The sequence below is a fragment of the Eleutherodactylus coqui genome, chromosome 11 (assembly GCF_035609145.1).
Source record: "Eleutherodactylus coqui strain aEleCoq1 chromosome 11, aEleCoq1.hap1, whole genome shotgun sequence".
In the NCBI taxonomy this organism is placed as follows: Eukaryota; Metazoa; Chordata; class Amphibia; order Anura; family Eleutherodactylidae; genus Eleutherodactylus; species Eleutherodactylus coqui.
In genome coordinates this window covers 96,304,453-96,376,541 of record NC_089847.1, presented here as the reverse complement: position 1 = coordinate 96,376,541, position 72,089 = coordinate 96,304,453, and the positions used below count along the sequence as shown (strand labels likewise).

The 72,089-nt window shown below is 46.6% G+C and overlaps 2 protein-coding genes across 3 annotated transcripts; one reads left to right on the top strand and one right to left on the bottom strand.

The window, feature by feature from the left end:
* The first annotated feature begins 9,853 nt into the window (after positions 1-9,853).
* Positions 9,854-27,214, top strand: LOC136581754 (mucin-5AC-like). The gene is made up of 4 exons (XM_066582377.1): positions 9,854-9,961; positions 10,890-12,287; positions 18,097-19,485; positions 21,870-27,214. Exons 1-4 carry the CDS (start codon positions 9,910-9,912, stop codon positions 22,286-22,288), a joined length of 3,258 nt encoding a protein of 1,085 aa, XP_066438474.1. The 5' UTR covers positions 9,854-9,909; the 3' UTR covers positions 22,289-27,214.
* A 4,886-nt stretch (positions 27,215-32,100) lies between these two features.
* On the bottom strand, positions 32,101-67,923 carry TOLLIP (toll interacting protein). Of its 2 annotated transcripts, none has more exons than XM_066583118.1 (6): positions 67,808-67,923; positions 44,144-44,293; positions 42,213-42,395; positions 41,536-41,688; positions 38,459-38,549; positions 32,101-32,529 (listed from the first exon to the last, which is right to left on the bottom strand). In XM_066583118.1, the coding sequence occupies exons 1-6, from the start codon at positions 67,838-67,840 to the stop codon at positions 32,318-32,320; spliced, it is 822 nt and encodes a 273-aa protein (XP_066439215.1). In that variant the 5' UTR covers positions 67,841-67,923; the 3' UTR covers positions 32,101-32,317. The 2 variants fall into 2 exon arrangements, with proteins under 2 accessions (XP_066439215.1, XP_066439216.1); XM_066583119.1 differs by lacking the exon at positions 67,808-67,923 and adding an exon at positions 48,810-48,859.
* Positions 67,924-72,089: the final 4,166 nt, after the last annotated feature.

Below are 72,089 nucleotides of genomic sequence, written 5' to 3'. Positions count from 1 at the left end.
ATCTGTGTCCCCATACTCTGTTCTCACAATGGCTTCTTGATTGGTATAAAGGGATTTTATCAGCTTGACTAGATGTGCCGATACACTCAGCTCTTGTAGGGCCTGCCATAGCTTGTCATGGTCGACACAGTCAAATGCCTTGATGTAGTCGATGAAGCACTTGTAGATATTCTTTTGGTATTCTCATGCTTTTTCCATGGTCCATTACAGGTTCGCAATATGGTCATGGGTGCCGTGTCATCTCCAGAATCCTGCTTGTGCATCAGGGAGAGCCGCTTCAACTACTGATCTCAGTCTTTCCTGTATAACTTTGACAAGGATCTTGCTTGCATGCGGAATGAGGGCTATTGTTAAGTAGTTGGAGCAATTCTGGGAGTTGCCTTTCTTTGGTAGAGGGATGAAGACAGATCTTTTCCACTCTTGTGGCCATTGTGTGGATGCCCATACTGCCTGGCACCGCGCTGTGATGGTTTTCACTAGTACTGGCAGCAATAACTCTGCCAGTATGTTATCTATGCCTGGCGCTTTATTTTTGGCTAGTTGTTTCATTGCCATAACCACTTCTGACTCCATAATGGAGGCTCCAAGTCAATAGGCTCCACCTCATCCAATGGTCCAGGTTTGTGGTTTTAGGCATGTAGTTCCTCTGAGTATTCCCTTTACCTATCCTTGATATTCTGTTGGTCATTCAGTTCCTTCCCATTTTGGCCTTTGATTGTGCCGTTGCGTGCCATGAAAAGTTTTCGGGCCTTCCTGACCTGTGAGAGTAGGCTTCACATATGGACCTTCATTTCTTCTGCTTTGAGTTGTTTGTAGAGCTTATTCCAGTCCATTTTCTCATCTTTCCTTGCTGTTCGCTAAAAATCAGCATTTAGTTGCCGAACTTCATCTTTGTTGCCAGCTGCCTTTGCTGCTCTTCTTTTATCAGCTATTGTGAGGGTTTTCTTGGACAATCAATAGCGTTGGTTTTCTGTTTCTTATAGTTGAAATGTTTACTGGCTGTTTCCATAACTGTGGACTGTATTTCGTGCCATAGTTCCTCTGGATGGTTTTTTGATGTGTTAAGCAGTTCAAATCGGTTTGCTACCTCAATAAAGTATGATTTGTGTTTTTAGAAGTATCATATTTTCTTAATGTAGTGCCTTTGTTAATGCTATAGAATTTAATTAGGATCTTAGTTGCAAGGAGTTCATGATCAGTACTGCAGTCGGTGCCAGGAAAGGTTTTCAATGCATTGACTGAACTTCACCAACGATGATTATGCAGCATCCGAGGAGCGGGCCCTAAGCCTTGGAGACAGCGGGGTAGAGTTTGGGGATTGTCTCTACCATCTCCCACCCTGAGGGTAGCACGGGACCCATCCAAGTAGCTGAGGGAAGGCCTACAAACTCCCTGGTGCGATTTACCTGGGCTTGAGTTTGTCACGGGTCACTTCCTCTGCAGTGAATCTGGATGATGAAAGAACTCATCCAAACTCACAGAGTAGTTTTAACTAGCATAGCCGGGAACGGTCGGCAGTGCCACTTTACTTGAATAAACTTATTTACCATCCAATAAGGTATAATCCACGCCAGCAGGATATTTAGTGCAAAATTCACACAGTTGTGCTACAGGGAGGAAATCACAGGTACACCAAGTAGTCTACAGTCACAGTTATCTGTATTGCTCTGGGCCTGGTACAACTCCTCTTCAGCTCTCTAGCAGTCAGCGCTCACGGCCAACACATACTCCACTCTGCAATGGCGGGCCACTTTCTTCCTCCCCTCAAGAACGTCAGCGGAAGCAAACCACCAATATCCCCTGGATGTAATGCCCCGAGGGAAAGCCGAGGTTACCTTTCTTTCTCTCCCATCTTGGCCCCCATGGACTGAAGGTGTCCGTGTGGGTCTTTGGGAGCTCTACTCACACCACCTGCGGCCAAGTCCAGAACTGAACAACCCACCACATGCACCCTGCAACCACATATATAAAACAAGGTCACATGACATACAACAGGATACTGTTACGGCACTCTGCCCCCCGAGCGCCAGGTGGGGTGCCCTGATCTTCCCGCACCCCACTGTCCCTGCCTACTTGCCTCGGCCCTGGCTAACCCCAGGCGGACAACTGGACGGCGGTCCCTGCATGGCTAGGGACCTGGCAACTGACAAGATGTGACTAACTGATGGGGGGAACAGAGTACCGACAGAGAAGGCAGATGGAAATGACCAACAGAACATACAGAGAAAGCAAAGCTGGAAATGGAAGCTGACAGGCAAACTAGAGGCTGAACTGAGACTTAGTTACAGACAGGACCGACTAGATGCTAGCAGAACCAATAACTGGCAGTGAGCTCAGGTCACTGCCAGCCTTATAACTGCAAGCCTCCGCCCAGGGGCGGAGAGTGGGAGGAGCCGACTCTCCCACTGCTGTATAAGAAAGGTGGATGAGTGCGGGCGGCACCCTACGGGCGGACATGCCCACGCCGCCGCACACTGGCTGCCCCACGCCGCCGGGAGAGCCCCGACTCCAGAGCTCCAGGACGCCGAAGCCGACACCGGAGCTGGGCGCGCCGCCCGCGGGACCCTGCGCCGCCCTGCATGGTAACAGATACATTTTCCAGCCGTAACCCAGTCAGTAACCCATTCAGTGCTGCAGAAGTGCAATACACATCTTGCAACATGAAAGAAACTGCAAACACTTAGGCACAAGACAACTTCATTCATACATTATGGAGGGGCCCCGCTGTTCCAGGCCACTACAATTACACAGGATGTAATCAATCTGATTTCAATGGAGGCCATTGGGAGATGTCCATGTGTACAGTCAGCGTTGGGGTTGTATCTCTATATACAGGAATATCAATAGTATAATACTGCCCCCAATGATTTCATATTCTGATTTCACCACAAATCACCACATAAATTAAAATGATAAATATACAGTTTAAAGGATGCTGAGATCAAATCTGTGATTTACACCTTTTTTACAGAAATATTGGGGAAGTTGAATATAATTAAAGATTGTTCTTCTGACATCCAGCATATGGGATCTTTCAGGTTCTGGATTGTGAGGGTTAGGTTGGAACACTGGAAGGCAGATTTCCTGACTGATATTAAACTGAGATGACACTTTAGAAAGAAAACCTGAAAGGGTTCCAAGTCTTTAAGTTCCTAAAAGTATGGCTGTCTGACGTCTGAAGACATTATGATTTAAGGCTATACAGCTCCGATGTTGGAAGACGTCCGTCGGGGTTCTCTTACTGTATAATGCTAGCCTCTCTGCTGTCGGAGCCTCTCCAACATGTCACTTTATGCAGTACTAGCTTTAGCCAGCAGACAGCGCTGTTGTATAATGGCAGAAAAAGAGTAAGCCCCCTAGGAAAACCAGGTTACAAATTGGATTGGAAAGGGTTAAAGATGCCTCTTGATGAGGCTCAAATGGAAAAGAGACAATATGTTTCAAAATTAGGTTCCCAAATGGAATAGGACTGCAGAGGGTCTAAGATTCTTTGTATTTCTGAAGAACGTACATAATAATGGATCTCTGGAAAATTTACCCACAGAGAGAGCATTAAAACCAGAAACATGGATCTTGAGAGTGTTGAGTTTAAGTCATTTCTGAAAACCTTCCTGGAGAAAGAAGAGAATGGAGTGATAAAGTCACAAGACAGCTAATTGTGAAAAGTTGACCAGATGCTTGAATAAACTTTGTTTTCTGGAAGCTATAATGGTATTAATTACCGGATCAGTAAGACCTAAATTTCTCAGGCTCATCCTGTCAGTTTCCAGGCAGTCAGATGGAATCTGGATGGGCACAGATGGAACAGATCCTGAGAAGGAGGTCTTGTCTGTCCAGAAGCTTACTTAGAAAGTTCTCCAAGCCCTCCTGGACAGAATGATATTATCACTACGCCAGATGTTCCCTCTTCCCTGATCTTCTGCAGCGCTCAAACAACTAACAGTATAGTAAGAAATACATAAATCAATTCCTTGATCCAGTCTATAGAAAGATCATTCAGACGCTCTGGGTGATCTGATGCTTCCAGATGCAAACCTGGGAAATTTGATACAACATCGGTGCTAGGAGTCCCTCATTTGCTGGTAATCTGATGAAAGACCATGGGATTCAAACCAAACTCCCCAGGACTGAGGAAATTGTGACTAAGCCAATCTGCCTGGCTGTTAAGGCGCTTATAGACTTAGCAATTATCGTTTAAAAATCGTCTAAACAAGTGAAACTGAACGAGAATCGTTCAGTTTAAATGTAGCCAATGACTAAACGATGAACAAGAATTGTGAGGTTCTTGCTTGTTTACTTGTTGATATAATGTAGCATCAGAATGTTGTCCGACTGGACTATCACTGTGTTGCTCTGCAATCATGACTAAAGGTGAAGGAGGGCTAGTCTGACAGCTTTTAGTTCTTTGATGTGGGATGACAGCCTCTTCTGCTCTGGCGACTACTTGCTCTGAACACACTGGCCCTGACAATGGACTTCCCATCCTACAGCAGAAGCAACAGTAGCCAGTACCACTTGGGGAACAAGGAGAAGGGATCTCTCTTGAGAGTACCTGGGCACAATCACCACTTCAGATCTATTTTGGTTCCTGGTGGTATCTTGTTCTTCCTGTCCAGACTCTTGAAGTTAGTATCCCATAAGGACAGGAATTGTAACTTCATCATGTGAGCATGACTCCATGGGACTGCTTCCAAAGAGGATGTGAGTACACCCAGTACTCTTATTGCCGAGTGAACAGAGATGTCCAAGTGAATAAGAGATCTGATTTCCATTGTGAGACTCTTTACTCGCAAAGTGGACTTTTAAGTTCATTAGAGATGTATTTATTTTATAGCCAAGGTTCTTGATTTCCTGAATGGAAATTAGAAAGTTTTTTCCCTTGTTTATGAGGAACCCCTGACTCAAAAGAAGACTCATTTGAAGATGATTTTGAAGTTGGCTTGCAGAAGAAGCCTTTATCAGCCAGTCGTATATGTAGGGAACCACATACGTACTTTTCTTTCTCACAGCTGTCAAGAAAATGATTATTAGTTTTGTAAAGACCCGGAGATCCACAGCTAGGCCAAAGGGTAGATATGGGAATTGAAGGTCAGTAACATGCCTGTATGATAACACCGCCACCTTGAGGAATTTTCTTCAGAATCAGAATATCAAGTTATGTGTCTTTGAGATCAAGCCTGGCTAGAAAGTTGTTTGGCTGAATGGTTGTGATGACATCTTGAATTTTTTCTTCACAATGTACCTGCTCAGGAACATAGGACCTTCGACCAGACTACAACTTCTTGGAGTGTTGGGAACCATAAACACCCTGAATTAAAGCCCCATTCCTTGCTGATGGATACTGGTTCAAACACGTGTAGTAACCGAGAGTTAGGGTCCCTCCATAAGTCTCTTTGTCTTTAAGTCAGTTTGCTTGTCTTCCTGTCCAATGAGTGTGTTGTGATTGATAGTTTGGGAGTAGGGGGAGGAGTTGTGAGAGAGGAAAGACCACACTGGGCCGCACTTCAGCCTTTGGGAAAGGAGATGGTAGAGCCACCATGAACTGATGCCATCTTGTACCCACTGTCTCCTCGGTTGAAGGCTCGGTTCTCGGTCGCTGCACATGCTTTTTGCATAAAAATCCTGTAACTTTGAAACAACAGCTAGATTTCTGGGAATGTTGAAAAAAAGATCTGCTCCCCAGGACTGAGGAAAAGGGGAAAAGATATCAGTTCCAAGGCATACCTTCTGGAGATGGTGGCAGTGACGCAAACATTTTATGATGTCTCTGACCACATGGTTTTGAAGAAGGATGGAAAAGGTCTTTCCTTAGAACTGGAGATGAAATTATTTCTGGTTTGAAAATTTCATCACCTTGTCTGAATATCTGGAGTTAATTTTGGATTTTGACATTCTTCTATATTGACAACATAAAAACTTTGGTTTTCTCTTACAGGTAGGCTGAGAAAAAAGCACCCCTTTATCCTTATTAAGGGATTCTAAAACATTGTCCAGTGGAAGAACACAAAACACACCTGTTTTATTGTCTCCTAGGTATTTAAAAAGGTTATACCAGAATTACAAGTTATACCTTATCCACAGGATAGAAGTTGACTTCCTGATTAGTAGAGGTCTCACCGCTAAGACCACCCAATGATCCTGAGATAGGGAACCTCTTTCCCCCTATTTTCATCACTGTGGGGAAGAGCCTGGTTGTCAGTAGTCAACCAAGCCACTGCCTAAAATGATGTATGTGCAAATTATAAGCCCGTCAGTCAGGTCAGTAAAAAGGCATAATGATCATCATCACTAAGGGGTTAATAGACTTTGTATATGATGGAGCGATGCAATTTTCAAAACCAGGCTCATTTATGTAAGGTTTGTTAATATGCTGGTGCCTCAAGGCCTCTTCAGAACTGAATTGGTTCCTAAGGTTAGTTTCACATGGGTGATCATGATTTTGCAGCGAGGAAATTGCAGCAAAATCACGTATTTATTCCCACGATTTTTGGGCATCAGCAATGCCTTTTTTTAGAATAATCTCGCACTGCATTGCCGACGCCCGCAATAAAACCATGTGATAAAAACGCACAATTTTTTATCGCGAAAGTCAACAGGACTTTCTGATCTTAAAATCTCAACACAAGCTTGTTGTATTGCAATGCGATAAAAAGGACGCTCCATAGGGAGACATGGGGGATGAAAAAAATCACACATCGCAGAAAGATACAGCATGCTACAATTTTTTGTTGATCAGTGAAAACATCGCAGATGGGACGGAAATAGAGTTGAGCGAACGTACTCTGCCAAGCTTGATGCTCGTTCGAGTATTAGCGTTACTCGAACGAGCATCAAGCCGTGTTTGACCCCGCCCCAGTTTTTGGCTCCTCCCCGCTGTGACCTGCCTGTGTTGGCCCCTCCCCGCCGCAACGCAGCGCGCGTCAATGGAAATTTTTTTGTCGAGAGGGAGAGTGAGAGAGAGTGGGAGAGAGTGGGAGAGAGAGGGAGAGAGAGGGGGAGAGGGAGGGGGAGGGAGGAGAGAGGGAGGGAGAGATGGAGGGAGAGAGTTAGAGTGAGAGGGGGAGAGAGGGAGAGTGAGAGAGAGAGAGAGAGACTAGAAAAAAAAAAGAAAGCTTGGCACCCGCGTCCCACATACAAAAATGCTCGAGTCTCCCGTTGTAGTCAATGGGGTTCGTTAGTCGAGTGGAGCTCTTGAATTTTACGAAAAGCTCGAATAACGTGGACCCGAGCATTTGGGTGCTCGCTCATCTCTAATTGTTAATCTTTGGTTTCATAATCTGCTATCTTACTGACTTTCGCATCTGGTGAAAATCGCACAATTTTCTCGCCCGTGTGAAATCACCCTTAAGAAAAGGGTTTTGGAATTTTTTTCAAAATTTTAACTTTGCTGCTATACCCCAAAAAATGTAAAAGGACAGTTACAGAGTGATGCCCACATAAACTAGACATGATAATTGTTCATTTTGTGTGATTATAAGCAGAAAATTGCAAATTTACAAAGTACAGTGTGTAACAACAGACAATCACAGAACCTCTTTGATGTGTAACAGCATTCTAAAGTTACACCACACAAAGTGACACATGCCAGATCTTAAAAAATGGAGCTGTGTCAGAAAGGCCAGAACTAGCTGCAACAGGAAGGGAGTTGCCAGCAGACACGTTTTAAATAGGTCTTAGTACAAACCCTTAAGACGCACCAAGGTCATTTTCTCCCTTTGTCATCTACCACCCCTCTCCCTGAACACTAATTTAAAGAAACATCGTATTTGATTTAAAAGGAATGTGTCATGAGAAAACAAGCTAGTACAGTAATCCTGTTTTTGGTGTTTTTTTACATTTTCAATGCCACAATCTATATTAAAAATAATACTTCACCTCTTAACACCACAGGACGTAAGTTTACGCCCTGGCTGCAGGGCACTTAACTCAGCAGAATGTAAAGTTACGTCTTGTGGATAGTGCAGGCTTAGAAGTGAGCGCGCGCTATCCCGCTGTGATAGTTGGCTATGACTGATAGCCGATAGTAAAAATACGATGTGGAATTAAAGTCTCTGCTCCTGCAATCAAACAGGAGCAGGTCGGATCCTCAGCTGTCAGACACAGCCGAGAACTCGGAGGAGAAGCGTTTTTTTTTTTTACTGCTTCTGCTTTCTCCTTTCCAGGCTACAAAGCACTCAATGACCGCTATATACTAAAGAGAAAAAGCGAAACTGTTAGTTCCGCTATGTGACCTGGTGAACATGTGACCGCTGTGTACCCCCTGGTACAGCAGAGCTGCAGGGTTCTAGCAGACCCTGTTCAGCTTTACTAGTGACTGATGTCACTACAGGGGGATACCCCAACTACAATGAAAAAGTGTGAGATTAAAAAAAAAATAAAAGACCATGTGAATGACCCCCAGAGGTCTTGTATGACATCATCGGTGTTAAAAAAAAGTTACAAAAACAACTAAAAAACAAACGATAAAATAAAATAATAAAAAAAATTATTATTATTAATATAAAATATATATATATAAGAAAATGACCCACCACCAATACCAACCCAAACCACTGCCGTATGTCACGAAAAAAAAACCTTACACAAAATAATTTTGGTAGCCAATGAAAACCATTAATCCCTAAAAAGTGTCTGGTTCCTTAAGGGCTTAGCATTAGAGATGAGCGAGCGTACGGCAAATACTTGAGCGAGTATTGCCTTTTGCGAGTACCTGCCCGCTCATCTCAAAAGATTCGGGTGCCGGTGGGGGGTGGCGAGAGGCAGGGGAGAACAGGGAGGAACGGGGGGAGATCTCTCTCTCTCACTCTCTCCCCCGCTCCCTCCTGCTCACTCCCGCAACTCAGCGCTCTCCCCCGCCGGCACCCGAATCTTTTGAGACGAGCGGGCAGGTACTCGCATAAGGCACTACTCGCTCGAGTATTTGCCCTTAGCGAGTACGCTCGCTCATCTCTGGTTAACATATGCAGAAGACAAAAACTCCCTCCCCCCCCAAAAAAAATGTTAAAGCCATTTGTAAATATATTTTATTAAATGAAATGCAATAAAAAAATGTCTGCAGAGGCGCCCACAGCCTTCAATCCAAAGAGGCTTTATCTTAGGTTTCACTTGAAACTTCCAAAAGTACTGTCAGGCATTAGTTGTTTTATGTTGTATATCCATGTAAACCTGTAGTAACCCTGAAGGGACGTGCATTGTGCAGTACAATAATGCTCCGGTGACATGAATATACTGCCTCCAGCACCACTATACAGCTAATTACATTACAAACCACCTCCAGATGGGAGGAGTCACTATTATGTCACTGAAGACACCAACCTTAAAGGAGATGTCCCGAGGCAGCAAGTGGGTCTATACACTTCTGTATGGCCATAATAATGCACTTTGTAATGTACATTGTGCATTAATTATGAGCCATACAGAAGTTATCAAAAGTTTTATACTTACCTGCTCCGTTGCTGGCGTCCTCGTCTCCATGGTGCCGACTAATTTTCGGCCTCCGATGGCCAAATTAGCCGCGCTTGCGCAGTCCGGGTCTTCTCCTCTTCTCTATGGGGCTCCGTGTAGCTCCGTGTAGCTCCGCCCCGTCACGTGCCGATTCCAGCCAATCAGGAGGCTGGAATCGGCAATGGACCGCACAGAAGCCCTGCGGTCCATGAAGATAGAGGATCCCGGCGGCCATCTTCAGCAGGTGAGTATGAAGACGCCGGACCGCCGGGATTCAGGTAAGCGCTGTGCTGTTTGTTTTTTTAACCCCTGCATCGGGGTTGTCTCGCGCCGAACGGGGGGGGGGTTTAAAAAAAAAAAAAACCCGTTTCGGCGCGGGACATCTCCTTTAAGACTCTCCAACTACATAAAGAAGCATCTGTCTGTCCTCTTCAACTCTTACTTCAGTCCACAAGGAAGATCACTATGCACCTTATTGTCCTACTCATCTGCTTCTGTCAGACCTTCACACTTCCAGGTAAGTCCAGCTATGTCATGATGCTTAACCCTTGCAACAAGAAAAGTAAACTGTACCTTTTTATTCTATACTCTGTGCCATTCTGCAAGTAGTCTGGGTTCTACTTTGGATATAAACTAGATTTTTAGAGATTTTTAATGGTGTTTCTTTGGCCAAAGTTGGGTCAGTTTTTAGGGGGTACAACCTATGTGGCTGTATTGCATGGCACAGCAGCCATCCCTCTTATAAGGGCAGTCACAGAAGGCCTGACAGCTGAGGACTGTGATCACTACACATTTTAGCGTTAATTGCATAAAAGTTTTACTAAGGGCGCTTTTACGTGAAATGAAAAAATTATTTGAATGTCATAATTCGCTTTAAAATGCTGCCAGTTTACACAAGCAGATAATCGTTTTCCATTTTTTGTCATTCACTTGATCGTTGGTCGGTCGGGTCACTGTAGCAGTGAATGTGAACGTCTGAACGACCCTTTTTTACATGTAACAACTTATGAACAATAATTTTTATGTCTGCGTAAAATTATGATTTGTCGCCCAGTCGTTGGCTGTGTTTACACTAAATGAATACATTTGTAGCCCTTAGGGCCATGTTCATGTTTTTTGTTGTATTTTTGAACCACAATTTGAAAAAAAAAATTTAAAACTGCAGGCGGTATTCAAAAACCACACGCGTCTTTAAGAAACTGCATTCACTATTAAAAACAGCATGTGGATATAAACAAAACATGCATTTAAAAAAAAAAAACAGATACAGGTTTTTGATGCATTTTTTAATTGTATGTAAAGTGTGCGATCATATACAGGAGATACCCAGGTTATACCAGCATGGTTTCTGCAGCCATGAACAAGTGAGGTGAGTACAGTTTCCTTTAAATATATTTCTCCTATACTGTCAATGCAAATAATATTTTTTTTCCTTTCCTGTTTAGTGACAACAGAAAACCCCACATGCCCTCCTTGTGAATGGACGGAGTGGTATAATGTTGACCATCCCAAAGACAATTCAAGCAGTGGAGACTGGGAGACACTGGAGAACATCACAGCTCGTGGATTTGATGTCTGTAAAGTACCTAGAGACATTAGGTGTCGCTCAGTCCGATTTCCATATATCCCCTTTAATGAACTTCTGTATAACACCCAGTGTGACAGGAGCTCAGGGTTGACTTGCCTCAACAAGAACAATGAGGCCCCATGTATAGACTTTGAGGTACAATTCCTTTGTTGTCCATGTGATCAAAAGCCAGAATTACCAGATCATACAAGTACAGAGATTCCAACTTCCCTCGAAAACCCCACATGCCCTCCTTGTGAATGGACGGAGTGGTATAATGTTGACCATCCCAAAGACAATTCAAGCAGTGGAGACTGGGAAACACTGGAGAACATCACAGCTCGTGGATTTGATGTCTGTAAAGTACCTAGAGACATTAGGTGTCGCTCAGTCCGATTTCCATATATCCCCTTTAATGAACTTCTGTATAACACCCAGTGTGACAGGAGCTCAGGGTTGACTTGCCTCAACAAGAACAATGAGGCCCCATGTATAGACTTTGAGGTACAATTCCTTTGTTGTCCCTGTGATCAAAAGCCAGAATTACCAGATCATACAAGTACAGAGATTCCAACTTTCCTCGAAAACCCCACATGCCCTCCTTGTAAATGGACAGGGTGGTATAATGTTGACCATCCCAAAGACGATTCTAACAGTGGAGACTGGGAGACAGTGGAGAACATCACAGCTCGTGGATTTGATGTCTGTAAAGTACCTAGAGACATTAAGTGTCGCTCTGCCCGATTTCCTTATGTCCCTTTTAAGGAACTTCTGTACAACACCCAGTGTGACCGGAGCACAGGGCTGGTCTGCCTCAACAAGAACAACGAGGCCCCATGTATAGACTTTGAGGTACAATTCCTCTGTTGTCCCTGTGATCATAAGCCAGAATTACCAGATCATACAAGTACGGAGATTCCAACTTCCCTCAAAAACCCCACATGTCCTCCTTGTGAATGGACAGAGTGGTTTAATGTTGACCATCCCAAAGACGATTCTAACAGTGGAGACTGGGAGACACTGGAGAACATCACAGCTCGTGGATTTGATGTCTGTAAAGTACCTAGAGACATTAAGTGCCGCTCTGCCCGATTTCCTTATGTCCCTTTTAAGGAACTTCTGTATAACAGCCAGTGTGACCGGAGCGCAGGGCTGGTCTGCCTCAACAAGAACAACGAGGCCCCATGTATAGACTTTGAGGTACAATTCTTCTGTTGCCCATGTGATGAAGTGCCACCAGAGCCTTCAGCCACACAGATGCCAGCTCTACCCACAGGTAATTAATTAGGCGTTGATTTATACTAATAAGTAGCTTCTCCTCCTTTATTTCTAAAGACTTTAGTTTGTGCAGTGTGGAGTTTCCTTCCGTTCCAATGCTCATGAGATAACAGAAAACATTATGAGTGCACAGTAAAATTAGTAGTAGCAAGTATATAGCTGTAACGAGTAGCCGGCCGTCACTCCACAGAGTTTGGCAACTAAATAACTATATCCGGACATGAGTTGTAACACTCAAGGGCAGATTCTACATGGACATATGTCCAAAGAAATGTCCCACTATACTATTCCTACAGATCCAAGGTAATTAACCCCCTAGTGACGGCCCCATTGCCTTTTTACGTCCTGCCTAAGTGGGCTTTAATCCTCAGGGACGTAAAAACATGCATCCCCAGAGGATTAAAGCCACGTGGGCTGTGGACGTGACAGCTACATGCTATCGGTTACCGGAGGTAGCCAACAACATAGAGCAGTCATGGGGGCCGCGAGGAGCCCCCATTCCCCGGCAATGCGATTGGTGCTATCCAATGGATAGCGACAAATGCAATAAAGTCAATAAAAAGTGAAAAAAAGTGAAAGATTTAGCTGCCCTGATGGATCGGATCTATCAGGGCAGCTGAGAGTACTCACCCCCGTCCTCTGTAATGTCCCGTAGTGATCTGGTCCTCCGGGACCTGACGCTGCTCTTCTGCGCATGCGCGACAGACGTATAACGTCCTACGCATGCGCAGAAGACTGGAAGCCCTGGAAAATTTGAAATCTCCTGGCTCCTGAAGCTAGCCGGGAGGCAGGAGATGTCACCGGGGACCATGGAAACCGGCCATCATAGAAAAGTTTTAAAAAGTTTAAAAAAAAAGCTAAAGTTTCAGCTCCCCTTATGGATTGGAAGCAATAGGACAGCTGAAAATATTCACCCTGGTCCTCTGTGATGTCCCGATCTCTGCACCCATGCGCAGAAGGCTGGAGAGCCCGACAAATTTAAAATCTGCCTGCACCCGGCTGTCAAAGATTGGATAACAGGGATCATGTAAAGTTAAAAAAAGTTGAAATGAAAAGTTGAAGTTTCATCTCCCCTTATGGATCGTATCCAGGAGGGGAGATGAAATTACATAACTAAGTAAGATGAAACTTTTTACCGGAGGCCTCCGTATTTGAACCCCGACGTGATCCTCCTCCTTACCCGGATTCTGCACATGCACTTGCCGGCAAAATGTCAGACACATTCGCAGGAGCCTGGGAAATTTAAAACCTCCTTGCTCCCAGCTACCAACAATCGCCGAAAGCCTGGATCAGTGACCGGTGGCCTCGTTGAGCGGTCCCAGGTCACATGACAAAAAGGTAGCGATTTACCTTAGGCCGGTCTCACACGACCGGATAGGAATTACAGATTCCACATGTGTTTGATCCATAATCATACATCCCATGTGTCAAACACAAAGCCCGAAGGCCGAATCCGGCCCGCTGCCTCATGTTATGTGGCCCGCGGCGTGCAGACGCCGCTCACCACTGCAGCGATTACCAGCTGGGGTGCCGCAGCTCCCCGCCGGTAATCACGCTGTTACCGCTGATCCCAGCGAACACTGTTGTCACATGGGTATAATTGTATTTTGGTCGCACAAATAGGCTGCGTATTTGCGCAATCGAAAATCACTTATACCTGTATATTTGGGCACGCAAAAAAGAACGCAGATGGGCCACTAAAATGGTGCGCAAATATGCAGTGAATACATAGGGTTCCTGCGCATTCACCACGTATTTGCGCGGCCCATTCACTTCAATGGCGTATTGGGGTGCGTAGTACGTAACAAAAAAGGTCATGCTGTGTGAAAATATACATCATGTGAATGAACTCATTGACATCAATGGCTTCTGTTCTCTGCATATTATGTACGCAAATACGCTTGTGTGAACAGGCCTTTACTATACAGTCTTAGGCCCCCTGTCCCGTAGAATTTTCGCCCGTGGAAGCTGCCATAGGATTGCGTTAGAAAACGCAATCCTATGCAGACGGCCACAGTTTGTCCACGCAAAATCTCACGTGGAAAAAAAATCGCAGCATGCTCTATTACTGTGCGGGGCTCGCAGAGGCCCGCACAGAAATGTTACTTCCCAGCTGCCGGCTCCGGTCTGTGCATGCGCTGACTGGCCGACACATCACAGAGCCGGAGCCGAGAGAGCAGGTGAGTGCCGTGCTGGTCCCTGCAGGGGCTCGGGTCGGGATTCGACCTGGCCGTTTGCAGGCGGTCTTACAATCGGCCCTTTGAAGGTCATCATAAACGTGATGTGGCCCTCGGTGAAAAGGAGTTTGACACCCCTGTCATACATGGATCAATCAAATGCACTGGATTACACAGTTCCGCAAACATTAGCGGGTAGGAATTACGGAATCCACTCGCAGAAAACAGAACGCAGCAGGTTCTATTTGACCGCGGATATCCACAACATAGAGCCCATTGTGCTCCATGATCGCAGATATACCCGCAGCCCATACTCATCTACATTGTCTACGGACTGTGGGTTTCCACGTCATCACTAAGCGACAGTGCAGGAAATACCAAATAAAAATGGTGTACTGCATATGACCGCCTGTGTGAGTAGACAGTTATTTATGCGCAGCACATTACTCAGCCGCATGCAGGGCCAGGGCCGGGCTCACAGCTGGGATCACTGGGGGCCTCCGCAAGCAGATTCCAAATACGGCCAAGTGAGCCCGGCGTTATTCAGACCGCTACCTGTAATACATAGTTTACAAGAAGTCCCGGGAACGCCTGCCTTCCTACAGTTCCAGAAGGAGCTTGTTGAACACCTTCTGTTTGAAACCGCCGCACCTCAGCAAGATTACAAAGCCTCACAGAGCGCCACTTCTTACACCACATCCCCGCCACTGAAGTGAAGAAATGCACCCCAAAATAGCATGGGGGAAGGAGGGATACCCGGTTTTATTGCCCCATGTGCCCATCCCACCCAGGCCCCAGTAATTACCCCTGTCTTCCGACATACCACACAATTTACATTATTACTTTTATCTAAGATTTAGGGAACGCCAAAAAGGGTGCGGAGTGTGTGTGTGGGGTAAAAATATGCAGTACACCCCTAGATGAATTTGTTATGGGGTCTAGTTTTCAAAATGACATCATTTGTGGGGATTCTCTATCGTTTTAGCCACTCAAGGGCTCTACAAGCGGGCAATGGGGCTTAAATCACCTTCAAGCAACATGTCTGATATAAGAGCCATAGGCTGCTCCTTTTAGTTTGGGCCCCCTTGTGCATCCAGACATAAGATGAGGGCCACAATGGGTATGTTTCTGAACAGAGGACAAACAGGTGTATCCATTTTTGGGTGAAAGTCTTCATTCCTATGTATGCTGTGCAAAAAAAAACTGTTTTTAAAATGACACAATTTGCAAAAAATGAAAATTGAAATTTTTTCCTTCTTTTTTGCTTAGATTCATTCAAAAACTGTGGAGTAAAAATACGTAGGTGAGCCCTACATTAAGTCGTTAAGCGGTCTAGTTTTAAAAATGGGGTAATTTGTGGGGATTCTCTATCGTTTTGGCCACTCGAGGGCTCTACAAGTGGGCAATGGGGCCTAAATCACCTTCACGCAAAATGTCTGTTCTGAAAGCCACCGGCTGCTCCTTTCATTTTGGGCCCCGTTGTACATAAGGACTAGAGATGAGCGAGCGTACTCGGAAAAGCACTACTCGCTCGAGTAATTGGCTTTATCCGAGTATCGCTGTGCTCGTCCCTGAAGATTTGGGTGCCGGCACGGAGCGGGGAGCTACAGGGGAGAGCGGGGAGGAACGGAGGGGAGATCTTTCTCTCCCTCTCTCCCGCCTGCTCTCCCCTGCAGCTCCCCGCTCCGTGCCGACACCCGAATCTTCAGGGACGAGCACAGCGATACTCGGATGAAGCAAATTACTCGAGCGAGTAGTGCTTTTCCGAGTACGCTCGCTCATCTCTAATAAGGACATAAGATTAGGGCCACAATGTTTATGAACACAGAACAAACAGGGGGATTCATTTTGGGGTGTAAATCCTCATTTATATGTGCACTACAGAGAAAAACCTGCCTTTAAAATGACATATTTGTAAAAATATGAAATGTTATTTTTTCTCCTCTAAATTGCATTAATTCCTGGAAAAAAAAAACTGTGGGGTAAAAAAAAACTGATGACATCCCTCATTAAGGGGTGTAGTATTTAAAAAGGGTTATTTGTGGGGGTATCTATCATACTGACACAGATGAGCCTTTGCAATCTTGGTTTGGTGGTAGGAAAACAAAGCGTTCCTCAAAATGTTGATAATTAGAGATGAGTGAGTATACTCGCTAAGGCACATTACTCGAGCGAGTAGTATCTTAGCCGAGTATCTCCCCGCTCGTCTCTAAAGATTTAGGGGGCCGGCGGGGGGCAGGGGAGAGCGAGAACGGAAGAGAGATCTCCCCCCCCCTGTTTCCCCCTGCTCCCCGCCGCAACTTACCTATCACCGGCGCCGGCCCCCGAATCTTTAGAGACGAGCGGGGAGATACTCGGCTAAGGCACTACACGCTCGAGTAATGTGCCTTAGCAAGTATAATCGCTCATCTCTATTGAATGTTAAATTTCTACATCTTCTAAATGGTTAAAAAAAAAAAAAAGTTTTTTAAATGTGCATCCAGAATAAAGTAAACAGATGGAAATATATATCTTATCAAAATTTGTACAGGATGTTTGCACATATTTGAGATATTGCAGTGGAAAATGTGAAATATGATAATTTTTTCAAAATTTTCCCAATTTTGGCGCTTTTAATAAATATACACAAATTCTATCGGTCTATTTTCCCCACCTAAATGAAGTACAACATGTGGTGAAAAAAACAATGTCAGAATCACTTGGAGATGCAAAATCTTTACATAGCTATTCTATGTTTAAGTAACACATGTCAGATTTCCAAAATTTGGCTCCGTCACTAAGGGGCTAAGGAACAGAGTGGCCCCACTGAGGTAAAACATGGAATTCCACCTATATAATACTAATGGGATGGAATGGATAGCGTTTAGAAAAGTGATAATATCCCCCCCCCTCCCCCCATCTGATAATCCAACCCATATAAAAACAGATGGAAAGAACCAGACAAAGAGTAACAGAACAGGATAGTGGGCCATTATCTCAATTTGCAGAGGTACATGACGCAGCCAGCGTGGACCGCGTATTTTTCCCTATCTTTCTTTATAAATTGTATTGGGGGAGAGTTCATGTACCTTTGCAAATTGAGATTACATACCACTATCCTGTTCTGTTACCCCTTTTTCCGGCTCTTTCCATCTATTTCTACTTGGGTTGGATTATCAGATTGGGGTGTGTTATCGCTCTTCTAAATTCTATCCATTCCTTCCTATTAGTATTCTATGGGTGGAATTCCATTTTTTCCCTCAATGGGGCCACTCTGTTCCTTAATTACCTCAGATCTGTAGGAACAGCGTGGAGGGAATATTTTTGGACGTACGTCCATCTAGTATCTGCCCTTGATTTTATTTTTATGTTATTAAGTTATTAAAAGTTATGTTTAGAAGGACTTTCCCAGTGATAGTGATTAGCGACAGCAGGCTCATATTCCCCTGTCGTTATGCCATCACTACTGCAGCCCGAAGCGGCAGGGGAGCGAGTGAGGTACGTTTGGCTTCCTTTCTTTTGTTTTTTATAGCAGTCTGAGAAACTTTGAAAAACCTTTTGTCTGTGGAAAGCCACTTTAAGTATATTTTTCCTATACTGTCAACGCAAACAACCACCATTTTTCATTTCTTTCCTGTTTGGTGCCAACAGAAATCCCCACATGTCCGCCTTGTGAATGGACAGAGTGGTTTAATGTTGATCATCCCAAAGGCGATTCAAACAGTGGAGACTGGGAGACACTGGAGAACATCACAGCTCGTGGATTTGATGTCTGTAAAGTACCTAGAGACATTAAGTGTCGCTCAGCCCGATTTCCTTATGTCCCCTTTAATGAACTTCTGTATAACACCCAGTGTGACCGGAGCGCAGGGCTGGTCTGCCTCAACAAGAACAACGAGGCCCCATGTATAGACTTTGAGGTACAATTCCTCTGTTGTTCCTGTGATCAAAAGCCAGAATTACGAGATCATACAAGTACAGAGATTCCAACTTCCCCTGAAATCTCCACATGCCCTCCTTGTGAATGGACGGAGTGGTTTAATGTTGACCATCCCAAAGACGATTCCAACAGTGGAGACTGGGAGACACTGGAGAATATCACAGCTCACGGATTTGATGTCTGTAAAGTACCTAGAGACATTAAGTGTCGCTCTGCCCGATTTCCTTATGTCCCCTTTAATAAACTTCTGTATAACACCCAGTGTAACCGGAGCTCAGGGTTAACTTGCCTCAACAAGAACAAGGAGGCCCCATGTATAGACTTTGAGGTACAATTCCTTTGTTGTCCCTGTGATCAAAAGCCAGAATTACCAGTTCATACAAGTACGGAGATTCCAACTTCCCCCAAAATCTCCACATGTCCTCCTTGTGAATGGACGGGGTGGTATAATGTTGACCATCCCAAAGACGATTCTAACAGTGGAGACTGGGAGACACTGGAGAACATCACAGCTCGTGGATTTGATGTCTGTAAAATACCTAGAGCCATTAAGTGTCGCTCTGCCCGATTTCCATACATCCCCTTTAAGGAACTTCAGTATAACAGCCAGTGTGACCGGAGCTCAGGGCTTGTCTGCCTCAACAAGAACAACGAGGCCCCATGTATAGACTTTGAGGTACAATTCCTTTGTTGTCCATGTGATCAAAAGCCAGAATTACGAGGTCATACAAGTACAGAAATTCCATCTTCCCCCAAAATCCACACATGTCCTCCTTGTGAATGGACTGAGTGGTTTAATGTTGACCATCCCAAAGACAATTCAAACAGTGGAGACTGGGAGACACTGGAGAACATCACAGCTTGTGGATTTGATGTCTGTAAATTACCTAGAGACATTAGGTGCCGCTCTGCCCGATTTCCTTATGTCCCTTTTAAGGAACTTCAGTATAACACCCAGTGTGACCGGAGCGCAGGGCTGGTCTGCCTCAACAAGAACAACAAGGCCCCATGTATAGACTTTGAGGTACAATTCCTCTGTTGTCCATGTGATGAAATGCCACCAGAGCCTTCAGCCACACAGATGCCAGCTCTGCCCACAGGTAATTAGGCGTTGATTTATATTAATAGATAGCTTCTCCTCCTTAATTTCTAAATACGTTAGTTTGTGCAGTGTGGAGTTTCAGTCCGATACTTTGAGATAACGGAAAGAATTGTGAGGGTACAGTAAAATTAGTAGTAGCAAGGTCATAGCTGTAACGGGTGGCCGGCCGTCACTGCAAAGTCTGACAATGAAATAACAATATCCCAACATGATGATAATAGTCTTTATTTGTATCGCGCCACCATATTCTGCAGCGCTTACAAAACAGGGGGGAACAGAGACAAAAAACAAAAATTCAAAAACCACGGTTTCATGAAGTAATCAATTGATGGAGACAGTAGGGGTGCGGGTCCTGCTCCAATGAGCTTACAAACTACAGATAATAGGGGGATACAGAAGGTAAAGGGCTGGAGATGTGCACGGTATGGCGAGGTGGAGAGTGAGGGATGCTATACACACAGACAATGGTCAGACATAAGTAGTATAGTGCCTGAATTGGTGTGACTGCAGGGGGCGGTTGATTGTGGCTAATAGGGATTGCAGTCAGTAGGAGAGGGAGCATGTTATCAGGCGGAGTAAAGAGAGGTTTGGTTTAGGGAATATGGTATGCCTTCCTGAAGAGGTGCGTTTTTAGTGCACGCCTGAAGTTGTGTGTCAGTGATTGCCCGGATAGTTTGGGGTAGCACCTTCCAGAGGACTGGGGCTGCTCTGGAGAAGTCTTGGAAGCGAGTTAAAGAGCCACTTAATCTAATTTCATTAGCGGAGCGGGGGACGCGGACTTGGTGGTGGATTGCGACGAGGGAGGCAATGTAGGGCAACGCGGTGCTTTGGAGAGCTCTATGGATGAGGGTAGTGAGTTTGAATTGAATTCTTGGTTTGACGGGCAGCCAGTGCAGTGACCGGCACAGGGCAGAGGCATTTGAGTAGCAGCTGGACAAGAAGATAAGCATGCCATTCGAGTGCGTTCCATTTATAATGCATGTCACCTTTGGGACCCCATGAACAAAAAACAAAACAGGAAGTGCAAAGCAGTGGAAAAAAAAAACTTAGCTCCACCCCCTCCCATTGCAAATAGTGGCAAGGGGCGGAGAGGGGGTGGAGAGGGGGTGGGAGCTCAGAGCACTGCTCCCGGCTCTTCCAGCTTCCTCCCCCTGCAGAGAGGGATGCCGTATCTCGGCAGGGCGTGAAAACCCAGCCGATATACGGTCGTCTGAATGCACTCTTAAGATATGTTGTCGCAGAAACTTATCACTCCCGTTAAACTTTGCAAACATTGGCCTGCAGTATATAAAGGGGTTATTCCAATTCAAGCAAATAAATGCACATTTTCGGTCTAATCAGAAGCTGCACAGTGTTCTACTATACAGCCCTCTGTGGCAGTTCCTTACACTCATCACCCCTTTAAACTTCATCCCCCTTGCTGCTACTAGAAGTATTGCAGGAATTTCCACAGCGCTAACTAGATTTAGGAAAGTCTTTGTTAAGCTAGTTTCACACCGGTGAGCCTGATTTTGCCGTGAGAAAATAGCGGCAAAATTGCGTCTTTGTTTCCGCGATTTTTGAGCGGCAGCAATGATTTTTTTTTTTTTTTGTAAAAATCTTGCATCACATTGCTGCGTTTACTATCGCAAAAGGCAATAGGACTTTCTAATGTTAAAACTGCATTGCAACACAAGTTTGTAGTGTTGTGATAAAAAGGAGGCTCCATACAGATACGTCTGGCGCTAAAAAAAGGCAAAACGCAGAAAGATGGAGCATGCCGCGATTTTTCGCTCTCACAAAATCGCAAGTGTGAAGAGAATCAGTAATGCGAAGGAAAGCATTGTACAACATTGGATTCCTGATCTGCTTTCTTACTATCCCATCAGGCAAAAATCACGCAATTTTCTCGTGCTTTTTCACCCAATGCGAGAGTGAGTTAAAAAGCAGATTATGAAACCAATGATTTTTAATGGTTTCCTTCCCGTCTGCGATGTTTTCACTCATGCGATGTTGAGAGAACAAAAATTCGTACATGCTCTATCTTTCAGCGATGTGCGATTATTTTTTTTATCGCCCCTGTTTCCCTATGGATCCTCCTTTTTATCACATCGCAACACAACAAACTTGCGCTTTGCGATGCAATGTTAACATTAGAAATTCCTATTGACTTTCGCAATTAAAAACAGCGTGTTTTTATCACGCAATTTCATTGGGGGCAGCAGTGATGCAGAATTCTAAATATAAAAAAAGCATTGCTGATGCCTAAAAATCACGGGACCAAAGATGCCATTTTGCTGCGATTTTCTCACGGCGAAATTGCGATCTCCTGTGTGAAACTAGCCTTATTTGTTTTTTTTATATCCAATTATTGTATTAATGGGTTTTTGTTCTCTTTTGCAGGCATCCCAGGTACCGGTCACAATGCCCAGTGCACCTGGACAGACTGGTTCAATACCCACCAGGCCACTCCAGGCCCCGATGGTGGAGACTTTGAAAATGTCACAGCGATTATGAACCAGGGATATTCCATATGTACTGCTCCACAAGCAGCAGAGTGTCGCTTAGTCAGGTTCCCCTATATACCACTAGGAGAGCTCTACTATATACAGGAGTGTAGTGCATCCCGCGGACTTGTGTGCGCCAACAAAAACCAGGAAAGCGGTGAATGTCTGGATTATGAGGCCCGCTTCCTATGCTGTACACATGATGACAATCAGTATACAGTGGCATCCAATAACAGACCTGACGACACAACAGATCTTGGAGCTAGCGTGTCTTCTGACACAACCCATTTGACATCTACTGCCTGGTTTAATTAGAAAAACGTGGCTGCTTTCATTCACAAACGGCGATTTTCATGGCCTGTCAGTGGTATAACAGCTCAGTCCCATTCAATGATTTGAGCTGTAATACCACAGACAGCCCATGAACAAAAGTGGCACTGTTTCTGGAAGAAGTCAGTAAAGGGTGGGGTATGAAGTAGGCTCTTGAGCCAAGTCCACTTCATACTTGCTGGGTTAAGGGTATTTGAGGCAGCTGACACCCAGCTGCGATCAGAGCTAGCTTTGATCATGGCCATTTAACTACATGGATGCCATGGTCAATGCTGACTGTGGCAACTAAGCCAGCTAGACAGAGGGGGAGGACCCCATCCTGCACCCACCCCTACCAGATATGACCGCAGGGTGCTAATGTTTTCACATGGAAACCCACAGCCTAGTGATGGCTCCCAGGTCTTGCAGTCTGTTAAGGCCTGGCTGGTTTTAGTCGATTAACATTGAAATGCAGAATATACTGCAATACATGATTATTGCAGTATATTGTTATAGCAATCCAGTGAGCGCAAGTTCAAGTCATTTTTTATTTCATTTACATTTAGGTATAAATGGCCACCATGATTTAGATTGGAGCAAAATCTCACCATTTGTAAGTGTACCCAAACTCTCGCTAAGGCCCCATTCACATGAGCATGGTTTTAGCAGTGTAGGTGCGTGGGAAAAATAAATAATAAATCTCACCTATACTGCACTGAAAATCACATGAAAGGGCAGCTGCTCCAGGAGGAGAGAGAGAAGAAGCCCTGCAGGGCTTCAGGATTTCCCCAAAGCAGGAAAAGAGAGAACGGGGCTATGGTGATTAACCCATTGCCCCACTCTGTCTCTCCCTGCTATGGGTTAATCCCCCATAGCTTCACTCTCTTCCTGCTCTGGGGATCCCCGAGAAATATCCTGATAGTGCAGAGAGAGTAGGCAGGGCTATAGAGCTTCTCACAGGGATTCCCCATAGCAAATAGAGATGAGACGACGCTAGAGGGTGGAAGCCTTTAGCCCCATCCTCTTCTCCCATGCTCTCGGGGATGCCCTGTAACCCCACCCCCTCTCTTCCCGCTATAGGAAAATCTCTTGGGGAGAGAAATGGAGGGATTCCCCTACTGTCCAGCAGCGGGGCTGGAGGAATTCCCAGCTGCTTACAGTGGGACATTTAAAACATGCTGCCCAGAAGCAGATTTTAAATGCCCTGCTGTAAATTCCTGTTGGTCCCCCGCGGAGATTAAGGGAACCTTCAGGGCTTCCCCTCATCCCTGCAGAGACTAACAGGAGTTTACAGCGGGACATTTATGTCCCACTGTAAGCAGCTGGGAATTCCTTCAGTCAGCAGAAATCCTCCTAATAAGATTTGTAATCTCATTTTCCAGCGCAGGAGTTTCCATAGACTCCTGGTCCCATAGGAGTCTATGGAAACTCCTGCACATCGTGCACTAAACATATGTCAGGTCCTATCTTTTCTCGCAGCTTTGACCTTAGATGTGAGCTTTGCAGTCACTGTCCTATCTTTGAATGGTGCGAGTATTTAGCACCTCTAAAAGTCCTTCATGTGAACGCTTCTATAGGAAACCATTGGTTCTTATAGAAGCGCTCTTTTTACGCGCCTCTAATGTGCTAAAACAGCGCTCGTGTGAACGAGGCCTAAGGGTGCTTTCACACGAGCTATTGTCAAGAGAAAAAAAAATTCCCCAAACAAGCGATTTTGACTGAGAGTTGCCCCATGTAAAAGTGGGATTTGACAGGATACCGAGCAAGAAATCACTCCGTCGCTTTTCTCTTTGATTCAGCTCACTGACTAATGAGCAAATTCTCACTCGGTGTAAACAGGCAGCCACTCATCTTTCAGTGACTGGAGATGGGCAGCCGGAAGTGATCTCCAGTGCGCTCCACCTCCATTTACTGAACGACTATCACTCCTGTATGAAAAGCACAGAGCGATAATCGTTGGGACAACTTTCGGGTGCTTATGTAGTGGCCCAGAGTTGGGGCCCCTCAAGCACTGAGTATGTTTGTCTTTGTATCATGTCTTTGTTGAGAGTAGTGTATGGTGCAGTGTTATCTGTATTAACCCAAACAGGGCATGAAGGAGTTAATGTTTGGGGCTTGTATCAGTCTAGTCTAGTCTAGTGATGTGTATTGTCTGTCCTAACCTCTGGGGGAGGAGTTAGAGAAAAGAGAAGAGTCGAGAGCAAGATCGGAGAGCGAGTGGTCAAGAGAATGGAGATGGAGGAGAGATGGACTGCTCCTGCCAGGGCTAAGCCAAGATGATGTCACTCCTTGTAAGAGGTTTATTCCCTCTGGGGATTGGAGTGCAAGTAATGCAGGGCAGGAGTTGGTGCGAGAGTGCAAGTACCGCCCACTTTATTGCTGAACCGCAACTCAAAGAACCCAGTAAGAAATTAATTACCATTAGCAACAGATGTGAACGTGTTTGAAGGGCCGTAAAGCTTAAGAGTGTTTGCCCTAAGAGAAGCGGCCATCAGATAACAATGATTGAGGATATGTGTGCCTTGGGAAAAGAACTTGAATGAGTCAAGAGATGTAATCTAAAAGTTATTCTGAAGTATTGAATGCCGTATTTTGCAAAACGCAAGTAATTGTCTGTAACTGGAAGATAACCAAGTTAATCGTGAGTAAAAGGAAACAGCATGTCCCAAGTTTTAAAAAGCATTTTGTTTGTGGACTTATCTTTATTCAGGGCGGGTGATTCGTCACGTGTCTAGGGACACTGGCGTCACGACGACACTCAGGAACTACTGTCTGGTAACCAAGTCATGCACTCTTATCTCCCCTGCTGGTGGCTGGGCTAAGTTACTCTGTGGCCATTTGGGGAAGGAAACGGTAGAGCCACCGTGAGCCATCGCCATATTGTACCCCGCCGTCCCCTCGGCTGTAGGCCTGGTTCACGGTCGCTGCACTTAAGCGCCTAACTGTTGTCCTGTGTAGCACTACTATTACTTTGAGAAGGTTGACTCAGATTGCTATTGTTCTGGCTTCATAAAACGCCTAAATATCATTGGATCTTGGCGGAGAATACTCTGGCCAGCCAGTCATTTCTGCTGCAGTGGCCACAGCAGGTGAAATTAAGTATTAGATGGCAATAATTTCAAGGACAATTGGGTGTGTTCAGTCCACCAAAGTGAGAGAAGCTCCTTGAGAACTGCTTTCTGCCCTTGCTAATAGACAGGGCTCCAGAGTAGAGCTCTAGCTTTATGACACCCATATGCACCAATAGGTCAAATGAAAAGTAGTCAGCCAGCCTTAAAATGGGTTGTACAAGTTATTACCTATCAACAGAATACAGAATACCTTGCTGATCAGTGGGGGCCTCACCACTGGGACCCCCACTGATACTGAGAATGGAGGTCCCCATCCGCACTGACGTCACTGTGAATGGAGCGTTGGTCTATGCTCCATTAATTTCAATTGGGCTGCTTGCTGGAACACTTGTGCGCACAGCACTCCATTCATTCTCCTCCTCACTGCGGGGGGTGCAGTAAGTCTGCCCTGCAGTGAGGACAGGGAACAAGTGGCCCATGTCTCTCAGGATTGGTGGGGGTCTTAGCGGTGAGACACCCACAGATTTTTTTAATGGGATTGTATCCAAAGAACTACTTTAAAATTTTCCTTGTAAGCAAAAAATAAATAAATAAAAAAAAGATAATTCTTTCTAGTAAGTGATACTGACAGGGCAGCTGTAGAGTATAATCCATTTATTACCTTGGAAAGCTAATTAAAATGACAAACAGACATTAACAGCACAATGTGAATCCATTTACAGCTGGAAAAGTAAAAGCAAATGGTCAAAATTAGGTTTTACATTATATATGTTACATATATATAGGCACCACAAAACACCTCAGTATACACAGTGGACTGCAGACAGCATATACAGAACAGCAGAGGCCATGATGAAGAGTATACAATGGGTGAACACAAGAACCCTGCCGATTACTGATCAACCCTGTAGCCACCGAACCGCGGAGTCATCACCGTCCTGGAACTGTTCAATATCAGACAGATCGCAAACCGTCGGACAATGACGAGACGGCACGGCACTGATCTGGTTCCTTGTAGCCATCGTCAACTAGATGGGTTGTGGATGGACAAAATTTGCATAAATAGACAATATTCCTCTTAAATAATATACTATTCCTCCATAAAGTAATAAGGCATAACAGGAAACCGTACACAGCTACAGAGGGGGCAGCCTTGTCGCCCTTCCCATTGAGTTGCAATACTGGACACATCCTATGGACAATAGTGGTGCCGGGAAGAAAAGAAAAGCAGACCTCCCTCCCAAATATATGTATATGGGAGTATTGGGCAAGGTAGCCATCGGCTGAATGAGCAGTCGGCTGGCAACTATCTAAACCGTATGGGTAGCCTTGGATTGTCCCCAACTTGCCTAAAAGTTTTCCCTATACATCGATTCCAAATCTGTCCAATCACCGTTCCTATTTTTCAACCACAATTGCACCAATAATAGTTAATTTTAACATGAAGATGAGGCCCCATGTGCATTAGGCTCTCAATATGGAACCATATAGCGAGTCTCATGGCCCTATGTAGTACCTTAGGCTAAATATTCACTTCAAGCACTAGAAAGAGTATTTAGGTTATTCGCACAAACGCATTTGTGCGTGCGCAATACGCAGTGAATAGAACACATTGATTTCAATGGGTTTGGTCATATGCACGGTTTTTACAAGTGCATTTCAGTCACGCAAAAAAAAAAAAAAAAGCAGAATGTCCTATTTTGGCGCGTATTATATACCAATTAGCCCATATTAAACTTAATTGGCTATTAAAATCCAAGGGAGTATTCTTGCGTGTTTTTTTGCGCAGGGCATGTGCACACAGAAAAAAAAAAAAAAAGAAAACAGACAGGGCTCTGTATATACACATACATGATTTGGGTCACCTTCCATTTTTTTTTCTTCACACGTGGAGAGAAAAAAAAATAAATAAATAATCGCACAAAAAATCCGTCCTATTTCAAGGATCGTAATCCTAGTCGCCCATGTGAATAAGGCCTTGTAATGTTCTATATTCTGCGTCCGGCTCCTAGTTTCACAATCCCTCTGACGTACTTGTAATAAACACTGTCGCAAATATGGCGTCACATTCATAACCAAAACCGTAAAGAACATTTTTAATGGTCCGCATCATCCATCCAGAAGTCTTCCTCCTCCATCCTGATGAAGATGCCCCATTTTTACCAAACACGTACATTCTAGCATTTCCCCCTTACACGCGCCATAAACTGGTCTCGCATGAGGAGTGAAGCCCCCGTTATTCCTGATGTACGCGTCTGGTCATTCCAGTCTTTAGGCAGTCCACTGCTTTAATGATTAGCAATTCTATTAACGAATACTGTCCTAGTGTTAATTAAGATGGCTAGATATTACTCACATGATAATATATTCTCAATTCCTGCGTCCCCCCCCCCCCCTATTGTAAAACAATTAATGTGCATCCCAATATACAGTCTTAAAGGGGAACGCTTTATATACAGATTCCCTGGACAAAACCATCTCTGCAATTAAAGCAGTGACAAACGAACCGAGCTACCATTATTATATTCCCTGCCAGGATCCAGCAACACCGGAGAAAAGATTTGGCTTAAAAAACACAAAAAAATGGAATAAATATTCTAATAAAATTATTATTTTTTTTCTTTTTGTGTGAGCGCAATGGATTGCCAATATTCATGTCTCACTACCCTCACTGAACAGAAGGGGGTGGAAACCCTAAGAGAACATTGGTTAATACTTATAGTAAAAATATATATCTTTCAGAGCTCGTAAAACACGTATTCTGTGGGCTACAGCAGGACTAAAATGAACAGGAAGATTATGACAACTGCCTGATCTGGGATAGTGCAGACAAACTGGAGGAGGTTCTGATCACATCTTAGGTCTTTCAATAGGTCATAACTCTTATCAATGACATGATTTATATGTCGACAAGTAGCTTTAGGCCCCCATTGCTGTTGTGTTAAAATGGGTTATCCAGAAAGCAGCCACTGCGATAAACCATGGTCGGAACGGAAGCACTGCTCCGACCTGTGTCACAGCCAGAGCTTGTAATTGCAAGTGCAGCTCTCATTGCAATCAGTGGGACTCCAGGCTACCATTACAAGTGCCAGACGCTACACAAGGGTTAAAACAGTGCTTTTGCGTCAACCCCGATGTATCCCAGTGGCTGCTTACTTGATAACCCCTTTAAGTCCAAGCCTGGCTGCTATGGATACACCAACAACCATGGATTTCAATGAAGATTTCCAGTTTAGTAGTCAGAGGGCACCTCCGAAAGCAACCAGTCTGTCTTCAGCTGGCCATACACTTTAGGGTGCTTTCACACAGGCGGAATTAGCCCTTAAGACATACTGCAATACATGGCAAACTCCGCACCAAAATCTTCATGGCAACGTTGGGAGCCGGATGCAGAATTGAAAATCGCTTAAGCCGGTCTGCAATTCTGCATCCAAGACTTGTGGATTTTGGTGTGCAATTCTGCATCTCGCAGTATATCCTGACGGAGTAATTCGGCAAGTGTGAAAGCACCCTTAGGAGAGCCATCGAATCGGCTGAACGCTAGCCAATACGGTCTGATGGTAGAGAGGAGTAAGGGCCCTTCTACATGGAATGATCACTGTGCAGTTTATCGTTGGGTCGTGCAAAACTAAGCAATAACCGTAAACACTGCCAACGACTGACCAACAAACGATAATTCATTCACGTATCGTTCATCATTAGTTTAGGCAGGCATAAAAAAAAATAAATATATCACATGACAATCGACCTGGGTAAACAGGCAGTCATTCATCTAGGAACCACTGCCTGTTTACAGTCAATGGAAGCGCTCCTCCTCCATTCAGTAGCGATTGCTCCTGTGAGAACGCCCACTGCTAGACCCCTCTGGTGGCGGCTTATCTCTAGCTCCCTGACAGCAGAACAATTGAAAAATGTTGAAATTCAATAGCCAGATCCTCCTCTCCCATGACATCTGTCACTGGGGGCGAGTCGGAACACCCCATATACCGTAGACCATCTACTGCCGTAATAGGTAAGCTTGACCAACATTAATATGTATGGCCAGCTTTGGTGTATGTTCACACATCGTGGGAATTTTCTGTAAATCCAAAGCAATGAGAGAAATCCACAGTGCAAAACCTTCGCTTTTCCCTACCCCATTTACTAACATCGAACTGTGCATGGTTTCAGAATTTAAGTGCACCTTCTGCACCCGAAATCTTGCAACAAAACCTTTGGATTACCCTTGCAATGTCAATGATAATTGGGCAGGACTTGCATCACAATTTCCTCCACCTCTTCCTGCTCTAAACAGATGTAGGAGGCAGAGAACCTATGTAATAGGAATGAATATATCCCAACATCAAACAGTTGATGTAACGGCCCATATACACCTACCTTCAGCAAAAAGCGGTCTATATACAAGCATCAGTATGTGAGCACGCCCGGGAACACTTTACATTCACATTTCTTGGTTAATCATTTTTTTTTTCTTCTTTTTGTAAATGAAGAATTTGTTTTGTAAAAGCAAAAATTAGTTGCAAAAATATTTTCCGCCATTTACACGTACCGATAGTGGATGATGATCGCTTCTAAGATGTAATGAGTGGCTGCTGCAGGACTCCGACAGAGAAAGACGTAGCGGCTCAAGCATAAGGAGGGGTCATTATAGTGATGGGAACTGCTCAGCAACTGTTTCTAAAAAAGGGGATCGCCTCTCGAATCCAAACAGCGGTTATTGCCGCAGGACGCCACATCTGGGTGTGATGGTCTGAAAATGACCGGCTGACTGTGCGACACCAGGATGGGCCAGGGCTGCACTACCTCCCAGCTTACAGAGAAACTCTTTTACAACATCAATACGCCCCAGTAGGGTAGATGGGCATGCCTATGCGGCTGCTGTAAAGCAGATCTCTAAATGCTGTTAGATGTATAGACAGCAAAATAAAATAGTCTACACCAGGGGGTCCCCAACAGGTCATCTTTTCAGGATATCCTATGGTAAGAACACCTGTGGCAATGTCTGAGCACTGACAATAACTACATCATCTGTGCAACACTGAGGAAATCCTGAAAACATGACCTGTTGGGGAACACTGGTCTACACTACCCAGACCAACAAAAAAACCATTAGGGCTCATGTCCACGGGCAAAATATGATTTAAGATCCGCAGCGGATCTCCCGCATGCGGATCCGCATCCCATAGGGATGCATTGACCACCCGCGGGTAGATAAATACCCGCGGATCGTCAATAAAAGGGATTTAAAAAAAAATGGAGCATGGAAAAATCCGGACCATGCTCCATTTTCGTGCGGGTCTTCCGCGGGGACGGCTCCCGCGGGCTTCTATTGAAGCCTATGGAAGCCGTCCGGATCCGCGGGAGACCTAAAATAGGAATTTAAAGTATTTACCATCCGGCGCGGGCGGGGAAGGTCAGCTGTTCCTCACGGCCGCATCTTCCTTGCTTCGGCTCGGCGGATGTGCCCGGCGCATGCGCGCGGCACGTCGGCGACGTGCCGGCGACGTGCCGCCGGCGTCAGGAATTCATCCGCCGGCCGAAAATGAAGATCCGGCCGTGAGGAACAGCTGATCTTCTCCGCCCGCGCCGGTTGGTAAATACTTTTAAATTCTTATTTTCGGCGCTCATGTCCGCGGGGCAGGAGGGACCCGCTGCAGATTCTACATGGAGAATCTGCAGCGGATCTGATTTTCCCCGTGGACATGAGGCCTTAGAGAAATAGAAATAGTTTCACTAATTTTCTCGATATAGTCCCTGCAAGTGGAGTTTTTTTTTTTGCCTACTGTGTAAACAATGGAAGATGCCATACTGTCAGTAACAGTGAATTACGGTTATTCTCATGAGCACTACTAATAAAAGGTGGGCAGATCTGAAAATGGAGGGCTCGGCCAACACTCATATGTGTCGAATGTTGGCCAGTCAGCCCCATCATTTCCCCTACACATAAGTCTGGTTTTGCTAGCTGAAGAAGTATGGCCAGTGTCATGGATCAATCAAATAGTCAACATAGGCTGCCCATACACTATCCACGTATAGAAGCTGAACCCGACAATTGTGGCAGGACCAACTGATCTGCTAACATCAATGGGCAACATCAGGGGACAAAAAGATCGGGTGGTTGAATTTCAACTCCTCCTATTAGATTACCATTGCTCCCATTGGCAGAATACCAGGGAATTGTCTGAAGGCCACCCTAAACTTAAGATTGTCACCTAGACTGTAACACAAGACCGGTAGACCACTACTTCACTATGGCAAGGTCAGACTGATTTTGTATTTGGGTTTTGCATAGCTACATGCTCAGCTTGTCATATATATACACACACAGCATGACATAGGATTCTCCAGTTAGAAGGAAAGTGATTGTGCGGTCGTCATTTACCCCTTACCAAACATTGGTTAAATACTCTCTCTCAAACTTTATATAACCTTGGGAGGAAATTTCTTAATGCATTTTTTTTTAGAGATTTTTTTTTTTCTTTTTTCCTCTTGAAGGGTAGATACCGGCACAGATGAACCCCTACGACATGTAACCCTGAATGAGCCCGTAGAGGAGTAGAGTACTTAAGGTCTTCTGGCAGACTTCAGCCGTACTATATTCATTTTGATTACAGCCCCAAACAAAAAGATCATATTTCACATATTCTTCGAGTCCCCATCACAAATATCTTATACATTCTACCATTCCTCCCCCAATTTAAGAAGATAGCTGTATAATAAGCCCAAGAGCTAAGTGATGTACACGTATTTCCATTAATGAGAGTACTGTAGGGTCAACTGTAATGTAAGGAAATCCACAAATCTCGGAGTAGTTGAGAAGATTGACAAGAGCTTACAATGAACAGCCAAAAAGATTCATGAGTCAAGGAGAAAAAAAAAAAAAAAAAAGACCAAAGGAGATTCCATCTTGGCAAGTCAAATAGGACACTGGCAGGGAGAGGGAAAGGGCAGAGCAAGACTGTCACTAAGAGTCTTCAACCATCTGGAGTAGGGAGTTGACTGCAGCTTCTCTGTTGCCTCGGTGTTCTTCAAGAACGGATTTAATGACTTCTTGGTCAATGCCTGGAAACATATCTTTGAGGGCTTTTAGGTCTTCTTCTCGTGTTTGGTGCTGTGGGTTTACGGCAGGTTGAGGTAAAGTCATTGGCATTCCAGGGTTGTAAACAGGTTGCATACCTGTAGGAGGAACAACAAAGTCTTGGTTATTACTTTTCATGAGATATTCCCTTTATAAAGATACTGCTTTAATGATTTATGGAGAACGTCAACTTCAATTTGCTTCAGATCTGTCAAGAGGAGAACAAAACACCAACTTTTATTCCATAGAAGTTTCCATCAAAACAGAAGGCGGCACAAAAATAAAATTCATTATTAGCCGTCGCAGTCCTCAAACTCCTATCGGGGGAAAGAACAAAGCAAAGTCTTCAAACAGGTCACTTTGTACTGTGCATGGGCACGGCAGAGTCATTAGATGGAACAGAAGTTCACAGGCTCTGAAAAATCAATGAAGAAGAAATGAGTGCCATCGGAAAACTAATGCAAAAGCGAACCGCGCAAGTTTTATATGCGCAAAAACACTTGTACAAGACAACGCTAAAGAACAATTAAAGGGGTTTTCCCAGGTAAAATAGTATTAATGACCTATCCCCCAGGATAGGTCATGAATAGTTGATCGGTCGGGGTCCTAAGCGACGGACCCCAGACAATCAGCTATCGCACAATTACACAGAGGTCAGAGCGGAAGTCTCTCCTCCGACCGCTGTGTAGTGGCCGGCGCTAGTAACTGCAGGTACGGCTCTCATTAAAATCAACACGTACCGTGCCTAACCACCACCCAGAGTTGGAGGAGACACTTATGCTGCTTCTGCTCCAACCCGTTTCTGTGCGGCACTGTCTGCGAGAGCACAAATCAGCTGATCGGTAAGGGTCCTGCATGACGGACCCCAGCCGATCAACTATTGATGACCTATGCTGAGTCATCAATAGTATTCTCCCTCTTAATCTTTTAAAAAGGTGATCTGTAGATCTTAGTTTTTTACTTGAATTCCTTGGGTCAGAAGGATAGCATAGGGTTGATAACATGAAGAAGGAATTGATACTCAGACCATTCTACCTCATTCTAACAAGATGGGAACACAGACAGGAAGTGGTCAGAACAGATCTGCTTGAAGGAGTTTTCCCTATCTCCAATAGTTTAAACAGTCCTTGAAGTAGAGTCCCCAGACCCCAGTTCACTAGGCAAGGTGGCTGCCATGTCCAGGCAGAAAACCAATGTAGGAGGTGGCTGCACCATGTATCTATATCCATTGAAGTTTTTTTTTGTTTTTTTTTTAAGTAAAAGTTTCCTGTTTCCTTTTACTTGGATGCAAAAGAGGCTCTGTAGCATATCAAACCGGTCATCCATGTATATCCCGGCAGGGCGGTGGAGTCGGTAAAAATGTACCTACTTTGAATATATATATTAATTCAACGCAGAATATGCTACCTATTTCCTTTCATAGGAGTTTAGTAAAGTTTTATATCCAGAAAGCATTCAAAAATTATATTTTATGTCCTATCTAAATAAAATAATCAAGCCATCAGAATTTGAAACACACGAACCATGCACTCATTGTATGAAGGAAAAAAATGAAAATTCTCCTAGGAGCTGGAAATGGTTCCGATAGACACAGGGTTGTAATGATGGTGTCATCCATCTCTGGATGACGGACAATGAAACAGTTGGAGCTGCTCAGGTTTGTCAGACTATCCTCTCTACTGGTGGTCTATCAGAGGTGTTCTGAGCCCGGTCTAGTGTGCCCTCACACATCCACCTGATGAGGCGTATAATATAGGGTAACCGGCGGTGGGCTTGCGGTAAGTGGACGTCTCCACCACAGACCGCAGTGCGTTACCTGATCACGTTTTCGTAAGTTTCAAAAATCAGAAATGAAATGCGAATTTGAATCGTAGTGCAGGTGACCATCAGCTCCCGTATTCTTCATACGTCTGGGCTGTGGGGTGGTGGGGCGGAGACGGAAGCCTTTTGTGACAAAGAAAAACATCCAAGCCCAGCTATATTTTGCCAAAACCTACAAGTCTGCCTAAATTGGCCATAGTTCCAAAAGGCATGTTTTGTACAAAGCCAACACTGCATCACCAGAAGACCCCCAGATCCGCAGTGAGGATGGTTGGGGCAGCATTATGCTTTGGGGCTGTTCTGCTGCTGGAACTGGGGCTTTAGTCAAGGTGGAGGGAATTATGAACATTTCCAATCAGCAGTCCAGTTCGGCACAACAACAGCAGATGCCTGAAGGCTTAGAGGAATTTCACCTTCCAGCACGACAACCCAAGGCAGACCTCCAAATCAACAGAAGAATGGCTTCGCCAGAAATAGACCAAAGTTTTGGAATGGATCATCCAGAGCCTAAGCCGGAATCCCATTGAGGATCTGTGGATTGACCTAAAGAGGGTGCTAGATTGCGAGGGCATCTCGCGTGTAACAGATTTGGAGCAATTTTGCAAGGAAGCGTGGGCAAAGACTGCCAAGTCAAGATGTGCCATGCTGATACCAACCCAAAAAGACTCAATGCAATCATAAAGTCAAAGAGTACATCCAAAAGTATTATTGGAGGGTGTGCAAATTTATGCAAATCACAAATTTTTTTCTCCACCCTAAAAGATTTCATTTTGTTTTTCAATGCGATTCCACAAATAACGGGTCACATTGGAGCTAAATCTGAAATTATCAATCCGACAAGAACATGGCATCTGTAGAGTGTAGGCTTCTCATATCCGCTGTACTAGATCTAGCCGGCTGGATATAGGCTACATACATATATACAACCGTGATTTAATACTTGGGATGAAGCAATGCAAAGAAGAAAAAAAATGCAATGCAGGTACGGATGCAAGAATATTAGTTAACCGGACAGAGAGCATACAGTTATGTACGTAATGGAGAGCGGAAAGTTAAAGGGGCGGCCTGCTTATCACACCACACAGATGGCGGGAGCCAAGCAGAATATTTCACCAGCCAGTGATAGCGGCCAACTGGTGGCTTTCATGCAGATTAATCACAACCAGGACAAACACCACTTCTGAAGGCGGGATATATTCTAGACGCAGTAATACTGTAATAGCTTATGGGAAAATGTAAACACCTTATCAATATTTAGTGTGATAGAAGCAAACCCCACCGCTTTATGGCTGATGGGAACAGGGCATGCAGTGAGCTGTACAGACTTACCCAGAGACAAGTAATCAAGTCCTGGGTGGGTGAGAATGCAGAAGAGACAGAAATGAGCAAGTGGAAACCATGTTAATGTACATATGACATACAGTCTTCACTTGTACAGTAACAAATACTTCTGGCTTAGGGCTCATGTCCACCGGCGGGTCGGATTCTGCATGCGGGAGCCTGCAGCATATGCTTCCCCATGGGCGGCTTGAACTGCAGATCATCCATGTGGGTGCACCATGCGGATACTACAATTCAAACCGCCCATGGACATTGGGCCTTATGGTTTGCTTTTATGACAGCCAGAAAAACCAGCGGTGCCAGAGAATAACCGCGTGGTTACTGGGCATATTGGTCAGTGCATCCGGAAGACGGCCGTAGATCGCCTCGAGAACGTGGTCTTCAACAGTTAGGCCAGCTTTACACAGGCGAGGAAAATCGCACAATATTTGTGCACTGCAAGACGCACAAATACAAACCCAAATCTTTTTGGGAAGAGGATATGTTGCTTTACACTAATTCCAAGGGGAAGGAGTAGGTGTCTTACTGAGCCTGCTGTGATCATTAGTGCAAGAAGCAGCCTGCTGTGACTACTTGGGGGTCTGGGTGGTATAGTTTTTACTACTAGAAGAGAGAAACTGTTGTAAGGGTCTCTTAAGATTTGCTCCTCCAGTAGTCAAAAACAAAAAAAGAAAAGTGGAGTACCTGTACTTTCAGAAAACTTGCCATGTCAAAAGTAGGGACCAGTGAGGGTTCTGCTGCCAAGAGCCGCGCTGATCGCTACAATGAAGAGGGCTGCAACGCTCACCTGAGCAGTGCGCTCCCCTCCGCTAGGTGTTTGCTTATTTTCGGCTGCATCTGACAGCCTCATAGGAGGTGCATAGAAGCTTCATATACAGTATATACCTCTACAAGGCAGTTTTTAGCTGTTGGAAGCAGCCGAAAACAAACGAAGATTGACGAGGGTACATGGCGCTCGGATGAGAGCTGCAGCCCCCTCAATCTAGTGATCAGCATGAGGTCTCAGCAAATGGGAGCCTTACTAATCAATACTTTGAGATGTCAAAAGTTTTGTGAAAGTGCAGGTACTTTTTAAAAAGGGTTGTGCCATCCCCTCCCCCATCTGCAGGGCTTTAACTATTTCCAGTTCAAATGAATGGTATGAGTGTGCATGCCCTATTTATGCAGGGGGGTAGTTAATACACCTGTTCTCATGATCAGTGGGGTCCAACCCCTATGCATAGTGGAAAAACTTAAAGAGGTATTCCAGGCATTTACTATTGATGAGCTCTCCTCAACAGTTGAGCTAAATAAAGAGACAGCGCTTCAATGTGCCGAATCCCTACGAAGGCTGATGTTATCCGTAAAGGTGTATGCTCAACTCTTGGCGTGGTGCTGGGCGCACAAGAGCCAATAGCGCTCTCAATCACAGCTGCAGCCTTCTGCATGCTAGGGCCGGCAGATGGGACTCGCAAATGATAATACAGGGAGACCGCAGAAGGAAGAATCAGTCAGCGCTGCTGTGGAAGTAGCACCATGAACTAATAGAAAGTTACGTTTACTGGGCCCTTTCTAACACACATCGTCCATAGTGTTCCTTACAGTGCAGCGGCTGATTCTCCCTTCTGTGGTCTCCCTAGATCATTAAGGGGTCTGCCACTCAGTGTCTACCACCGGGGTGATAGACAGCTGGAGGATCAGTGCGGCTGTGCAGACATCTGCATTGGTAGGGCCAGAAGTGTAATAGAAGACTTCGCACCCACTTAGACAATGGGAGTGATGCCTTCTATTACACTTCCGTCTCTGGCAACTGATACAGACATTGGCAGCAATCCCAAGGATAGGTCATCAATAGTAAGTGTCTGAAACATCCCTTTAAGATTTGCTAACCGCCTTTTAGCCCGTCTGCACATGGGCTGATTTGCATTGTGGAATCCGGAGCAGGCGTCCTCCGGTTCCGCAGTAAATACCAAATGCCGCCCATAGCATGTTATGTAAAAACACTACTTCCTCTACATGAGCGGAAATAGATTGCGATTTTCTGCTCGCAGAGGAGAAATTGCAGGATGCTGCGATTCTCTGCGGAGGGCTTCCATTGAAGTCAATGGAAACAGTCCGTCTTGCGGCCTTTCCTCAACCCTTGCTGAAAGGTCGCTGGATCTGCGTCATCGCCTACCGACTGTGCAGCATAGTCTGTACTGTGCATGTGCGCCAACCAGCATATATTAGGAAGACTGCGGACAGGTATGCGGGGGTCGGATTCTGCTGCGCATTAGTCGGCATAGGTTTTGCTTGTCAGGTCATGAAAAAGTGCGATGGTCAGCAGAAAAACGGTCTAACGCGACCTTTTTCGGTCGTTCAAAAGTTACTGTGTATAGCGATCTTTCTTTTGAGCTTGTAAAGCTCTGGCTGAACTTAAAAAAAATTTTAAGCTACATTATCTATTCCTCAATGGGTCATGTGGATCTGACCCTACAGTGCATCACAGGGAGCTCTTCAAATCCTGGAGGCGGCTAACCTTTTCCAAGACCAGTCTTAAAGCAACCCTTCACATCTGGGCAAACCAAGATGGCTGCATTGCTTCTCTTACTACCTGATGTACAAGTTTGGGTCCTCTACATTGTGTTAATCCTCATCATAGACGTCACAGGGAAGGCGCTCCAGTAACTGATGGCTGTGGTTACATCTTTGAGTCTACGGTCACCTTCTGTTTTATCAAATGGACAATATTCCCTAATGACGACCATCCAAGACCTACAGACTGATCGCTGGCTTCAACCACAAACTGAATTCTTAAAGTATGAAACTTCTACAAAGTGACCCTTGAAGCACAAACCTTGTAGCACCGTCCTGAAGAAGAGACATTACATTATCTACAATACTAACCTGCAATGGGTACATAGCCAACACCTTGCTGGAAAACCGTAGGCATCAGCACCACAGGCTGCGGCTGCATCATCATCGTCGCAGGCAGAGACTAAAGAGAAGATGAAGTAAGAGAAATCAGAAAGAGCCTTGAATACATCCATGCATCAGATTTACAATATACCGCACCCTACTATTTCCACTACTCAAAACCCCACTCATAGGACAGTTTGCTGCGTGCGATGGAGATTGGGTTGCTTTAGACACTAGGATCCACTGGAGACAAGAACGGAAGTGAGTGACTACTGTGTGACAAGTCAGACTCTAAGGACAGTCACATTGTGTACTTGTGGGGAATCTGCACAGAAATTCAACCAAACTAATGGGGTTGTAAAGTTGTAAATTATTGATGGTCTATCCTTAGTATAGGCCAACAGTGGGGGGGGGTGCAATACCCACGAACCCCAACGATCAGCTGTGCAACGAGCAGATTTCTGCTGGAAGAATACATAGCCGTTCCCACTGCAGGTCAAGTTCCCAATGAAATGAATGGTAACTTGGCCTGCAATACCAAGCTGGGCCACTACACTGGGAATGGAGCCGTCTGCTTCCTGCAGAAATCAGCTCAGTGCACCAGCCCAAAGGACAGCTGATCAGCAGGGGTTGTGGGTGATTAACTTCCACCAATCTATTACTAATGACCTATACCAAGGATAGACCATCGATTTACCACTGAACAACCCTTTTAAAGAGAAAACCCCCCATTTAGTTACAGCGTAAAACTCTGCAGTAGAGGCTGTGGATTTTATCGATTGTAATGCGGTGTGTGAAATCTGTGGTTAAATCTCAGCAAAGTCCATAATGAAGTCGTGTGCCCATTCTAGAATTAGCACGTGCAGATTACTTAACACACTGCTCAATGCACTGCAGCGGCGGCTTCCAGCGCTGAAACTGGGGGATGGCAAGTATAACACTTACATCCCGGATTCCACAGAGCGCTTACTCACACCCCATAAGCTTATCTTAAAGGCCTACAGATAGGTGGCAGATTCCCTTTTAAATCCTACAACCCAATCTCATCTCACTAGACATCTGCCATTGGGGTGGAGTTGGGAGACCCCCATATACATTAGTGAATCAGTAGTTTACATTTTAAGGAAGTTTTAGTTCGGCCCACTGCACACTGATGAAAGCCATACCGCTCTCGCAATCCATGGGAAACCCCTGGATGCAAGGCTTTTTTATGTGAAAGCAGCCTTGCATCCCTGCAGGGGTTCCCTTCATCCTATTGCTTTCAATGTGGCGGTAGCAGGGCCGGCCCCATTAAAAGCAATGGGAGAAGATTGCGATCCTCTGCCACTGCTGTACAGCTGTGGCAGGGGATTCTTTCATACCCACAGGGAGTCCCCTCAACACTGAACACTGTGATAGCAGTAGGATGTTCAGTGATGAGAGGACTTCCTGCGGGGATGAAGGAATCCCCTGCTGTCACAGTAGTGGCAGAGGATCGCGATCTTCTCCCAATTTTTTCAATGGGGTCGGCGCTGCTGCCAACTGCCCCATTAACAAGGTGAAGCCCCTGAATGTGACAGCATCCAGGGGCTTCACATTCAAGGAATCCCGTGCTGCAGCTGTCACAGCAGGGAATAGCAATAGTCTTCCATTGCTTTCAATGGGGCAGGCGCTGCTGCCCCATTGAAAACAATGGGCGATATCGCAAAAAGAATGGGCATGCTGCATTTTTTTTTTTGCACGCAGCATTGCTGGAGAAAGAATGAAACCATTGAAATATATCGTTTCATAATCATGTGTTTTCACTCACTCTCGCATTGCACAAAAACCGTGCCATTTCCTCGCGATGCGACAGTGCTACAGATCGCATGTATTTGAAGCTCATGCTTTCTAATGGGGTCCTTCACCGTAGCGAGGTTTTGTACAGTGCGGGGAAAAAAAATTGCGGCAAGCTAAATATTGCCGTGATTTGCTATGTTTTGTAGCCCATGTATGGAGTCTTCCTTTGCGTTGCATTACATGAAAACGCGGTTTTCGTGTGGTGCAACTTTTACGGTAGGAAATCCTATTTCCCCTAAAATAACCCCTAGCTGCAAAAAAAAAAAAAAAAAGGAAGAAAAAAACAAAAAAAAACAAAACAAAAAACCACAAATACATTACCTAACAGGTGCTGTCCGGCTCAACCACGCGTCCTCTGCAGCTCCAGCGCACTTCCTTTGTAGCCTTCACCCAGCAATTCCTGGTCAGGGTTCAGGAAGCGCTGGCTCCGATTGGTTCTCAAGCACCGTGGCTGAGCCAATCACTGCAGCACTCAATGAACCTATTACGGCCATCGCATTGAATGGCTGTGCTTGGTTCAAATGCTGTCGTGATTGCTTAGAATGCCAGGGCTCAGCCAATCAGAGCCAGCGCTTCCTAGAGGTGGGGTTTTTGAACCTGACCTGGAAGCGCTGGGTGAAAATTACAAGCAAGTGTGCCGGAGCTGGTGAGGACAGGCGTGGTGGAGTCAGACAGCACTTCGTGATGTATTGTCTGTGTTTGGTTTTTTTTTAATGCAGACAGCGCTTATTTTCGGGGTAGGGCTTATATTTCAACCCCCACCCCTCAAAAAAAAATAAAAATAAAAATCCCAGCAAAAGAGCGCTACAAAAAGGGGATATCGTCGTGAGAGAACGCAGCGATATCACACGGAACACAGATGAGGTACTGCTGCGAGTTTTGCACGGTGATATCGCTGTTGCCCGTGAAAAAGAGGCCTGATGCAAAGGCCACAAATATTCATTACCACACATGTGCTTACTGGCTTACATTATTCATAGCACAGGACGGATTCTATGCAATGAAAGTGGGAAGGCAGAGTCCGACAAAGTCATTGGCGCAGGGATCGATTTTTGCGCATGTCATGATATACTATGTTATAAGCTGTAGACAGCGTCTTCTCTACAGGAAGCCTTCCGTAAAGGTCTGATGAATAGTCTTGTGCATCAGGCACTGGCGTCACGTCTCGGTCATTACATTACGTATTTGGCGCCCCCTCAGGTCTGTTCATCACCACTTATTCTACCCTGTAATAAAGATCTGCTCACCGCGTAGGACATCACCAAGTTAATCATGCCTTCCTTGTCATCGCCTTGCCTTCCACTCAAACTGAACCATTCATCCACCACCTTGCCCTCCTTCAGAGTGTCTGGGATAGTAATATGCGTCCAAGCTATGCGATCATCCATGGAGAAGGCTCTCTGTGAAGAAGAAGTACAAAGGGGAAGTCAGTAAGGCTGCGTTCACACAGTGTTTAACCATCCATAGTGCCTTTCAGCTGAAAGGAACCATGGAACAGAGACCAAGGGGGTGCAAACGTTGGTCTCCGCTTGGCATTCTCCATTACTTTTGGAATGCACAATAGCGTAGTTGACTATGCAGTCATTAAAAATAGCTATGCTCCTTCGGCTGTCTATAGACCTCTATACGCCAGTCTTCAGCAAAGGTCTCAGCAGGTTGACCCACACTGATCAAAAGTTTTGACATGCGGCTCCAACGTGTCAAAAGTTTCTAAAAAGTGCAGTGCACATTTTCATGCAGTGCCATATACCTTTGGCCACACAATCAGGACGTAGGGGGACGCATACAGTGAAGCTCCCACTGGGTCCTCTTTATTCAGAAGTCTTACAGATGTGCTATGTAAAAGAGTTGTGTCTTACCTGAAGAGATTACGTAACACAATGGTGCAGAAGGAAAACTGAAGGCGCCTTTTTTGCTTACTAACCTCATCAAAGATCTCCAGGTAGAAGGAGTCCACTCCTGGCGGGATGGTGCACTGGATCACCTTGTTCCATCGAGGATTTTTCGCTCCGTTGTGCGCAGTAGGAGTCTCATACACCGCATATCCCAACCGTATCCTGCAGTAAGGATCCATTCGGGTCATACCATAATTTTTTGCTAGCTTGGCCTGAAAGGAAAAAAAAAAATGTGCCGAGATGAACTACATGTACAATATATGTGTATAGCTCAGCAACAACTGAAAACGGGTGTTAAAGGGGTTGTCCCGCACCGAAACGTTTTTTTGTTTTTTTTCAATAGCCCCCCCGTTCAGCGCGAGACAAACCCGATGCAGGGATAAAAAAAAAAACGAAAAAACGGGTAGTACATACCCGAATCCCCGCGGTCCGGTGACTTCTTACTTACCTTGTGAAGATGGCCGCCGAGATCTTCACCCTCGGTGGACCGCAGGTCTTCTGTGCGTTCCATTGCCGATTCCAGCCTCCTGATTGGCTGGAATCGGCACACGTGACGGGGCGGAGCTACGAGGAGCAGCTCTCCAGCACGAGCGCCCCATTCAACACAGAGAAGACCGGACTGCGCAAGCGCGTCTAAACGGGAGATTAGATGCTGAAAATTAGACGGCACCATGGAGACGGGGACGCCAGCAACGGAACAGGTAAGTGAATAACTTCTGTATGGCTCATAATTAATGCACAATGTACATTACAAAGTGCATTAATATGGCCATACAGAAGTGTATACCCCAACTTTCTTTCGCGGGACAACCCCTTTAAACTGGATTTAGCAGCCAGTACGGTTTGTAATGCTATACGATTTGCATCCAGACTCTGTAGGGTCTTTCTGGTTTAGCAGTTCACCAACCGCACTATTAACAGTAAATATGAAAGGTGCCCATGGCGCGCACCATGTCCCCATGTCACAGTTCATCAGGACAGCCTTTTACTTTGCCTGGCGCTGCAACATGGACAATTATGTACAAAAAGCCCCAGAAGAGTGAAAAGGAGTTCCTGAAATCTTCACTCTTCTTTAGGGCTCATTTATGCATCATGTCCGAAGGAATCTGAAAAACGCAGAGTGGTTTGGTGAGCCGGGTCATATCCCACGTCTTTTGCCTACCTTTCTGGAGGCGGCTGTGAAAAGTGGGACAACACCTACCCCCCTCCAACGGTTCCTTGTCTTAGCACTATCTGGATCTTCTAGCAGGCTGACCAACGGGCACAAAGAACTGGTGTTGACAGCCATTCAGGGGCTCTGCCCTTGGACTATGCTACACTAGGTACTACCAAAGTCGCCCAATGAGGGAATACCTGTTGCACCTCTTATGCCGGTGCTTGTTTCCACAGGCCATGTTGGACGCCCTGCAAAGTGCACTCAGACTGTTTCCAGAAGTAGCTCACTGCATCGCTCGGTACTTTATGGACTTTTCTCTAGAGCCCACATGGTTGAGGCTAGCCAAGAAGCCAGGCCCCTTATGAAATGGTTTAAGAAAATGAAGAAATGGATACTAAGAGAGATTGTGCCAAGTTATGTGATCTCCTATCCACATGCCAAGTGATAACTTTATGACCAATGTGGGGGGAGGGGGGGGGGGGGGTTGGGTCTGACCGCAGGGACCTCCACCAATTGAGAATGGGGTCCTGAATATCTCTGCGTGAAGAAGCAGTGGATGTGCATGTACATCATGGCTCCTTTCATTACAATTACAGCGCCAGAGATCGCCAACAGCTCGTACTCTGCAATTTCCAGCACTTAAATTATAATGAATGGAGATGCGACGCTATTGCGCAACCTCTGCTCCATTCAAAAGGGTACTTTTGAGACCCCCATTCTCAAGTTCAGTGGGGGTCCCAGCAGTTAGACCCCCATAAGGGACTGGGACTGATACTAGTGCTGAGGAACAACTATAGGACTTACCTGAACTACTGTGATGCTAAGTCTGCCCATGGTGCCCATCGATCCAGTGTACTGCAGCTGCTGAGCAGCCTGGGCATCTAACTGGATCTGCTGCTGTTGCTGGGTGGGGGTGATGCGCAGGAAGTCCTGGGGTAGATCACCGATAAACACCTGAACACGTAAAAACACCATTTACTAGCTGCAGGAAAACAAGCTACCCAAATCAATGCAATACTTTAAAAAAGTGCCCCCAGCTTTTAACCCTTTCCTAATCCTCTGTCTGACGTCTGAAGACATTATGATTTAAGGCTGTACAGCTCCGATGTTGGAAGACGTCCGTCGGGGTTCTCTTACTGTATATTGCCAGCCTCTCTGCTGTCGGAGCCTATCCAACGTGTCACCTCATGCAGTACTGGCTTTAGCCAGCATATAGCGCTGTTGTATAACGGCAGAAAAAGAGTAAGACCCCTAGGAAAACCAGGATACAAAATGGATTGGAAAGGGTTAAAAGGTATTTGTCCCGTTAGGAAGAACCCATATTCATATATTTGCCCTATTTGTGCTACCAAACCAATGCTTCATCCATTGCTATGGCCAAATGTACAAGTGCTCACTAAGGCCGGATCTGTATACGCTTTGGTGGGGGTTGATTTTACGCCAAAAGTAGATATCCGGATTAAGTGCTGATTTTTGGTGTAAAAATCTGCAACAGATTACAGTTGGCTGCCCAGCAATGAGGTTTTCATACCCCATCCGCGTGGCGCAGAAGTCGCCTACACAGATGGCAGGGCAGGCATTACATCTGCAGCAGAAGGTCTGCAATGGGTGAAGCCTTCCGCAAACTGAAACCAAACATACAAATCCTTATACCCCAACTGACCACCAGGTGTCGCTCACAGCTTGCAAAACCAGACGCTATACCAGTAACACCCGCAGAGGGGGCGCAGGAGGAGGCGCTACTAGGTACAAGACGTGAACCCTTACGGAACAAGGGAAAAAAAATAAATATATCACTTCTAAAACTCCCATGAAAACAAAATACTAAATGTGTTGTGAAGCCGAGTCCAGAGTCTTATCTGCCCCCGGCTAGTAGGTTAGGCCATATCTGTGTCAGAGGGTATTGGAACTTGGAAGCCTGGTTCTACAGAAAATGTGAGAATTCAGACGTTTTCTGCAACTTGTATCTGAGAAATGTAGGTTTTAGCTTTGTGATCAGTCACCTGCGTTTTTTTGGTCTAGTGGTCATCTGTCGCAGAACGGAAGGTCAGACTGGTCTATATAGTGTGGGGCTACATTAGTGCTACTTGTGCAGCCTTGTACCATTGGGCTACTAACTGCAAGAAAGGGGGGGGGGGGGGGGGGAAGATATAGGGACAATGGTGACCACCCAGTACCAGTAAGGGCACCAATAGCCAAGAGACAGCTCCCTGATGTGCGGGCACCCCCAGACAACTGCTCACGGCTTATCCTGTATAGTCGGGTGGAGAAGAGGGCAAGCAGCGTTAACCCGTTCACTTCTGACTTGCCTGAAGCTTAAACTGCAAACATGTAGGAAACAGAAGCAGATGCAAAATTTAAAGGGAACCCGTCGCCGGGTCAGGGCTGCCTAACCCATGGGCCGCAAGAATCGGGGACCGATACGCACAATGTCCGAGCGTATGCGTCATCTTGAAACGCTGCGACATATCAGCTATTTCTGAGTCCAACTGAAGACCATTTATTCTGAGTGAGAGAGGTGGCCGGGCCGCTCTGCCGATACACACGCATGGAGAAGCCAACCCGGCCCAGCCCAGCCCAACTCCTGACTCAGAGCTCCGTTCACAGTCAGAAGTTTAAGTAGTACTGAATCCTTTCAGTGCGCGGGGCAAGGGCACACCTGTCCCGGGTTCATGATGCCCGTGGTTCGGTGACAGGTTCCCTTTTAAGTGTACCCACTGTGGAAGATTAGCTGAGAAGTGGTTCTTGTGGCCCGACCAACCTGGATGGCATACTACCAGCCACCCCAAAAAAAAAAAAAAAAAAAGTCAAAACTAGCGGGGGATTACCTCCTGGGCAGACTCTCAGATGGACTTTTTCTGCAGAGACGTTTTCACATGTTTAACGCCAAAGCGCACTGCAGATGCATGAAGACCGCAGAAGAAAAAAAAAGTGATTTGGGTTAGATTTTCTCTGCCCTATATCGCACTCGCCCGTGTAAATACAGCCTTAGGCCGGCTTCACGCGGGCGAGAGAATCACCTGAGATTTGTGCATTTTGAGGCACACAAATGTGAACCCCGTTCTTTTGAATGGGTTCATACACGTTAGCGATATTTTCTGCACGGCCCCACGATAGCATGTCCTATCTGGCAGCGTGATCTCGCTGCAGCGCCGCCCCATTGAAAGCAATGGGAGAACTCCGCGATCCTCTGCTGCGGCTGTGAGAGCTGCAGTGGGGGATTCCCTTCATCCCCGCAGAGAAACAGGGCCGTTTTCACATGAAACGCCTCGCATCCCTGGGACTTTCATGTGGATGGCAAGTGTGATATGGAGGTGGTGGGATTTGCAGCCCAATATCGCATTCGCCCGTGTGTGGCTACTAGAGATGAGAGAGCATACTCGCCAAGGGCAATTACTCGATCGAGCATTGTCCTTACCTGCCCGCTCGGAACAAAAGGTTCGGCTGCCGGCGCGGGTGAGAGGCGAGTTGCGGCAGTGAGCAGGCGGGAGAGAAGGGAGTGGGGGGGGGGGGGGGGGGGGAAGGAGATCTCCCTTCCCGCTCTCCCCCGCCCGCCGCCAAACCCTTTCTCGCTTGAGTAATTGCCCTTAGCAAGTATGTTCGCTGATCTCTAGTGGCTACCCTTAAGCATCGTGCACACAGTGGGGCACAGGCGCAATTCGCATCAGACAGGGCGCATAAACATGCCTTAGAATGTCCCATTGCTCGTCAGGGATATGGGCAGGAATAGGACATTATGCAATTACTTTCACGCGGACCATTGGTCTACAAGATGTGTATATAATATATCAGTGTGCACAGCGCCATAGGCTATAAAGGGACCGCATGCGGTCCGTAAATTACCACGGTCCATGAAATATGCAGTTTTCAACACACCAAAACCGCACATATTCCCTGCGTATTACCTTTTTCACACGCGAAGGCCCCATTGATTTCATGCACCCCTGGACTGTCTCCCGGTCACCGCCGCGCCCTGCGTACGCTCGTGATCTGCTGTATACACGGTTTGGTCGAGTCAGCAATAAAACTGCGGCTTCAGCAACAGAAATGTAATTTTAGCTAATTAAAACGGGAAGCGTTGGCTTCGATTATTACAATGGCTTTATATCAGACATGCCAACCTGAGGGAGGTTAATGCCGACCGTCCCATCTAGTTGGCACGGCAGCCTCACTCTCCAACACCCGGCGGGGGAGCCAGAAACAGCCATTGCAAGAATGATAGTAGTTATATCAGCTTTGTCGTGGGGTCTTTGCTGGTTAGTCCAGACTGCTGTGCACCCACCAACCTCCGGTACCTACCTACTTGTCTTTACACCCAATTCAGTAAGGACATGTTCACATGGCGGATTTAGGAGCATAATCTGCGCCAAGAGCTGCGCCCCATGCACCTCGGTGTCTTGAAGATGCAGATTTCTCCACTGTGGTTTTAGCGTAAGGGTTCTGCTTTTCCTGCAGAATCCGCGGCCTGTCCACAACGTCAATTCCGGACGGGCCGCGATTTGGATGGTTTCCACTGACTTCAATGGAAGCTGTTCGTGTGGGAACGGCAGGAAAACAGAGCATCCTGCGATTTTTCATCCGCTCGTGTGCGTGAAGAATCATTTTTCCATAGCGTGCTATGGAGGGTCATTGCTGCGGAATCCGTGCAAATATGCAGGAATACCGCTGTGATTTTTACGATACGGTCGTGTGAGCCCCGTCTGAGGCGGGGTCCCCAATTTAGTTTGACCTGGCGATCAATCTAAAAAGGCATTACACAAAAAAAAAAAAAAAATTTGTCTGAACCCATTAATTTCAGTGGGACTCGTTGACCATTATGTGTCTCCCTATTACCCCCCACCCCCCACCCCCAACAGATGAGGTCCCTGAAAATAAGTATTAGGGCCCCCTTACACAACCTGATAATTGTGCAAATATAATCATTAGATCGACCCCTTTGTCAGCGATAACTAGTTAGACCATCACTGACCGTTGCGGAGTAGAAACAGTAGCGGAAGGGTTGACTAGTGCGGAGGAGAACGAATGGAGCAACAATCACGCTGCCACTCCATTCATGGGACAGCGGAGAGAGCAAGCGGCACACATGCCGGTATCGCCATCAGTCCCGTTGAAAAAAGTGACGCGCCGACTGCACTCCATTCACTGCGACGTCACTGGTGGTGGGAGACACATCCCCTAGCTCTCAGCCGGGAGACCCCCACTGATCAGGTTATCCCTTATCCCGTGGATAGGGGATACCTTGTAATTCTGGTGCAACCCTTTTAATGCCACCGTAGACATGATGATATGACCAGAGCACTCCATTTGTAGACCAGCCTACAAGTGTGCCTTCACACCAGCCGCCCTGTGCAGAATGGACAACCCCTTTAAAATCAAGCAGGACGAAGCACGGAGGTGGCAGCACCGTAGCCCAACACTAGAGCATCGAATACAATAGTGTAGTGCAAACCCTACTAATAAACACACTTACCCATCAATAGGCACCGTCTGCTGGGGTACGAGACAGCAGGAGAAGAGGGTGCTCAAAAACCCAACCTTTTTGTGCCTGCGGCCCCGGCATAGGCTCAGGAATGCTGCGCTACGGCGCGGCCCAAAGGCCTGGAGGCGTGCAAGGCTTAATGAGAGAACTATGCAGGGAGGTGTACAAAAGACATAGATATGTGTGTAATGCACTTCAGATCTGCTGTAGAGAAGTATCACCACACAATTGGGTGATCATGTAGAATCAAGCTCCGTTTGTTGAACCTGCCACTAGGGGGCGTCACTAGACAGAATACCACGAAGTCTCAGACAACAGTAGTCCTTTGATTCACCAACAGAGGTCCAGTGCAGCTTCCATAGAGGTAAGCCCCCCGCCTGCCGGAGTCAGGATAGCAATGAGGCAGAGGTATGTATAAATACGGCGGCGAGGGCGTATTGTTACACCGGGGGCTTTTAGACCGATCGATTCATTTCAGCGGTAATCGTTCCGACAAGCAAAAGTGACCGCTAATATTCAGACTAAATGTGACCCGACAACCCTTCACTTTTCACTTGTAGCAGGCACAGAGATAATCGTTGGCTCACTCGCTTATCGTTCAGTTTAACTCCTTAAGTACCAAGTGCCGTAGATTTACAGCGCGTGGTCCTGGGCTTTAGGCGGTTCGTAACAAGTGATAAAAATTGCGCGAGATTTGTGCGTTGCAAGACGCGCAAATCTGAACCCCATTCCTTCGAATAGGTTCATACACATGAGCGAAGGAAGCTTTCCCACATGGCACTGCGATGCAAGAAACATGTCGCAGCATGTTCTATTTTCCAACAGCAGGATATTCCCTTTGGACGTGGCGGGGGTGAAGGGATTCCCCCGCAGGGATGAAGGAATCCACTGCCGTTAGAGGATCACAGATTTTCCCATTGCTTTCAATGAGGCCGGCACTGCTGCCACCCCATCGAAAGCAATGGGATAAGGGGAATCCCCGCGGTGATGAGAGGTGGTTCGCTCTCGCATCCATGGGGCTTTCATATGGGGGCAAGTGAGATAGTGGGCCGTGAATCATGGCCCAATATCGCCCTCCCCCCATGTGAAAGTAGCCTTAATCCTAAGAAATTTTAAAAATACGGCATGGGACTGAAGCTCCTACCATGCAGCAGGTTGGGTCCTGAATTAGCGTTATGTGGTGCAGAGAGAAAGTGGAAGTGTTACTTCTGCTATTTGACTCAGCGATCACATGACCGCCAAGTGCTCCCTGCCAAGGCAAGGCTGCAGGGCCATAGCAGACTCGGATTATTTCCGTTGGCGACTGCCGTCACTACAGGGGGAAATAAAAAAAAAAAAATCTGTACTGAACATGTCCGCCAGGTCCATCCACAGTACAGAAAAGGACAGGGAATGACAGGTACGTGTGGATGCCACTCCTGTCACCATCTCTTCAGACTCTACACAGAGATGATTGACTTTGTACAAATGGAAATCTCTGGGATCTACAACTTTAGGCCTCCTGCAGACGGGTGGGTCGGATCCGGCGGCGAGAATTCTCACTGCGGGACCCGACCTCAGCGCCTGCAGGGAGGAGCGCGTACTCACCCGCGCCCGGCGGCCCCGGCTCTTTCATGTGCTGGCTGCCGGCGCATGCGCAGACCGGAGCCGGCGGCCAGGTGAGTGACGTTTCTGTGCGAGGCTCTTCGAGCCCCGCACAGAAATAGGACATGCCGCGGTTTGTTTGCCGCGCGGCCAAACCGCGGCCATCTGCATAGGAGTGCGCATTGTAATGCACTCCTATGCAGGCTTTCAGTGGCGGAAATCCCGCATTTCCGCCCGTGTGCAGGCGGCCTTACTTTGACTTTAGTTTTAGATAAAAATCCCCTTTGTTCCTCTGATCTGCAGGTCTTTACATTTCATTGCTTATGTCAATACACATTTATAGGAGTCGCCCAGGTCCAGTAGGCTCTGGTATACCCATGGATGATCTATATGTACACAGCCTCCAGAACGCAGCAAAAGTACATTATTTGCGGCGCTCGCCTAAACCAAAACTAGCAGCTTACATGCAGAAGAGATAGTCACGAAGAACATGTAGGGAAAGAGGGGTTTTGACAAGTTAAAGGGGTTATCAACTTTCCAGGCAACACCGCCTAAAAGGCTTGAATTGTATTAAAAACAAAACAAAAAGGGCAGTACTTACCCCTCCCCCGCTGTGAGGATCCGGTGCCGCAGCCCCGCTGTGGTCCCGATGTTTGCTGTTGCTGGTGAGGTCATCGGAAGTTCTCTGACTGCCGCAGCCAATCAGAGGCTGCAGAGTCACTGTTCCGAACTCCTGGTGTCATGATGTGAGTGCTGATGCCAGGAGAACTGGCAGCAGTCAAGTGGCTACCGATGACATAAGCGGCAATAACAAACATCAGGGACATATCAGGGCTGTAGCAGAGATGGGGTAAGTACTACTTCTTTCTTTCAAGACACTATGAAGGAGATTGACCAGAAGTGCAGTTTTTGGCTATGCTTACCCCTAAAATGGGCCCAATTCTTCAAAATGTAGCAAACAGAAACGAGGTACTAGTGCCCAATACTGTGGTGTGAAAGTTTGTGCTGAGAACACGCCTCGTCACGGGAGCAGCCATGATATTCAATGTTAAGATGCTCGGTTCTTGTATCTCGAAGGAGATAAGTTGTCACAATAAGGGGGGGTCCGTTAGTGGCCGTCTCTGGTCTCTTCACTGAGAACACAGGCATGCCCAGTTTGGCTGAATGTACAAGTGTATGGGGAGACAGAGAAGGATAGCCCTCGGCCCAACAAGCGTTTAGCCAACAGCTATGGAGGAGTATCGCCACCCTTTACGTTGGAACCAAGAACCCGTGGGCGAGGACAACACTTCATAAGCCAAGTATACACAAGATTCGTACGAGGTGAAGTCCTTGAAGAATGACTCAAACAAATAATGAAGGATTGGTGTAATAACTTATGTAAATGTTGGAAAGGCAAAAAGTATTTAAACAATGAGAAACTCTTATTTACATAAACCTGAACACCGGGATTACTCACAGCAGGAGAAAAATGTGCATTAGTCACTAATCTGTATGGGGGGGAGCAAAACCCAAACTAGCAGATCAACATCGGACCAGTTAAAGCCCCACGCCCCGAAACAGACAAAGCGGGCAACACCCATCTAATGTGTATCACCAGCTTAGGGTGGTCTTACATCATAGTTAAAAACAATTAAAAAATGAAAAAAGAAAAAAAAAACAAAAAAAACTGTTCAATAGTTCCGAGAGAAAAAGGAACAATAATCTTTCAGTGTAAACGCGAGCCGACAACAATCGGGCGCTTCTTGCTCATCGTTCATTTTAGGCAGGCATAAAATCATCATTGGCTCGTTCAGTACTAAATGATACTAAACGATTCAACGATGAATCTACCTGACTAATCAGGCTGCACGAGAGCGGACGAGCTAGTGGTGACGTCACCCGCTCGGGTCTACGGGAAATCGGCTCGTCTAAAAGTAGCCGAACCTAGCCATTGTATAAATAATGGATGTGAGGAAACAGCCAAATGCTATAAAAGACTGAAAAATACCGTATCCTGGTCACTCAACTCCCATAAACTGGTCTTCCCAGTTAAATCCTGGAGGACGTCTGAGGGTCAGTTCTTTCCCATGAGCACATATCGGCCGGCTGTTTTCACGGCCGGATGATATGCACTGGATTCCAATGCATCAGATCACATGGCCGTATTTCTGAGACGTAAAAATGCCCGGCCAGGCCAATATAGCGCCGGGCGTTTTTACGTTGGGCCAAAAAAGATAGTCCTGGCAGCGGTAGTAGGTGGGAGGGAGTTTAGCAGTGTGGCTGCTAAACTCCCTCCCTCTGTTCCCTTCCCTCCCCATCGCAGGCTCACCTCTCGTTCCGCCCCGCTTGTTCTGTGCAATAGAAGGGGGCGGGATGGAGGCAGAGTCCCGCCCCCTCCCATTGATGTCTATGGGCAAGGAGTGGGATGTGGGTGGAGCTAAGCACCTGCCCTCTCCCCGCCTCTTGTCCATAGCAATCAGTGGGAGGAGGCGGGGCAGACCGGCGCTTAGCTCTGCCCTGTCCTGCCCTCTCCCATTGCATGGAACGAGCGCGGAGGAACGAGAGGTGAGCCTACGATGGGAAGGGAGGGGAAATGGGCGATGGCCTGGTGAGCTCGGCGCATTTGCGCCGGCGTCACCAGGCCATGTGAACGGGCACACGAACATTTGATTTGTGCGCCCGTATATCAGAGTTTTCACTTCCAACGTAGCGTATATCGGCCGGCTGTGAAAGAAGCCTTAGAGTTAGGAGTTGACTTCTTATCACTCTTCCCTAAATTATAGAACTCTTTTCACTGTTTTATATGGCTTCTATTTGAAAATGAATCTACCACAGGAGTCATGGTTCCTTTATAAATAGTTACCCACAAAGCAGTTAAACATTAAAGGGGTTCTGACACGAATAAGGTTTTTATGCTTTAGCAGCCATTGTTTCCTGGTCTGCCTAATGGACACAGGGAACCCACGATTTTTGGCGTGCTAAAGCATAAAAACCTAATACTTACCTTTTTTCCCATTGTTGTTGTGCAGAGGGGGTCATCTCCCAGCAGGCTTTCTGTTTCCTCTGACGAGCCAGGACGGGCGCCCCCCTTCGGGATTGTGCGCATGCGCAGAAGACAGGTGCCCTCTGAGAGTAGTCAGGACGGGCCGCCTCTCCACTGCGAAAGCACAGAACTCGGAGTTCAGCCAGCAAGCGCTGCTTGTGACGTGGCGCCCGTCCGTTCACCCCAGAAGTGGCTGACGGACCGAGCAGAGCAGGAAGCAGTCATTTGACCGCTCCAGCTCTGCTTCAAGAAGCAGCAGAAGATGCCCGATGGAGGGGACATGCCTGGTGATCGGTCCTGGCCAGGCAAGGTAAGTAATTTTTTTTTCTTCATGTCAGAACCCCTTTAAGGCCTTGTCTTCACTGGACACTATTACACACCGACCTTTGAACAGATAAAGAAGAATGTAAGTTATATATACCTTTGCTGAGTACTATTCTCTATGTCTAACTCCTATAACAATGCAATCTTGTCGTGCAAACAACACATGTGTACAAGCGTATATCAAAGATGTTCATAGGAGACAGGATGAATATCTATATCTATATCTATATCTATAGATATAGATATAGATATAGATATAGATATAGATATAGATATAGATATAGATAGGCCCATAGCATTCACATGCCCACGGCCGGGTCGGATTCCACCTGTGAAATATCACAGCAGAATCAGTCTCGGCGCCCCCCGGAGACTCTGTACTCACCTCTCCAGATCTGCCGCGACTGTCTCGCCCCGCGAGCCGCCACGCATGTCGCATGCTACAAAACATCACTAATATGAAGGAAACAGGAAAGCACGGGCTTCACATACATGCAGTTTGTCGCACTGTTGCATCTCGAGACGAAAAAAAAAAAAAAGAGCAAGGTTTTTGTTGTGCATGTGAAACAGGCCTAATGGGGGTCATTGGTACTTCTTTGACAGCCCGGATAACGCTGCACACTGTGCCATGTTTGTCATAATAAAAAAAAAATTAAAAAAAAGTTACCATAAAAATCTAATTAACCCCATTAACGCAAGCATGCACAGAGCCATTGCCGGTCAGAGCCAACTAGATTTTTCGAATATATCCAACAGTCTGCATATATTTATTCCAATAAGAAAAAAAGACCCTGTAAGTCAACGGGGTCCAGTGGGAGGGTTTATAAACACATAAGGCACTGCTGTCACGGCTCTATAAGCCGTGACGCCAGTGTGAAGAACCATATGGTCTGAATTTAGATACTACGTAGGTACATAGGATTCCAAGCTTAGGTAGCGGCTACCTTTAGACAAACAAATGTCGGCTCCTGATCATCAACCCATAGAAACATGTCCGTGTTCAGCCAAAACATCATGGATCATTTATGTGAGCAAAAAAAAATAAAAAAAATTAAAAATTTGAGGGATCCCACATTGGCAGAACATCCCTCTATGTAAACAGATGTGCTGCCAACTGTATGGCGAGAAAGGATCATATTAGGCAGCATAGTCACGCTTTTTTCTATCACAGCATCGCAACAGAGAACACCGTTTGACAGAACTCGAGCGGGAAAATGGATTGTGCAAATACAGCCTTAAAGAGTATTTCAAGAATTGGTTATTAGCATCTACCCACAAGATGGGTGATAAGTCTGGTTAGTGTGGGTCTCATCGCTGAAAGCTGGCGAAAATAGCCAAGTGCCGGTACTTGCCCCTCTCCAGCAGTCTTATGAAAAAGAGTGGAGCCGCAGTGCACATCCTCAGTCGCCACTCCATTCAGGCACCTCAAGGGCATATCAGAGCTTGAGTGGGAACAAAGGTGGGCAACTAAAGTAATGAACGGACTACAATACACAGAGAGGGTATCAAAACGGGTTATTTAGTTTAGAAGAAATATATATTATTTTTATGAGGGGCGACCTCCTAACTATGTGTAAATAGATCAGGGGTCAGTACTGAGATCTCTCCCATCATCTATTTATACCCAGGCTGTAACAAGGGGGCATCCTCTACGTCTAGAGGAAAGAGAGTTTCTACACCAACACAGAAGATGGTTCTTTACTGTAAGAGCAGTGAGACTATGGAACTCTCTGCCTGAGGATGTGGTGATGGCGAACTCACTAGAGTAGAAGAGGGGCCTGGATGTCTTTCTTGAGCGCTACAATATTACATGTTATAGTCCCTGATTACTTCAGAAGGGTCGGTGATCCGGGGATTATTCCGATTGAAGTCGGGAAAGGATTTTTTTCCCTTTATCCTTAGGCTTCTTTCCCTTGATCGTATATAAGCCGTCCGTTTTCACAGCCGGCCAACATACACTATGTTGGGAGAGATAAAATGGGTGAACAGGCGCACAAATCAAACGTTTGTACGCCCGTTCAGATGGCATGGGTCCCAGCGCATATGCGCCAAGACTACCATGCCGTCTGCCCTTTTCACTCCCTCCCCATCACAGGCTCACCTCTCTTCCCCTCTCCACTCGTTCTTTGCAATGGGAGGGGGCGGGGGCAGGTCTAAGTGCCGTCCCGCTTCCCCCCATTGATGGCTATGGACAAGAAGCAGAGAGAGGATGGGAGCTTAGCTTCGCCCACATCCCACCCCTTATCCACAGTCAGCTATAGGAGGAGGCGGAACAGTGCTTAGCTCCGCCCTATCCCCTCCCATTAGAGAGCCAGTGGGGAGGAGAAGACAGAGGAGCCTGCATTAGGAGGGGGGGGGGGGGGGCGCTAAACTCCCTCCCACCCATGCAGCGGCCGACGTATTTCAGCCCAAAAGATAGTTACAAGACTATCTTTTGGGCCCGACGTTAAAACACCCGGAACTATATTGGGCCGGCCGGGCGCTTTTACGTCACGGGAATACGGCCATGTGACCTGATGCATTGGAATCCAATGCATTATATCACAGCGTATATTGGCCGGCCGTGAAAACGGCCACGATATACACTTATGGGAAAGAAGCCCAACGTGAAGAAAACTGGCTCCTGCCTCATGGGCATGTTGTACTTCTCTGAATTTCCATTTTATTGTTGTTTGCACGGGAGATTATATGCCAACATCAGAACATATTGGTGACAATTAGGATTTTTTGGAGCCATACGAGAGACGTAAATCACCCAATGAACAATAAGGAAGGAAGAAAAAGGTAGAAGCGGTCGGTCCTGCAGAGCACGTTTGTTAGGACGACTTCACACGCCGCAACACGCCCAATTGCTCCACCGAACCACACGATGGTGAAGGCGTCCCGAGGGCTTGTCATCCTCCATACATCCTGGTCACAGGAGGGACTCCTAAATACAGGAAGACCATCAGGCCATCAAGACATTACAAACTTACAGTCAACTTCTCAGCGCAGCAGAGATCAATGACCGCCGCACAGGAAGGTTTACTGCATTCAATAACCAGCGCTGACCTCCGATTGGTTGCACAGGACAGGTTACCCATTAGACCAATTTGATAAATGTGTTATGCCAACTGCCTGAAAGTGGTTGTCTAGGGTTATAGAAAAAAAAATGGCTGCCTTCTTCCAAACACAGCATCACCCTTGTCTATAAGGTTGTGTGTGGTATTGCAGATCGGCTCCATTGAAGTGAATGAGACCTGAGCTGCATTACCAGACCCAACCCACGGACAAGGGAGGTGCTGTTTTTTTAATCTGTGCAAATGAGCATGTCGGTCAGAGGTCGTTGATATGGTTCACATGGGCAGAGGACACGTTGTATGGGGAGAAATGATCATTAAAGGGGTTTTCCGGTGACATGCTACTAATTGGCTGGGGTCGACTCTAAGTACAATACACAGGGATATGGAGAGGAAGCTGCGGCTCTGACTTATGTAGTGGCCAGTGTTTGTAACTACAGAAAAAGAGCTCATTGGTTTTCACGAGATCCCAGGCTGTAGTTACAAGCGCCGGCCACTACACGGGTCAGAGCAGCAGTTAGTTGTAGCGCCGATAGCAAGCGCCTGATCAGCTGATTGACTGATGTCCCAAGCGGCAGAGCCCAGCTGATGAATTATTGATGACATCTGCCATTCACTTTTATCCCACAACCCTGGGCAAGCACTATGAATGCGGCGCCCTCTAGAGGACAGAACCTGAATAGACTGGACGTCATTATAGCCTCTTACGCTGTATATTAGTTACTAAAGACCACTTTTCATCAACTCCGTCCTGTGTCAAAAGACTTAAGTGATTCGGAGGGGGGGGGGGCGCCCTCTGTGACACTACTGGATGGTGGTCTTCACTGTCGGGGGTTTACATGGTTGAATGGGTTTTGGGTACATCTTTACACAATCCTTCTCCATCGGCACAGCAATGATAGCTCCATTAGGACTAGTTATAGGCCAAGCACTGCGTGACATCTATACAACGGACTGACCTCTACCTGCTGCGAAAGAACGGCTCACCGTCTGGATCGCCTTTCTCTGTGCGGAGCTCCTACTGCAGTTATACGGGGGTAATAAATACACTTGACACAAAGGTTGTTAATAGGGCCGTTCCCTCTTTTTCACACATTACGTGCCTACTCTGTGCCAAGGGGAAGTAAGCTACAAACTCAGCCAACAGCTCTGTGTGATCCACCATAGGGCAACTTTTCTTCAATTACAACCAGCAAGTAAAAGGAGCCTTTCTAGGCCAAGATCGAAAGACACGTGTGCCGTCCACTAGGGCCAGAGACGTTGGAAACAGGCCAGTGGCGCCCTCTTATGCCATAGAAGTGAATGGGCGTTACTGAAACATCTCATGAGCAAAGTGTGAAGGAACCCCAAGGCCTCGTCCACAGGCGGGTCAGATTCCGTGTGGGAAATCCCTCCCTGCCTGCGACCGGTGAGCCCTGCTTACCTCTATTTCCCTGGCAGGTGCATCCGCGCAGATCCCCCCCACCTCCGGGTTTGCTGTATGCGCATGCTCCTCACGGTTCGCTGTCGGACATGCGCAGTACCGTTTTGTTTTTTCAAACTCCTGCTTTCCTGCAACGGGCCGCAGATTGTACGGCTTCCATTGACTTAAATGGACGGCTTGATTGGCTCAGTAATGGCGAGCATGCACATGTACGGAGGGGGTAAGAAGTATAGCTTTCAGGTATACATGTATTCAGCCGACCGCTACTGACGGTGTACAGGCAATAGGCTCCGTCCTTCTACATATTGGCCTAAGGCAAAAAAAATGGCCGCTTTTACGCGCTTAGGTGCAGAGACTAGAGGTATAATACATTCTATAATAAAGTCTGGTCCCGCTCTCCCGGATATTGTAGAGCGCGCCTAGAGGCAGAGCGTCGCGCTTCACAGTGACATACAAATTGCGCGGTGCTGCAAAATTGTGTATTTAACAGTCTGCTAAACGAGATAATTTCCCCCCGAATCTCTGGGTGACAAACGCTGTAATTATGACACAATCCGCTTCAAGTGGTTAATGTAACGGTAAGCGTTCAGCCATCATTACTGCGGCCCGCGACAATTGTTCTCCGGAACCAATTCAGCTTTTTAGGGTAAAAGAAAAGAAACAAAAAGGCAGAAATGATCAGTTTACATGAGATTACTAATTTGGGCGGTTCAGACATTTAATTCAAGACAAAGCCGTGTAAAACACAAAGCCCATAAAGACGAGACGGCCTTAACGACACAGACCATTCCCCCCCCCCTTTTCGTTTTTTCCTCCCCCCTTCAAAAAAAAAATCGTAGCTCCTTCATTTATCCATCGATGTGGCTGTATGCGGCTTGTTGTTTGCAGGACGAGTTGTATTTTTCAATGGTGCCATATAATGTACTGAAAAACGTTAAAAAAAAAAAAATTAAAAAATGACATTCCGCCGTTTTTCGTGCATGTTGCTTCTACGGCGCACAAACTGCAACAAAAACGACAGAACTTTATTCTATGGGTCAGTATGATTGCTACAATACCAAACTTGTGTAGTTTTTTTTTTGCTGTACTACTTTTTTTTTAAAGAAATTAAATTTTTTTAAATTATTTTCTGCCGCCATCTTCTGTGCGCAATAACATTTTTATTTTTCCATCGACGTGGTTGAGTGAGGGGTTATTTTTTGCGGGATGTCCTGTAGTTTCCGTTAGTACCGATTCGGAATACATAGGACCTTTTGAACACTTTTTATTGCGTTTTTTCTGGGAGACAGGGTAACTAAAAAAAGTGCATTTTTGGCGTGTTTTTTTCATTTTCTTCGGACAACGCTCCCAGTATGGGGTAAATAATGTGCTACTTTAATAGATCTGACTTTTACGGACGCCATGATACCAAATATGTATTTTTCTTTAATGATGTTGATTTTTTTTATTATGGATATGGCAAAAGGGGGGTGATTTAAACTTTTTTTTGCATTTTTTTTTTTTTTTACAATTAATATAACTTTATGGCTCTTATTTTCACTTTTTTCTTAAGCGCCCCTGGGGGACTACAAGCAGCGATGCTTTGATCGCTCCTGCAGTATGACGTAATGCTATAGCATTACGTCATACTGCTTTTTGACAGGTAGTCTATCAAGCCACCCCACGGGGATGGCTTGATAGGCAGTTTCCTAAGGCAGCCCTGGAGCCTTTTAGAAGGCCCCCGGCTGCCATGACACCTGCACGGCTCCCCCGATCTCACAGCGGCAATTGACAGCCACATTAAAGAGTTAATAGCTGCGATTGGCCACATGGCCGATTGCAACTATTGCACGCGGGTGTCAGCTGTAATAAACAGCTGACACCCACACTGTAAGCGGAGAGATCGCCCTACGACCTCTCTTCATACATACCCTGACGCTGCAGGACGTACCCTTACGTCCGTGGTCGTTAAGGGGTTAAGGACACCGCCTATTTTGGCCATAAGGTTGCAACAATATTTTGGGGGGGATTTTTCATTTCCACTTTCCATAACTTTTCCCTGCACCCCTGGGGAGTTCGATATGGGATTCACAGCCCCGTTTCACGCTCGCTAGTATGAAGTGACACAATTTTTTTCCTGTGGGCTGGTGCGATTACAAAGATACTAACTTTTTTTTCTTTACATATGAGAGCATTTTATTCAAAGTCCCATAACTTTATTTGTATATGCGAGGGCTTGTTTTTACGCAGAGCTGTAGTTTTATTGGTACCATTTTGGGGTAAATATGACTTCTTTGATCACTTTTATTGCATTTTCTTTGGGGGAGGCAAAAAAACTGAACAAAATTAGCATTTTGCCTCCATTTTTTATTTTTCTTTTACTTTTTTTTTCTATGTCCCTTTAGGGGACTTTATGCTCTGATCCCTATGATAATGCACTGCAGTACATCTGCACTGCAATATCGCTCACAATAGCGATCAGTGTATAGCGTCTGGCATGGCAACTCTGAGTACTCTTTACATGCTGCAATGTACATTGATCGCTGCATGTAAGGGGTTAAAGAGCAGGGATCGTCTTCTCATTGATCCTCACTGTTGCAGCGAGAGGCCCGTAATCAGTCACACCTGGCTCAGGACATAAGTTTATGTCCCGACAAGTTGGTAGTTCATGCAACAGGACGTAAACTTACAATGCTGTAGCATCTTTCCCTAGAACTCTGCATTGTGCCGTTCCTCTGTTGTTCCTCCTGGAAACGTATGAGTAAATGGGTGATACCAGTTGGGAGCATGGCACTCCCAATTCTGAGATGGTCCAATCAGTGCTGACAATCCATGCTAGGGACACGCCCTTTTGACAAGAGGAACAGTAAGGTGCAGTTGTCCATTTATTTTTTGTTTTCTAGGAGAGACAACAGAGGAACATAATGCAGACATTTGCGGAGACGTCCGCAGCGCCGACAGCGATCCTAATATTCTTCTCAAAGTGACACTTGCAAAGCTCTCCTTGTTTGTTAACCGTAATTACCTCCAGGACGGAAATCTCTTAATCCTCGGGTATATTATGGTAAATGGCGCCGCTGAAGCCTCCGTCAAGGACGCACACTAATTGTTAGATTCCAAAGGCTCCGCATCGCTTATACGGGATATATATACGCCATCATGAGGCAGCGCTTAAATGTCTTTTATATGTTGTATATTGTCATCACATTCCGTATTAGCTTGTTGCATAAGGTCAGGCTCACAAGACTGTGATCGCCTGCGGGCCGCGCCTGTATGACATACGCACTTCCTGCGGGCCACCAATCCCCACACACCATCTTGGTGTGCATGCCCGAGTACTACACACCAAGATAGAACATGCCACAATTGTTTTGGGATTGGGGAAGGGGGTGGGCGTATCTCGCGCACAGCAATTAAAGTCTATGGGATATTGCTACTGCGTATTACGCAGGCAAAGACTTGGCGTAATACGCAGTGAGCATGCGCTCGTGTGCGACCGGCCTAATAATTCAAATGGTTTTAAGATCCCATTACTACAAGGAATATCTTTGATTTTTAATCAGCGTAGGTCATTAATATATGATCAGTGAAGATTCAATCCCCCAACTAAAAGCAGAACAAATAGACAGCTACAATCTCCGGAGCGCCACAACCCCGACAAAAGAGACTTATCAAATCTGGTGTAAAGATAGTTGGCCATGGCAGCCAATCAATCTGTTGCTTCATTTTCCAATGGGTCTCTCTTACTGTATATTCATCATTACACTCTGGGATTATTCCCTGAGCAACCTGTGACATCATAAGGTGAGTCACATGACCTGCTGGCGTGCAGAGTGCTCACGCTCCAGCAGATGCAATGATGAACAGCAACACCTGACCAGAGTTGTGAAGAAAATCGTTCCTAGACAAAAATGACTGACTGGACCCGTTTTACCCATTAACTGCAACAATCTGGATAAGTTAATGAGTAGCGAGGACGGTGGTGATAATGTGACTGGCACTGACCGCCATGTGTTAGCATGGTGGAGGAGGTTCAAGAAGTTGTTCCGCTACCGCTCTGTATGTGGCGCAGTGGCTTGGGCCGATCCCACAGACAGAGTCCCTTTCACTTTAACAGGACTCAACCTGCAGTACCAACCCAGGCCACTGCGCAATGTACAGTGCTGTACGCTTCCTGCAGCAAGAAAAATAGCTAAAAGTGGGACAACACCTTTACCAAAAAGAACAGCTCCAGGGAGAAAGTACATAGTGCATAGCAGCCGGGCCAAGAACATGGCGCTCATCATCACAGGCGAAGTTACTGTTGTAGCTTCAACTTGGCACAAGTCAGTACTGCTCAGAGAGCCCAGTGTCACTTCCACTGCCTCTTCATACCACACTTCTTTCCAGAAGCCGACATTCCCAGACCCGCTCTAGCATATACCCGCCGAGCGGACGCAGGAAGGCCCTTTCTACGCGTCTTTGCTTGCTGCCTCTACTGCGTTCAGAATACAACCTGCGTCGCCCCAAATGTGCGAGCCTTCAGTGTGCCAACCTAGATCGGAGCGTCCAACCGCGGGTCTCCCGACCATCACAGGAGCGTATGGTGCTTGGAGTTCGAATCAGAAGACCCGCGGCAAGGCTGGGCCTCACTTACGTACATAGAACAGAGTCAGAATACGGCTGTGTGGTTAACCCCGTAGTTACCCACAAGCTGGTGGTCATTACAATATACAGACCGGTACGCTTTAAGACGGCTCCTTACATAGAGCTAGCAGTAGTTTAGCGGCAGCAGAACTGCTGACGGACTCCAGTAGGCAAACTACGTGCGAAGCGTTGCTGGTAGATTCACTTCTATGCCCTCTAAACCCATTGTGCCGCGGTCGCTCAGCGCACAGATTGGCAAATGAAAACCCACTGTAAAAACTGTCCAGAATCACGGGCCAATCTCATTTGTTCAGAGCCCGGATGGCTACAAGGTATCTCTATACACAAGGCCACCCAAAGAAGTCACCAGAAAAGTAGTTTTCGGAGATAGTTGTTCCATGTCCATGCAGCCACGGACCGGGCGCTCAACAAGAAGTCCCCCATTTGTGGCTGGTCACTTTGTTTCAGCTCAGTGACATGAAGCCACCAGCGAGCCACTTCTCACTCCGAGTCATCCCATCTACTAACGACCGCCTGTTGATGGAGGCGGGCGGAAGAGATCTCCAGCATGCCCCGCCTCCCTTTTAGAACGACGACGGTAAAAATCATATGTCATGATAAGCCACACCCCTAACCCCTCTCCCCCACTTTCTTGGGGTTCCATAAAAAAAACTTTTGCTTCTAAAAAGGGCTCCAGGTGCCATAGCAACCCATCGGGACCCTACAATTACATTGCAGGGTCCAATGGGTGACAGAAGCATCCTCCTCACTAGGTCAGCCTTTCAGATGCCATGGTCACATTGACCGCAGCATACAAAGTGTTAAACAGCAGGGATCAGCGTTTTCTTCCATCAGCACTGTTTGAGCACGTGCCAGGTTATCATCCAGCAGTTCAGCACCCATGCCAGGCTTCTGTAAAAATGTGTTAGCATCAGAACCAAGCCTATTGACAGCCGCTGTTAAAAGACGTATGGGTGGTCGTTAAGGGGTTAAAATCCATAGCCTACTCGTTATTGCCGTGGATTGCACATGGAAAAAGAGGTGGATTAGCTCCATAGAATGACAGAGGGGTTAATCCGTGTGCGGATCTGTTAGCCAATCCGAGGAAGATTAGGCTTATTTTAACCCTTTCCAATCCACTGTCTGACGTCTGAAGACATTATGATTTAAGGCTGTACAGCTCCGATGTTGGAAGACGTCCGTCGGGGTTCTCTTACTGTATATTACCAGCCTCTCTGCTGTCGGAGCCTATCCAACGTGTAACTCATGCAGTACTGGCTTTAGCCAGCAGATAGCGCCATCGTGTAACAGCAGAAAAAGAGTAAGCACCATAGGAAAACCAGGATACAAATTGGATTGGAAAGGGTTAACTATGGTGCTAATCCACAGCTTCTGGGTGCCGAATTAACGGCAAAAGTGATTTATTGTACATTTTAACACCCGCAGTGCGCTGGTGATTCCATGTAGGGTTTTTTTTTTGGGGGGGGGGGGGGGGGGGGGAGGCATGTGAATGGCGTATAAAGTATCCCTCGCACGACCACGAAATATCAACAGATTGTGCAATATATAGGCAGGGAGTCTGCGCCTAGATCTGGTCGAGTTTAAACGCTGGATTCGACCGGCTTCACATGGGCGTATACACAGTTACGCACACCTTAGTGCGACATTTTTTGCGCGCATGTCGGCATATTTTACAGTACTTTGTCTGCCTGTATGGGAGGTTTGTTTTTTTTGGCGCAGCTGAAATGCCCGCATGTGAATGGACCCAATGAAATCAATGGGTTTGTATTCTCTGCTGAGATCACGAGATATTTGTGCGTTGCGAGACGCGCAAATATGAACCCCACTTGTTTGAAAGGGGTCATATACACAAGCGATTTTTTTTATTTTTTTTACCATAATGTGGGAAAACAAAAACCAAACGCATCGCCCATTGTTTCAGTGGGTCCGGAAAACACATCAAACGGCGTGCGACGTGCACACGAGCGCATCGTGAAGCCAGAATCATTTGGGAAACACTTCCCGGGATTCCAGCATGTCACTGCGTTTGACAGCACTTAACGCACAGCATCATCGTGATGGGTGAGGAGGGGCGTTAAAAAGCGCGAAAATAGAACAGACAGCACTCGAAAATCGCCGCGTTCGAGCACAGGTCTGCAAGGGCCCATTGAAATCAATGGAAGCGTTGTACAGCGGAGCTCGGGACGTCACGGTAAAAAGTGGCCCAAGGAATCCTTTGCTTGTATGTCAGTCTTCACTGCAAACATACCGATATTCTATTCCTAAAGCAGGTTGCTCAGGGTTAACAGCGCTGACGTTGGCGTCCTTCAGCACTTCTTATCTATGTAGTCCTTGAGACCAAGAACACATTAGAGGTATTCCCGACTCGCACGCTTCTAGCATATTTGCAGCACATACCATAAACCTCTGCTACATGTCGCCTCCCGGGCCCAGGATTACAGAAGCGGTCAGGTGGGCCGTCTTACGCCATTTCTGTGACCCCTACAGAAAGGAATGGAAACCGCGAGCTGCGCCATTTCTGCATCCCCACGTTACGGATACGGTGCAGCGTGCAGAGCTTTACTCTTCTTCCAACTGAAGTTATGGATACGGCCGTGCGGCCCCTCCGCTGTTCCCTGCCGGTACTGGGGGGTTCTCACGTCTATTTGTAGGCATCATTAGTCTAGATCAGTGTTCCCCCAACTCCGGCCCTCACGGACCGCCAACAGGTGATGTTTTCTGGATTTCCTCAGTATTGCACAGGTGATGTCAGGTGCCTCAGGTGTTCTTACCATAGGATATCCTGAGAACATGACCTGTTGGTGGTCCCTGGAGTTCGGACCCCTGGTCTGAGACACCACATGCTGTAGTTCTGGAGGTCCTCTTGGTGGGGTAGTAAAGCCAAGCTGTAGGAGAGGTTAACAGGAACCCGCAGCGATATAAACTAAGTTATGGCGCTGTTAGGGGCCGGGTCATGCATGTTTTATACTTCCCAGCTTCCATGATTTAGTGGTGCCCACCTCTGAAGTAGACAGTGTAAAGATCTGACTGTTTTCAGAGCCCCGTGTGCTCTCCCATAGACTTGTATAGGAGTGTGACCAGTACGGAGGCATGTGACTGAGCCTCTAGATTGTAACTTGGAGGCTGTCAAAGTGGAGTCCCAGACGGTCCCATACATGTTCTGTTAGTGATACATCTGGTGACCGGGAAGCCACGGAAGTGTGACAATGTTGTGGGGGCTCCTGTGACCCCCTTGTGTGTGCGGCTGAGCATTATCCTGCTGGAAGCCACCATGAGAGGAACACATGTGGCTGCAGGATGTCCTAAACATATCACTGAGCTGTCATTGTTCCTCGTACCACCACTAGGGGGAACCGACTGTTGTATGCGATGACCTCAGAATATCACACCAGCAGGGGGCAGTGTGCCGCTCCACAGCAAAGGGTGGATGAGGCACTCACCCCGAGGTCTCCAGACATGAACATGGCTGTCAGCAGCCAAACTAGACCTGGACGACAATCTGGTCCCACTCCATAGCAGTACGGTGGGTGTCAAATGCCGTACATGTAACCAAATGTGCTTCAGACAAGAGCCTGGAGATGGTTCCGACATACACAGGGGTGTAGCGATGGCGCCACCTGCCTCTGGATGACGGACAACGAAACAGCAGGAGCTGCTTGTCAGACAATCAGACTCCTCTCTACTGGTGGTCTGTCGAGATCGTCCTGAGCACGGTCACCTTGTGTGCCCTCACACATCCACTGGTCTCCACACCTCCTAACAGTCTGGTCTATACAGCCGGTGGGGGACAATTTGTCAATAGGACATCCAGCTTCTCACATCCCAATAATGCGCCCCTCTCAGACTCTGGTAACGGTGAAATCTCTTCTCTGCGTCGTAGAGGCGTCCAGTGGTCAACAAGCTCCACACAAGCGGAGGAAGAGGTCACTACACACAAGGAGCCTCCGAGAGCCTTTTATAGGGCATGGGGGGGGGGGGGGGGACCACTTGTAGGGCCTCAGGGGACAAGACCGTCCATCTAATCACCACAGCTCTAATGATTTGCAGATCTGCCTGAGATGGAGCCGCATGCAGAGTTTTGCAGCAAAACAACAACTTCTTCTGGGTGATTTGTTATTTTTTTCCCTTTCCAGAGTGTACTTTTTCCCTGAACCCCAGCTATGACGGCGCAGCGTGGCACACACCGGGGCGGCACAGCGTGGCACACACAGGGGCGGGGCGGCACAGCGTGGCACACACAGGGGCGGCACAGCGTGGCACACACAGGGGCGGGGGGCTCGTCTGTCCAGAGCTGCACCCGATGACAAGTTCACGTTACCATTTATATCAGTGCGTGTCAAAAAAAGTGACTGTTGTCCCAAAGTGCACAAACCACATTCCAAGCGTCATCACTCTTTCTCCCTATGGGGGCGCCATATTGCGGCCATAAGCCCTGATTTATATGTGCAGCTGGGATATGTTGGGGTGCCCCATGTAGGATCACAGCACTGGGGATATACCTGGGCCGGGTGCGGCTCCCACCTCCTTATCACTAGTTATTCCCTACTGCAGAGGGGCTCAAAGGACTCAAAGACACACCTGAAAAAAAACCCCCTGCAAGCAGGACCCCCACTAAACCACCTACAGCGGTCTACTGAGCCTTTGGGACTGGTGTAATTGCCATCACGTGGCATACAGAACACATTAGGAGGGTCCCGGCGTGCAGACCCTCACCGTGACCGGTCAGACAACACCTCCTGGCACCCCAGTCACAGCATTCTCATCACTGCAGGAAAGAGACAGCTCCAATGACAGGCATCTCTATGTATCATCGAGGAACTACAAATCCCATTACATCCACCATAGGAGCTAATACAGAAGCATGCTGGGACTTGTAGTTCCATAGCAGCTGTTCTCTCCTACGTTACCAGGCAGTGTTATGCCCTCTCCTCTAATGATGTCCGCTCACCGGTCCTCGCTGTGTGCTGACGCTGGTCGCCATGGTTTTCGGGCGGCTCCTGTCTCCACTCCGCTCTCCTCGGCTCTCTCGGACACTTCCTGTTATGACTGCACCGTCTGACACACGGTCACATGATCCCTCCTGGTGCGCAGGCGCAGAACGAGCGGCGGAGGCCTGCAATAACTTTATGTGCACGGACAGCGGCGCCTCCGCTGACACCAGAGGCTTGTGTGTGGTGGGAGTGAGACGTGGTGCGAAGGCTTCTGTACTACAGCTGGACATAGAGAGAGTATATATATATATATATAGTGTTGTTGAAGTGTCCCCTTAACAGCCCCACACAAGTCTTTGCTGACATCAGCATTAACCCCTTAGTGACCAAGCTTTTTGATCGCTTTTTATTGCATTTTTTCGTGGAGACAGCGTGACCAAAAAAAGCGCATTTTGGCGTTGTTTTTTTTTTTTTTCTGGTGATCTTCATCTTGCGGGGTAAATAATGTGTTACTCTGATAGGTCGGACGTTTACGCACGCTGCAATACAAAATCTGAATTTTTGTTTTATTTTGATTCTTTTATCATAAATATGACAAAAGTGTTTTTTTTTAACTTTTATTACTTTTTTTTTAATAATTAGTCAAACTTTATTGATTTTTATTTTATTTTTTTATTTTTAGTCCCCAGAGGGGACCACAACTTGCAATGCTTTGATCACTTCTGCAGTATGATGTGATGCCATAGCATTACATCATACTGCGATCGGGCAGGCAGTCTTATCAAGCCACCCTAAGGGCATGTCTAATAGGCATTCTGCCATGACACCCGGACGTTCAGGGGTCCTGTACAGTGTCCCGTGATAAGATAGCGGGACGCTGTGCGGTTGCTAGGCAGCTGGGGGCTTCTGAAAGGCCCCAGGGCTGCCTATGCAGAGTGCCTATCAGGCGCAAAGCTTGATAGGCGCTCTGCATAGGCAGCCCAAGGGCCCTTCAGAAGCCCCCGGCTGCCTAGCAACCGCACAACATCCCGCGATGTGACCGGACAGGCTTCTATCAGGCTTGATAGAAGCCTGCCCGATCCCTGCACAGTATGATGTCATGCCATAGTATTACATCATACTGTGCAGAACAGATTGTACGCATCTTGCGAATTTCGTAACTCGAATGTTCCCAAGTCGGGGGCTCTCTGTATAGTGTATTACAGGCACATTTTCGCCCAGTTGTGCCGCGACACGAGTCTGTACTACAGGCAAACAAAGTCGTCTGGAAGTGCCCTAAGGCCGATTCACACAAGCGCATGCGTATTTGCTCACATTTTTGCGGAATGGGCATATTTGAGCGTGCATTGGCGTGTTTTACTGTACTTTTTTGTGCGCACAAGTTGTGCACAATTGCGCTCGCAAAAAAAAACCCCACTGATGCTCCTATTCATCGAAATGGGCAATTAGCGTAATTAGTTCAATATGTGCTCTCTCCCGCATGGGAAAATAGAGCATGCTGTGCGTTTTTATGCGCAAAATGCACGTGCAAAATACCTCTATGTGAACGGAGCCATTGAAACCAACGCGTTCTATTCACTGTGTATTGCCTACGTAAATTTTTCGTGAGCAAATACGTTCGTGAATAAGGGCTCATTCAGATGAGCGCATGAGTACAGCGCCGCAAGTCTCACAGCGTTGTGCTCAGCGCAGCCCCTAGGCTCTGCCGGCAGAGATTGCGTAGGGCAGTGATAGGCACTGCGCAGGCTGGGGCGTCACGAACAAGCACAGTGTGCAGAGCGGGGCTCCGTATTAACCGCTGCCTATTTGCAGGCATTTCAGTAGAACCCATTGACTTCAATGGGTTTGTTCACTTTAGCGAATTTTGCGTGCGCATTTAGTTGGCGCCTAAAAACGCGCCACATGCTCTATTTTCCGGTGTATTTTTGCAGGGAAAGAGCACATATTGAAGTATTTACACTAATTGCCCATTTCAATGATTGGAAGCGTCGGTGCAGGTTTTTTTTTCTGCGCATAATTTGAAAATCACGGATGTATAACGGGACGAAACGAAACCATTAATTTCAATGGTTTTGTTTCTACTGTTTGGATTCTCACGCGTTATTACTACATGCGAGAAGAGATACATCTTGCCCTATCATTGCATACGCCTAGGACGTGCAAGAACCGCAATAGTGGAAACGGAGCCATTGAAATCACTGGTTTTGTTTCGGCCCGTTATGTGGCCGTGATACGCCCATCTGATTAACGGGACGAAGTCATTTTTGGGGGGGCGTTTTTTTAACTCACACATCTTTTACATGTGAGAAGCCTATGCCAAACGTCAGGAAAAACGCCAAACCTGCGGCATGTTGTGATTGCAACGCAACATCGCTGAACCAAACACATCAGAAGAAAAACGCCACAAACCCCCCCCCCCCGAAAAAAGCAAGCTTTTTATATTTTACTGTTGATTTAGGCCTCATGTCCACGGGCGGATCGGATTACGCGAGTAGGAGCCTGTAGCAGAATCCGACCCTGCCCGCGCCCATGGTCACTGCCAGGCTTCTACTTACCCGTCTAGGTTCTTCTATTTCCTGCTTTCCCACGGAATCAGCGGCCAGTCCACAATTCAATTCCGCGAATCAGACGCTTCCATTGACTTCAATGGAAGCCGTCCGTGCGGGATCCGCACTGAAACCAGAAGGTCCGCAAATCAAATCCACATACTTTATTTCATTTGCAGACGCCCATGGGCGTTTGATTTACGGTTCTTCCGCGCAGGTGACCTGCATGGATTCCGCTAATTAGATCTGCCCGTGGACATTGGGCCTTACAGCTAAGGCCAGCTTCACATGGACGTATTTGCGTGCACGAAGAGAATAGAATTGATTGGTTGGGTTCAACCGCTCGAGACCCTGGCCTATCAGTTGATGGGCGTGCGCTGTCAGCGTTGCAATACGTGGATCGGAGCAGAAGCAGATTGCCCTGACCCCAGTGTGATGGCCAGAGCTGGTAATTGCAGGCACAGCTGCCATTAAAATCAATGAGAGCTCTGCCTGCAATTACAAGCGCCGGACACTATACTAAGGTCGGAGCTAACTGCTTTTGCTCCAATCCCTTTGTATTGTGGCGCTGACAGTGGGCGCCCGATCAGCTAATCAGTCAGGGTCCTGAACTACGGACCCGTCTGATCAACGATTAATGACCTATCCTAACTATAGGTCATCAATAGTATATGTGGTGCAAACCCCTTTGTAAGGGTTTTCTCATGAAGAGCCAAACCCTGTCCATATCCTCATTATGCTGGTTCTGGTGGACAGGTCTTATATGGATTCCAATGAATGGCTGTCAGTTGGTCTGCAGAGGGTGCCGAGAGCCAAAGTCAACCCCTTCAATGGTGACAGTCCATATGTAGCGGTTTAGCCAAAGTACTCCTTCATGATGCTAGTGATACTGCCCTCTTATTCGCCAGCCACAGCTAACCCCTTGGCGCTGCAACCAGGGGAGGCGTTAAATAGTCCCACTAGTGGACCCGGCAATCGCTTGCATAATACACTGCAATCCCTCTGTATTGCAGTGTTCCTGTCAGCTTTAGGGTGCCTTCACACGGGCCTTCATGCGCTGCGAGAGAGAGTAAAAAAGCTGAATTATAAAACCCTTGTTTCTTAATGGTTTCATTCTCATTAGCAATGTTTTCATTGATGCGATGTTGCGAGAGAGAAAACAATCGCGGCATGCTGTATCTTTCTGCGATGTGCGATTTTTCATCGACCATGGTTGCCTATGGAGTCTGCTTTTTATTGACTCTCTATTGACTCTTGCGATAAAAAAAATTGCGGCAGCGATGCCATGTGAGATTATTCTCAAGAAAAAGCATCGCTGACGCTCATAGATTGCAGGAACAAAGACACGATTTTCGCATGGCGAAATCGCAATCGCCCGCGTGAAACTGGCTTTAACCCATAAAATCCTGTCTCTAGCAGGAGTGGTTCACTATCAAAGATGCAATGGCCCGGTGAGATTTTCCCTCTTCTGTGAACATCATCAGGACTCTGTATCTTCTGTACCACCCATCTCTGCTGAACCCATCCAAGTTGGCTAAACTCCTTTGTCTTCCGAGGAAGGGTCCAAAATACAGATGAGCGAACATACTTGCTAAGGCAAACTACTCGAGCGAGTAGTGCCTTATGCGAGTACCTGCCCGCTCGTCTCTAAAGATTCGGCTGCCGGCACGGGTGAGCGGTGAGTTGTGGGAGTGAGCAGGGGTGAGCGGGGGGGAAGAGAGTGAGAGAGAGATCTCCCCTCCGTTCCTCCCCG

Coding starts and splice junctions, on each gene's coding strand:
- LOC136581754 (XM_066582377.1), top strand. CDS start 9,910: ATGCACCTTATTGTCCTACTCATCTGCTTCTGTCAGACCTTCACACTT. Junction 9,962..10,889: donor TCAGACCTTCACACTTCCAG/GTAAGTCCAGCT, acceptor TTTCCTGTTTAG/TGACAACAGAAAACCCCACA. Junction 12,288..18,096: donor GATGCCAGCTCTACCCACAG/GTAATTAATTAG, acceptor TGGTGCCAACAG/AAATCCCCACATGTCCGCCT.
- TOLLIP (XM_066583118.1), bottom strand. CDS start 67,840: ATGGCGACCAGCGTCAGCACACAGCGAGGACCG. Junction 44,294..67,807: donor TCAGCACACAGCGAGGACCG/GTGAGCGGACAT, acceptor TTACGTGTTCAG/GTGTTTATCGGTGATCTACC. Junction 41,689..42,212: donor ACCTGGAGATCTTTGATGAG/GTTAGTAAGCAA, acceptor TCTTCTTCACAG/AGAGCCTTCTCCATGGATGA.